General features: G+C 38.7%; 4 protein-coding genes across 5 annotated transcripts; 1 reads left to right on the top strand and 3 right to left on the bottom strand.

Moving 5' to 3' along the window:
* Positions 1-2,234: 2,234 nt before the first annotated feature.
* LOC116265049 (ABC transporter G family member 39-like) lies at positions 2,235-16,256 on the bottom strand. The gene is made up of 20 exons (XM_031645577.2): positions 15,699-16,256; positions 14,716-14,836; positions 11,648-11,736; positions 11,431-11,515; positions 10,832-11,122; positions 10,370-10,460; positions 9,335-10,235; positions 8,993-9,153; positions 8,630-8,733; positions 8,036-8,201; positions 7,808-7,939; positions 7,562-7,698; positions 6,461-6,793; positions 6,092-6,382; positions 5,923-6,006; positions 5,123-5,256; positions 4,779-5,006; positions 3,601-3,772; positions 3,060-3,314; positions 2,235-2,572 (listed from the first exon to the last, which is right to left on the bottom strand). Exons 1-20 carry the CDS (start codon positions 16,049-16,051, stop codon positions 2,303-2,305), a joined length of 4,398 nt encoding a protein of 1,465 aa, XP_031501437.1. The 5' UTR covers positions 16,052-16,256; the 3' UTR covers positions 2,235-2,302.
* Positions 16,257-24,844: 8,588 nt separating this feature from the next.
* Positions 24,845-29,713, bottom strand: LOC116264467 (uncharacterized). Its single transcript, XM_031644714.2, has 6 exons — positions 29,255-29,713; positions 28,362-28,553; positions 28,192-28,269; positions 27,393-27,458; positions 26,248-26,313; positions 24,845-26,058 (listed from the first exon to the last, which is right to left on the bottom strand). The coding sequence occupies exons 1-6, from the start codon at positions 29,633-29,635 to the stop codon at positions 25,204-25,206; spliced, it is 1,638 nt and encodes a 545-aa protein (XP_031500574.1). The 5' UTR covers positions 29,636-29,713; the 3' UTR covers positions 24,845-25,203.
* A 9,257-nt stretch (positions 29,714-38,970) lies between these two features.
* LOC116263859 (copper transport protein ATX1-like) lies at positions 38,971-41,876 on the top strand. 2 transcript variants are annotated; one of them, XM_031643659.2, is made up of 3 exons: positions 38,971-39,123; positions 40,834-40,909; positions 41,576-41,876. In XM_031643659.2, exons 1-3 carry the CDS (start codon positions 39,115-39,117, stop codon positions 41,716-41,718), a joined length of 228 nt encoding a protein of 75 aa, XP_031499519.1. In that variant the 5' UTR covers positions 38,971-39,114; the 3' UTR covers positions 41,719-41,876. The 2 variants fall into 2 exon arrangements, with proteins under 2 accessions (XP_031499519.1, XP_031499520.1); XM_031643660.2 differs by lacking the exon at positions 38,971-39,123 and adding an exon at positions 40,271-40,382.
* A 1,571-nt stretch (positions 41,877-43,447) lies between these two features.
* On the bottom strand, positions 43,448-52,782 carry LOC116264163 (WD repeat-containing protein ATCSA-1). Its single transcript, XM_031644218.2, has 9 exons — positions 52,106-52,782; positions 50,443-50,700; positions 50,166-50,325; positions 48,099-48,274; positions 47,010-47,250; positions 45,565-45,719; positions 45,382-45,471; positions 45,224-45,295; positions 43,448-44,050 (listed from the first exon to the last, which is right to left on the bottom strand). Exons 1-9 carry the CDS (start codon positions 52,253-52,255, stop codon positions 44,009-44,011), a joined length of 1,344 nt encoding a protein of 447 aa, XP_031500078.1. The 5' UTR covers positions 52,256-52,782; the 3' UTR covers positions 43,448-44,008.
* Positions 52,783-60,948: the final 8,166 nt, after the last annotated feature.

The raw sequence follows: 60,948 nt of genomic DNA, 5'->3' as shown, positions 1-60,948 counted from the left end.
GATGACGGCAAGGGCGAGCGGTGGGCGGATGACGGCAAGGGGGCGAGCGATGGGCGGATGACAGCAGGGGCGAGCAGTGGGCGGATGACGGCAGGGGCGAGCGGTGGGCGGATGATGGCTGTTCGGCAGTGGGTAGATGACGATTGGGCAGATGGTGGGCGAGTGGTTGGAGATGACGGCTGGGTCTCCTCTACTCGACGTAGGGTAAACCTAAAATGAGAACAGAGGAGGCGCCAGGTTCTTGAAGTGAAGGGCTGAAAACCTGTTTCACACGTTGAAGAGGAAGAAGAAACAACAAGGGAGGCGGACGAAAAACAGAGGATTCCAGGCAGATGGTTTTGGGTACAATCAGAGGAAGGCACTGGCCACAGTTTGCTGCAGAACAGGTACGCTGAAAAAGAAAGGAACTATGGCTGAACAGAAGAGCAGCAGAAATTTGGATAAGAGAGACCTATCCGACGACCGTGCAGAGAAACAAGGCTGCGCATAAGAAAATATGAAGCCTGGCTCTGATACCATGAAGAAACGACACAGGCAAGTGGGTAAATCTTAGGGACATGCCCGCCACCTGCTTGCCGATGAAGTGCGCGTTGATGTGGAGGTTGGCATCAGAGACCAATCCGAAGTCCTTATCCTTGGAAGTAGAAGGTCATGCCATTCCTCCAACAAAACAAGGGTCTTGGCACACTCCTCCTGGCCTGTCACAGAAAATGAATTAAAAGAAGAAGTTCTCACTAACAGACTGAAATTGCTTATGAACCAAGTGCTACTGAAATTAACTAATATCTCTCGAGAGGTTATCTCAACAGGATTACAAGTTGGGCAGACAAACTGACAAATCATGCACCATGAAGCAACAGGAGACTGATTTTGTTAAACAATTCATTTTTCGGCAACCGTTTAGGCGGTACTCTGTGATGTTTCATGCAATCTGCAACATGGAAGAGAGAGCAGGAGTTAAGTTTATAACCTTAGTCCGTTTTTTATTGTTTCCCCTACATGAACAATCCTAACCAAGATAAGATAAGAGTAACCCCCATCTAAAGTTAATCAGAGTAGTTGAAGCATGAGGTGAATGGAGTTTGCTGAATGACTCCATTAATGTGCATGCTACGGCAAACGGGCCTGCAAGAGGCACAGTCGATGATGCAGTCGGTGGGACACTGGGGAGGGCAGTAGAACCGCATCAGGTAGCAACCGGGGTTCTGCCTGGAGTCTGGACCAACATGCTTGGCTAACGGGCCAGTTAGGGCGATGGAACGGATGGTGGTGGTGGCGGGGCGGCACATCCGTCACTCCTCCTAAGGCTGCCTCTGTGAGAGCCAGGAATGACGATGCATATATAATTATCACAAGGAGGAGACCAACCACCCTGCAATGATATCCTCCCTAGGAAGACATCTGATGGTGAAGACATTGTCTCTTTCTGATGTCTTTCTTTCTCTAGAGAAGAGCTATGCAGTGGCTCCTGTGTGGCAGCAAAGTGAGTTGTTGCATGTATTTATATGGATCAGAGAGTTGACTGTGGAAGTTCACATGCATGCCCCTCTCAGAAATAGAAAGGCAATTTATAAGTGGAGGGGAAAACAAATCCTTCAGAAGTTGGCTGTGTTATGTCAATACAAATTAATGTACAGTGAGGTGTTGCTCAATCTTTCAGAAAACATAAGAAATAAGATCGATCGAGCATGCGGCCATGCATGTGACGGGGTAGGTAAAGAACCCACTACGGGAAAGTGACCCCTCCTCAAGGATGTATATGGCCTTTGAACTCCCCAATAATTAATAATTAATGCATTGGGGATTTCATGAAACAAGTCAAATTGTGTGGAATTATAGTGGAACTTGTTCTTTACAAGTTTATTCTCTTCTTTTCTGACAATTTTCTTGGTGGTTTGTTTTGATCCGATGGTAGATTTGCCCAAACAACCACAAAATTGTGAAGCATATCGGACTGCATTCTCTTTCTCATATATGTCTGTACATATTTTTTAAGCGATCATTTTAGAGTGTACAGTTGATGAAAGATACATTTGTTGCCCATGCCGTAGATCACAGCGGACAACATAGCGGTTATGCTATCTAATTATCAAACTCAAGACTAATTTTTGTCGCCTTATTTGCTGTTTAGTTGATTTGATTTGATTTGGTGGCCGATTCAAGAGTGGCACATGTCCATTGTTAAATATTTTGAGAATTTCTTTTCTTTTTATAAATTTTATAGATACAACCAATAAATACAAATAAAGGAGTGACCTTAGATTCTCATATTACATGTGAAGCTCCTTGGCTTGGTTTCTCATCATCTTTTTTGGAAATTGAGGAATCTAATGCAAAAGGCAAAGATGAAAAGAAAGACAAGGTCAAAGGCCAGATGAGCCACAGCCACAAACCCCAAGAAGTCATATTTGTAACCCATAACAGTCTCAAGGTATTGCTTTACTGTTGTTAGCCCAACTTCTGCAGCTACAACTAGACTCTTCAAGTCTCCAAGCTGAGAGGTGATGAGCCCATAGATTGTCCATGCAACAGGGGAACCCCAATAATACCATCTCCACCATATTGGAATTGCCTGCAATTCAGACCAGGTCAATTTTTAGTTGGCAACCAACCATGCCTTGTGATGAAACACAATGAGAAAGCTTAAGTTGCAGAGTTACAACTTGATGCACCGTGACAACAGAGTTTGAGGACTTTTATCCTATGCAGAAGTCCAGAATCCAGTATTGTAAAACTAATTTCACAGAACAAGACAACTTTTTGCAAATTGAAGAGTGTTGGTTTAAATGGTTCTGAAGAAAATCAAATCATTTTGGTTTTATTCAGTTTTGGTCTCGTTCAAATATTAAAGAAATTTTGAATTATTATAATAAGTTCATGGTCCTCTGTTCCGGGGAAGTTTCTTTTCAACTCCTGAGTTCCCAACATGTGTACATCACAAATAAGGGCGCCATTAGCATGAGCAGATTGTGCCAATATGGACTTTCTACTTGCCTTTATGAGCAAACTTACAATACTAAAATTTACTAATATTCAAATCATGAGCATAGGCTACGCACCGGGCGAGTTATCAAGAAGCCAGAGAAGAGATTCCAGAAGGTTAGGAAGAATGACATGACAATGGCGCCTATTTGATCTCCAGGGGTGAGAGCCACAGCCATCATCCCATAAAGCGTGAAATAGATGAAACTCGTGAACATGAAGAAGAAGAACCAAATAAAATTTCTTGCAATCCAAACGAAGTTGATCATGGGAAATAAAATTAAGGTGAATATAATTGTTTGCGCAGCAATGTACAAAACCTCTACGCCAACCTGCAAGTGAAGACAATAATCAGTAGAGTTGCTCCAGAAGTGCCTTGTCAGACAAATTGCAATATAGTTGATATAAGAAGCCAAATATGTGAAACAACAGATTCATGAATAGCAATCAAGTTGAAAATGGAAAACTATAACTCTAGATAAAACAGAGTTCATGAGATGTGTTTAATTTCGCTGCTGTAACAGGCCATTTATTGTATGATGATGACAGACCATTTATTCCGATGTTATTTGAGTGATTCTAAAATGCAACCAATACAAGAAGTCAGGAAAACATTACCTGGCCGATGGCATAACCCATTGAAGAATACATCCCTGCTGCTTTTTCACGATACATGACCGTCCTCTCAATGCTCACAATAGGAAGAACTCCCATTGCATTGCTCGCTCCAAGGAACATAACAGCAGAGTACATTGAACCAACTAGATTGACTAGCTGCTGCTCTGTTGATCTGTTGTAATGATAACAATAAGGACCAAGAAAGTATTAGTGAAATAATACAGTTCCTACTGATCGTCTCAAGGTATTGAAAATGCCTATGAAAAGCACACGTATGACGTCCATTTCTTAAACGCATATTGTCAACATGAATAAAACCCAAGAAGCTGAACCTCCGTCCATTCTCTTTACATAGTTGATCTCTCATATCTTCGGAAATACATTCAGTAGTTTTATCCAATGTTTAGAAACTCACCGAGTCAACCCGATGACTTGGTTGACTTGGCTAGGCTCGCTACTCTAACGAGTCAACCCAGTAGGTTGACTCGTTTTATTTACATTATTTTCAATATTTTATTGATTTTTGTAGTTGATACATGCTAAGGTATAAGTTTTGTTTGTTACTTTATTAAGGATACAAGTTCAGTTTGTTAAAATCAAGCAATATTGACGAAATTGATCGAGTTTTCTTAATGTTTTTGCATTTGACACACTAAATTGCAATAATATTTGCATTCGACATGCTAAATTGCAATAGTTCTTGGAGAATGAACTTAGTTGTGACTTCCTTTATGTTAGTTTGACTTTTTTGTAGCATATAAGTGAAATTAAGTCATTTTGCAAACATTTTATGTTTAAAAGACAAGTGATATATATATATATATATATATATATAACCCTGTCTGAGTCACCGAGTTGACCCGCCGAGTCACGAGCCAAGAACAGCCGAGTCGAGTCCAGAGTCACTGAGTGTTAAAACATTGGTTTTGTCTGTAGCAATCATACGTGGTTTTATTTCTTACAAGCTTAGCAAGTTGACAATCATAATCAATGGCATTGCAGCTAATTGATGATGCCAGAACTTGTCTCAGTTCAGAATTAAAAAGAACTAAACCGAACAACTCAGATTCAGTTTAGATTCTGTCTCACTGATGGCTAGTGGTTATCTCAATATCAAGTCCATTTTTCAACCCGCTAAAGGAGAACGGAAAACAGTAGAAAAAGTTCAGAAGCTTTACGTTTTCCTTCCCGCTCCCCAAAAGATGGAACCAAAGAGAAGACCGATGACAACTGTCAATAAGAACCGAATGGCATTATATTGAGGATTTCTCCAGTAAGACCAGTATTGCTTCCACAGGCAAGCTTTGCACTGAACCAAGAAGCTCTGAGAGTACTTGCTACGGAAGAATAGATCTTTTGAACCTGGTATGGGTGTACTTATTGACTTAATGAGTTCCTCATTTCTCCTGAGTAAAAGTGAGATGAATATAAACCTGACATTTACTAATACCACCAAAAAGAAAGACTTAAAGAAGAAGTTTTTGCTGTATTTAGTTCCTTCGTGACACTCAGTTTTGCTTACCTGTAAAGGGAGGAGTTGGCATAAATTTCAGCAAAATCCACATTGAGTTGAGCTTCAATAGAAGCAGAAGTGACCTCCAACATCCACGTTGCAGGGTTCTGGCCATCTCTGATTTTGGGTACTCCAGGAATAGCCTATAAAATGAAATCCTCATATGCTTAGCCAAAATTAGGAGCGGATAATCAATCATATAACAGAGAAGCATCCAATCCCTCTTAGTTGTATTGATGTCTTTCATTTTTTTTATAATGAACAAAGAGCTACTCAAAAATGTCAATTTCACTCGTGTAAGATGCATGGCACCATTGAAACAGAGACTGAAGTATTAACATCTCTCCCTCTCACACACACAGAGTTCCTTGCAGGTCTGCTAATATAAGATGAACAAAGAAAATACATTCCACCTGACAATGGTGATCTATGGTTATGATTATACTCGACTAGACTTAGTTGTGAAACTTCTTCCACATTTGGCGCATGAAGCACTTGTAGGAAACATGATATCAGGAAAACCACATACTAGAAATTTCACAAAGTGTAAACACAGAAAATGCATTTTTAAACATTATAGACTTAAGTTTATTCAATAACACTTAAATGGAGCACAATCTCTCATAACAGTTGTAAAAAAGCTATTGTTTCTCCAAACAGAATGCAGGTTAACTGGACACATGTTAGTCTCTGCTCAGAATTTACTGGACGACGAAGAGAAAAGCAGTTTACATGATCTAATTGACTCATGGATCCACATTTACCATGTTCACACAAAAGACCAAGGAAGAGATCAAATCATTCATCACCTCAAAATACTCTATGAGTTTGTCCGAATTATGACCTAGAGGTCCTGCATAAATCGTTTGTCCACCTCTCTTCATAAGTAGAAGCTGCAACAAAAAGCTACCTTTTCAATTTTTTTAAGCAGAAAATATCCAGGAAAGAAAAAGATTGTATTAACTATCGTGAGGTTACCTCATCAAAAGCTTCAAAAATATCAATACTTGGCTGATGAATTGTACATACAACAGTTCTTCCTGTGTCGACTGTGTTCCTTACAGTCCTCATCACAATAGCTGCGGCTCTAGCATCAAGGCCTGTCGTGGGCTCATCCATGAATATGATTGAGGGATTAGCGACTAATTCCACAGCAATAGTGAGACGCTTTCTCTGCTCGGTTGATAGACCATCTACTCCAGGAAGACCCACTAAAGCATTCTTTAGTGAATCTAGCTCTACCAACTCCATAACTTCTTCGACAAACATCTAGAAACACATAAGGGAATATGAACATATAGCGCATCAACTTTTAGGGAATAAGCAGGAAAAGTTTTGACTGTATACCTCCCGAGTTTCAGAATTCACTTCAGCGGACAGACGAAGCCAAGAAGAGTAGATCAAGGACTCGTGAACAGTTAGATTGGGTGAATGTATGTCCTCCTGTTCACAGTAACCACTGACTCTAGCGAATGTTTCTTGCTTTTTTTGGTAGCCAGATATGTTTATACTTCCTTCAATGTATCCTCCTGTTTTCCTTCCTGCCAGGACATCCATTAACGTGGTTTTTCCAGCACCGCTAACTCCCACCAAAGCAGTGAGAACTCCAGGTCTGAAAGCGCCACTAACATCATGCAGTAGTTGGAGCCTAGTTTCGTCAAATCCATGACTTTTCATCTCCTGGGAGACCAAACAAAATCTTGAATGCCGTGTATAAAAAATACTAATGGTATGTCATCCGACAAGAAATGTGATCCTCCTAGCTACATCTTTTCCATAAATGGGTTATAATATTTTTGCTCAGTTGCTCTTGGAGATGCAAGAAAGTAAAAAAAATTTCTTAGAGACGAAGCAAAGAAAGAGCAAAATTGAAACGGGGACTGCGAAAGTACACGAGACAAGGCAGACCTTTGAAACATCGTGCACACATGAATTCAGCGGCCCCGACAGACATTTTAAGAGAACTGAAGTGAAAGCTCTCGAGGAAAAGGAGGTAAATTCGTGACTAGACCGTAGAAGTTCTTGGTCGAAAGCAAGGAGTGAAGCGACAAGTCCAAAAGAGAAATTCGCAGCTTCAATTTACGAAGAAATTGCACGTAAGTGTCATTCCATTGTGGTCATCACAATATTGTCCAACTTAAATTAGCAGAAGCCAATTTTCAAACGGTTTCTCGTATAAAGAAAAAGAAAAATGCTCTTAAAACATAATAAAGAATCATAGAGCTATCACAAATTTGAACACGTTGTTCTTTTTCAACTCAAAGTATTGGTTTAAAAGCTCAACTTATTCTAGAGGATTTTTTTTTTAAAATTTCTGACAATATATTGGGAAATGGCTATAGGAGGGATATGAATGGAGATATTGGATATATAACGGAGCCATGCTAACTTCTGTTTGGAAGCACTATACTGAACTCACAGAGAAATTAAAAGAATCAAAAGCCTTACTGCGGGCATGTCAACATAGTAATTGACATGGTCAAATGCCAGAGAAAGAGGCTGAAAAGGCAAGACCATTCCTCTGCTGGCAGTAATTGTCCCCTGCCTTCTACTCCCATGACGATCCATGACATCCATATTAGTTCCTGAAGCAAACAAAATGGGTGCTTAAGTTTCATTCAGAAGAAACTTCTACTTGAAAAACCTTCTAATGCTCTCAGAAGCAAGAAACGGAAAAGTAAGTAAAAGATCAACCTTCAGAAACCGGATCGGCAGACCAACTACCAGACCTTAATGGCTTTGATTTCTGTTTCCTGAGGTACCTTGAGTCCTTTCCCTTATCTTTGCCCTCCTCATCTGGAATCACAGATTGAGGATTTCCAAGAGCTGCAGAATTCGACTTAAAATTCAAGAGCTTGATATCTAGAATCTAAAGCTAATATTTGCGACCATATTTTTCATTGAAGGAAAGCACGCACTTACGGTTCAAATATTTAAGAGCAAGGACAAAGCAAACGTTGAACAGAAGCGAGAATCCGGCTAACGCTCCGATGCATATCCAATACCAGTAGGCATCGACAGGCATGCCTCTAGATTTAAGAATGGCCGTTCCAAGTGTGGGCGCGTTGATCATAAAACCTTGGTTAGGCTGTTCCAAAGTATAAAAGAAGTTAGTGAAAACTCCCAGTTCTTTGTCAGGCTGTTCCAAAGTATAAAAGAAGTCGGTGAAAACTCCTAGTCACATTACTAGCTAGCACTAGTCATATCATGAATATGGTTGTAAGATGTAAGATGATTCAAGCAGCCTCAAACGATCCAAATTTGGTGTACAATGGGGTTTTCTTGAGATTCATTTGACGAATTAAGTTGGTGCATTTCTCCCACTAGACGACCATGAATATGATGGCAACGCCTGGGTTTACCTACTATCACTAGATATAAAGAAGTTCGCAAGCTATAATTCTCTGACTGCCCAAATCTATCCCAATTCAAAAATCGTTGTAACCTAATCCACAGAGAAAAGAACCTTCAGAAGACCAAGACTACAAGAGATTTCGAAGGGAGCAAATTCTTTACCTTGCTCCATCTCTCGTCGAGAAACTCATTAAGGGCTATAGCCGTCTGTCCGTACATCATAGGGGATGACCAGTATCCCCAAATCCACCATGGTTTTATTTCATCTGAAGGATAGAAAAGAGAAAAGAAAAATGAAAGAAAGAAAAGGATAGTTATAATCGGCAGCAGATGTCAGCATGTGACGTCAAAGCTGAAAAAAACACTACAAAAAGAAGAACCTTGTCATTTCAATTAAAAAGGCTTCAAACTTCTGGCTACTGTTTCAGGCATGACCAACTATGTTAAACCAACAAGTAAAGAAACTTGAGAGAGAGAGAGAGAGAGAGAGAGAGGAAAGAGGAGACGAGGGAACGAGTCAGTAACCTTTAGAAACTACAAAGCCTCCTAGGGTGAACACCACAAGCAGGGTGAAGATCCCTATCGTGTTAGATATCACAAGTGTTCTCCCAACAGCTGCAAGGAACCGAAAAAGACCAAGACCCATTTGATGTGTAAATGCATAGGCAAGGAACTGCTTGAAGCACCTAAAGAATGTATATAATATCAAGATGAAGATGACATTAACCACAGAATCAAAATGAGAAAACCCATTTGATAACAATCGTGCCAATAACTGAATTTCATGGGAAACAGCGCTAAAACGAAAAAAAAGTAACAATGGCAATGATAATAAAAGCATATGTAAAAGGTGAAAAGGGTAGTCACCTGCTAGGAGAAGGGGCAAACCCCACTGTATAATAAGTGAGAACGATCCACAACCCCGACTCCAGTATAGAGAGTGGGATTCTGAGAAGATAAATAGGTAAAGCAAAAGCCCATGAAGGATAAAATAAGAAATCTCTCTGCCTGTAAAACACCGGAAGCCTGACGACAGTCAATGCCAGCTCTGCCAGTCCATTAAACATCACATTGATCAGACTAAAGAACAGAGCACCGAAGTACTTCTGCCCATCTGCAAAAGTTTCATGCTTCATCTGAGTCCTTAGGAAGACCGTCATGGTTATCAAAGACATGAATGTTATCTGAGTAGTCTTGAATATGTAAACAAAAGCGTTCCTCTTCATAAGCAGCCATTCCCTTGCAAAACAGGCCTTGAACAGATCCCAACTAGAAATGCCGTACTTAGTTGTCTCCAATGCCGCCGGGTGAGATTTTGATTTATCGAATGGAGTTCTAAGTTCAGCTGCTATCTGTTGGCCTACTCGGAAGGAGCTAAAGGCTTGTGAGAATTCTTCAGCTGAGACATACCTGTAAGGACTATCTTTGTCCCTCCAATATTGTTGCTGATCTTTCTTCGACATTACCTCTTGCAGAAAGTCTGCAACTCCTTTCCTCTCTGGGCATCTGAACCCCATGAACTCAAAGAATTCGATGACGTCCTCTCGTGGACCTTGGTAGACAATGTGACCTTCTGAAAGCAGGATGACGTCGTCGAAGAGCTCATACGTCTCTGGTGCAGGTTGCAGAAGGGAGATCAGCATGGTTCCATCCATGATATGAACAAATTGTCTCATGTATTTGACGATTTGGAAGGTGGTGGAGCTGTCAAGGCCAGTCGATATCCCATCCATGAACATAGCTTTGGAAGGTCCCACCAGCATCTCACCTGAGTCAAGTATTGCACATAAGGAGTAAATGCCCCTGAACCACTTTACTCAAAAGTTTGATACTACAATTGATTCTGACGAAAAAAAAAAAACTTGAATCTTTGAGTAGATAATAGTGAAAATCGTCAATTACCTGTGGTCACCCTCTTCTTCTGCCCACCTGAAATCCCTCGCCTCATCTGATCTCCCACTATGGTATCCGCACAAATCTCCAAACCAAGCAGCTGAAACGTCAGACGTCATGAACACCACGTAAGCCAACACTGGAATATTGGGGTATGTCGAGAGAAAAGAATTCCTGCCATCTTTTGTAATTGCACCACGAACATAAACCAGAAGTGCAAACTGGAGCGAAGGTGTACTAATCGGAAAGGATCACATTTTAGATTTATCCCTTCGGATATCTGCAAGCTTAAATTATGATCTAAACAGAAAAACAGAAGAAATTCACAATTCTAAAGTCTAAACATTTTGCATGGTTGAAGGATTCTGAATACCAGAAGTAAGATAAAGTAACCATGAAGAGGGCAAAGCTAAAAAACAGATACTTATCTTCCTTTTGAAATACTTGTACGTTATCAATGGAAAACATTACCTTCAAAATGTAATCCGTGACGATGCTGGTCCCCTGACCTTGCGCAGCAGCAGCCTTCATGAACGCGTCGATCTCCGGGTCAGGTTTGATGCCCGCCTCCCTCTCTCTCCTCGACAGCTCGGCCAACATGTCGTACCGTGAGCCGACGCCTTGGCAGCGGCCGGAGAAGTCGAGCGTCTCCCGGACCGTCATTTCGGCATTGTGAACGTCGTGTTGGCTGATGTATGCGCCGGTTCTCCGAGGGACAAATTCTCTCAATTCGTAGCCGTTGTACGTGATTTTTCCAGCAACCTGTTCATGGTTTCGACTCGTCAGTACCATTTGCAACTTCGGTTTTCCCTTTCCTTGATAGGAGCTGTATGGACACTGGTTTCTCAATTTTTTCAATAAACAGAAACCTTTTCTAATTATTTAACAGTGAAAAGGATTGATCGATCAATATATTTAAAGTAACATGCAAGTATTTTAGTTAAATTGGATGAGTTGAAATACCAATCATGTCTGTTGGTCTATCTCCAAGTTCTGATGAACCAAATTCCAGGTTATAAGTTACAGCAGCAGATGTTTATATCTGTTCATGATGGGGGGAGAGAGATTACCCTGAGCTTCTTATCCAGCTTTCCTGCAAGAGCGAGCAGAAGGGTCGTCTTCCCGGAGGCCGGAGGGCCAAGTAGAAGGGTCATCCTGTAAGCACCAAACACTCGCTTTCACCAACATTGCATCTAAGAAAGGAAACGCCATAAATACTGAAGACTGCAAAGAATCTTTTGATCACAGAATTCGCATTCATTTGGGAAGATGAAGGCGGCAACCAACCTTGAAGGCCTTAGAATTCCGGTCACTCCATTGAGTATTTTCAGGACTCTTTTCTTTGATGGACTGAGCTTCACCAATCCCAGGATACCCTGTCTCCCCGAAGTAATTGAAACAAAAGTAAGAATGTTATAGAGTAATTCTTTTATGGTTAACTGCACTATTTACTTGAATGAATCTGACGTTTAAGGAAGAAAACTGGCATCTCGGCCATGTCGCCAAGACCTGCCTGGTGTCTGTTAGTATAAAAAGCTAAGTCCAGCTTGATTTTGAACCAGTTTCACTGAAACATCGCTATATTCATAAACTGTGAGCCATTGGTTTTTAGCTATATCAGAATTCAAATCTTATCATACGAAAGTGACGAAGATCTACACTAGAATTATAGGAGCTTTCGCCCAAGTAGCCACAATGCGGCTACTTAGAAGCAACTGTTTAGGCAGGATCACATCATCCCGAACTAACCTCGGCCTAATTTTCCAAGGGCACCTGAGAATTCTGAACTTCTTGAGGGAGGCCATTTTTAATATCAACTCGATCCAAAAGTCGCCTCTTTTACAGTCTAGGAATAATCGCGTCCATATTTTCTTTGCAAAGTTTGATGACAATCCACTCTAAATTAAAACGCTCTTAAGAGCTGGAACTAAGGACTACCTCTTCGGCTGCAATAAAATCTGTAGGACATGCTACATTTCTTGACTTGGTTCATCTATTTATGCATCAGGATGACAGCCAATAAATTCCCGCGATTCGTCCGTCAAAAAGGAAAAAAACTTAAAAATTTTAATTAGGTTTTTTAATGATCTGCACTCTCGTTCCGGCATCCAAGAAAGTGTGTCGGTGTTCAAAATGACTAAAATGCTTCTACGTAATTTTTTTTTTTTTTAAATACATAGAACCTTGCATAGGTTTGTGTGTATATTTGCATTATGTTTATGCATACCACATACTCACAAAAGTGAGTCAAATACGTAATACAAGTGGGCCAAAGATTACAGTTGGTATGTTTTAAAAGGTTATGTTTTAAAAGGTTGTACACCGTCGGGCGCATGTAACTTCTTCTCTATGCTTCCTTTCATACTTTAAAAAACAAAATTTTAGTTACTAGAATTTTCCAAAAATTTTATTTTAACCCTTTGGAAAACATAATAGATCCATGTGAATTTTCTTTTCACATCCCCATAAAGCCAAAAACCTTATAAGCTCTACCACCAACTTTGAGGGTGGGCTATTCAAAAACAAGATTTTTGTAGAAACTGGGTTTGTCTCAAACCCGCTTCTAATTCACTCGAACATTCTAAAAAATGCCAATAACACTCTAAAAAATGCCGATCTTAATTTTTTCTGCAACAATAGGAATAGGAAGGGCGACTACCTCCCAGCAGCAGTTTATTGGCACTCTAAAAGATGCCGTTTTGGAGGCTACACGACATTTTAGTAGTTCCATTCAAACACATACATAGTAAAAATATCAAAACGGACTATTTTTTCACATGGTTATGTTTCCCTTTCCACGTAACATCACTCGTTTTCTTTTCTTCAAAGGACATGTTAGCTCGCATGTGATAGTTAGGTAGGCCTTAACCAATTTATGCAGCCTCTTCTTTTCAACAGCTAACACCGATCAATGTTAACACTTTTTATAGGAGGTCGACCCCTTGAACAATATTTCCACATGTAGAGTATTTCAGATACTTCTGTTACCAACTAAGAAAGCCAAAAGGAGTATATCTTTCACACTCACACTTACCTGCTTATGTTATTAATTGAACTAAAACTATGTTAATCCCGCTTCAAGGAGCATAATGTAGATGGTCGTGTTAGGGGCCTGTAAAACTTTGGGCATCTAGTTCGATTGTTGTGGGCCTTATATTTTTGCGTTTTAAGTGGTAGAGCGCATAACCTATGCTACTAGTGCTAACAACAAAGTAGCTCAGGACTCCAAAGATAGGGGGAATTGAGGGGACCTTCAGACATCTTTTTTAGGTGGTGGATTGTTAGCCTGCCACTCAAGCTGACAATAAGAACAGACGATTGTCGGCATAGACCTTGCCATAGATTAGGAGCCAGGTGAGCCGCCAAACACAAATTCTATATAAAGCTTTAGAAAATTTAATATTTTGGCCCCTGTTAAAATTTTGAAATTATAATTCAGCTTCCCTCATAAAAAAAATTCCTGACTTCGCCCCTGCAATGTCATCAAGAAAACATCTTTTCTCTGAAATTTTTACGTATGTTTGAAATTCATGGTTTCAAAGAGTCTTAATTAACGTTGGGAGGTTTACATTGGGAGAAAGTAATCGGTTTGAATTAGCCGGGCTAGCTGGATTCAGTGAATTGGCCCATTTAGTGATTCATGTGAAATCGAAGGCTATAAGAATTTGACTATAAAAAAAAAAAGTGTGCATACATATATTCTTTAAAAAATTAAAATTACTCTTAAAATAAGTTGAACTTAACAGGGGCACCTTTTAATTAGCCACTAAATCGACTGGGACTTGTCTTGGTCACCTTTTAATTAGCCACCAAATCGAATGGGACTTGTCTTGGTCACCACTAGGTGTTAAGCCCTACAAAAAGGACTAGTGAGTAATTGTATATTATACATCTTCGAACATATAAAAGATTAAGACTTCCTTTTGTCAAAGTAGGGACATGTTGAGAATATATTGTCCTCCACCTAGTCCTTCATTTGATGGTATCTATAATATTAAAATATTAGACTTTTCAAAATATCAAGGACACCCTTCGGACCTCGGAGCTATTATTGATATTCAGAGGGTCAGTTGTCGTGCAGCGGCAGAAATTTAAATAAAACTGAACCAAACAACTTCTTTCTTTTTTCATCTTGTAACTATATATATGCTAGATTGCATGTGGTTGCAAAGATGCCAACGACGTTGATTTTCATTTTTAAGTTCCATTCTTTACGTCGAAAGAATTTCCATTGTTAATTTTAAAAGTTGCAGCAGAAAGAAGGGGAGAAGGTTCCGATTGTTTTTTAATCACCCCGAAAACTATTGGCTTTATTTTAATCCCTTCATTGAGAGAGAGAGAGAGAGAGAGAGAACCTCGATAGAGTTAATGGCGGCATTGAGGAGAGTGGGTAGGGCTCTTCCTCCCACGTAGGCATCGGCTTCCACAGACAGACCCTCGAACCGAACCTCTATCTTCGGTAGGTCGATTCCCACTCTGTTAAAATTAACAGTAAAAAATAAGAAGATTTAATAAAATCCAAAACCTTAATCTCTGTCTAAAGTTTATATAATTTCATAAGCGCCACAAGTTAGAACTTTTTCATCGCCTAAATTCTCAGAAAATCACAAATCATAGACCATCGATGGCCCCTTTCTGTCACCGTGTCTGAATCTCCTGGCTGCTGAACTCACGTGAAAGTTTTAAGAAATGGCCTGCATTTTTTCTAGTTTTCAGCATGTTGCTTCCTCTTCTTCAACATCTCTGTCAGGCACCATCTACCCGTTTGAAGAGGTGCTGAGGGGTTACTCCCCCAGGTTTTATTATGCTGTCAGGCCGCGTCCAAAAGTTTTCATAGAAGTCTAAGTTGTTCAATAAAAGCAAAGAAAAAGTATACTTTTTCTGCAGTACTTCTTCTGAGACTCCAGATGTAGTAATGTCTTCTCAAGAAAAAGAGAAGAAACAAAAACCCACTACAGTGCAGGACTGACATAAGGTGAAGGTTCTCGAGCGGAATCTAAACCCAAAAAAAGAAAACTTAATTGGTTAACTATTTCTGTCAGTAAATAAAACCGCACTTCCCCTGTTGAAGAAACTAAGTTACTAACCATGCAACTGTGATCTTCATGCTTTGAACTTTGAGGCATAGATATTAACAAAAACGTCAAACTTTTGCCATCTGTAGTTAAAATTGATTATGGCTGCCTTGAAATTAAGATTAATAAATGAGCTGCTTGATAGATCGATTCAGAAAAAAAAAGAATGATGCACGTTCTCTGCACTGAGATTATTTTTACTCGGTTGGCGTTGCAGAAAGGAATATTAATTTATAGAAGAGATCAGAAGTCGGTGGTGAAACCTGTCGGCCCTCTCCCTGAGGCGAAGAAGGAACTTCTCGTTGTCTTCCTGGACGGCCTGTAGGACGTTCTCGAGGAGCTGCTTCCTTCCGGCGACGCCAAGCCTCCTGATGTCCACCTCCCCGTGCACCACGTTCCCGTCCTCCATCACCCGCCGGAGCACTCCCCACCTCATCCGGTCGGTGGTGGGCAGCCTCTCGATCGCCGCCCATCTCAGCGCGTCCTCGTCGTCCTCCTCCGCCCTCAAGCTCCTCCTGAACACGTCCCTGGAGCTCCCCCAAACCTCCCGGAAGCTCTCCGTCACCCTCCTTCCCAAGCTGCTCGTCGACCTTAGGTCGTCCGCCGCTAGCGCCATTCTCCCCCACCCTCCTCACCTTCCACCTCAAACTAAGCCTACCCTCCTTCACAGAGAGGAAGAAGAAGAATGGAGTTGAATAGAGTGCTGAAGATTTATTGAAGCTGTGTACACTACGAGGAGGGGATGATTAAACAATAAGAAAGAGAGAGTCGAATCATCTGTTATTGAAATCGAAGAGAGCGACGGACGGAACTGACGCCGAGCCGCACTCGAGAGCCCGACTATGTAAATAAATCTATCAACATTAGGGTACTTAGAGAAAGGAAGCATTAAAAATCACAACGAACCATCAAATCATAATTTGAAAGCCAGTAAGTTTAGTTTCGAGTTGCTTTCGTGATCATTATTGCTTGTCACGGCGTTTAAGAAATACATACGTTCTAACATTTTTCAACTTCTTTGCTCACGTTTTTGTCTTTTAAAACCATGGGAGTTGAGGACCAAGGAAGGGCATATCCGATTAAAAAATTAGATTGGATTCCGAAATAAATGACATGGGACTGGGATGGAACTTGGATTTGATTTAAATAATTATCTATTTTAAAAGTCAGTTTTTAACATATCGTAATGTGGTTTGGATTCATATGTGAACATTGAAGTTGGATTTGGATTGAGAATTTAAAAATCGGATTCAGATATTGTTACGTTTTTTATTCATATTTGGACAAGAATTCGAATCTCAATATGTGAATGTCCAATGAAACAGATATGATAATGGGTACATCTCATTCCAATATGATCAATTCACACACACACATATATATAGGCACTAATTCAATATATCTAATTCTTCTAAATGCACTTTTGTATATAAACAATCAAATATATCAAAACGTTAACATAAAATTAAACAAACTTTTTGAGGCTGGTGTGGGCAGTGTCTCCGCTGTTGGTCGTAGCTTGAACAACACGCCAAGTAATTTCTCTGATGCCTCAAGGATTGAAGTTCACTAGAACTGAGAAAGAGTTTCCACTACAAGATTGAAGCAGTTCTTGTTTATAACGAACGACCAATTTAGAGGTATGTTCTCTGTCCTGCCATATTGATAATGGAACATGAGGAGAATAAGACATAGGCACACGGAAGGGAGGCAATTCCTTCCTAATTAGGTCGAGCACCTGCAACGGTTGTTCCTATGTATAAATTTATTGTTATGAAGAAGTAGCGAGATACAAATGTGAAGAGTATAGAAATCAAAATCAAGTCTCAACTCTACCATTCTTTTCTTTGACATTCGTCATGTTATTGTCATGATTGGCGTTGGTGGTTAAGATTTTTTGGTTTTCAAGATAAAGTGCTCTCTGACTGTTTGGCAGCAATAACATTATGTCATCGATCGATATATCTACCTGAAAAAATGTTATATGAATTTGCTCCAATATTTAAGTTAGATACATGGACTAATAGCATAATGTTATTATTCATCAAATAGGCTCTAAGACGATGATTAATTTGATTAATTATTATTCCTGGAGAGCTAATGCAAACATGAAGGAATGTCTGTTGAAGATTCATGTCACATAAATGGACTCTATGTTGAATGTGGTGGTGAAGTTCGAAATTTGTAGCTGATCAGGGGTATTAGAATAAGAAATTTTAGATATGATGGCCATCTATATATGTAAACCAAATTATGTGGTGGAACTAATATGTAAATGACAAAAGTATGTGGCAACTGCCTGCACAACCCGCACCTAATTCCACGGCTAGTTGGATTCAAGAATACTTGTAGTGAGGCTTGGAATTTACATACAACCAGAGCTTTCTGCATCAAATGGGCTCTAAATGGTTTTTACTCTGAAAAAAAAACCGGAGTGAAAGAACCCCACCATCTGCATGCTGTTTCAAAGTACTAATGGTTCTTTGTAGATTTCCATTAATCTAAGCGCTACTTAATTAAGTGATACATCTCTTGGTTGTTGTAGCCTGATATGAGCATGCCTATGGTTTTTGAGTGCGTGTTTTATAAAATATCAAATACGTAGTAGGAGTCGTTTGACAACAGTAATACATTGTTATTATCTTATGAATTATCTTATGAATCTGATGGTACAATATCCAAATGTTATTGTTGCCAAACATCCCTTCAATTTAGTGAACTTACCAATTCAGCAATTTATCTAGCTTAATCGAGTTACAAAACAATTTTATTACATCGATTTTTTTTTAAAAAAATACATCAAATATAAAAAGTAGTTTTTAAAAGAAAACCTTTGAACTATTTAAAAGTAATAAAATAATGAACTCATCTGTAAGTATCGGAGAATTGAATTGATTTTCCACCGATTCTTGTCCCCACATGGATTTTTTTTTTTTAATGTGCATGTCCAAGATGGATGCAAGGTTTCTCGTCCAGGTCCCGAAACAGCCTTAAACCCCAAAAAATTGAAACTTTATGGCTTCATGTACCATCCTTGAGCCCAGAGCTTATGCACGAAGGGTGGTGCATATATATTATGCGAAGGAATGATTATGCAACGCCAATCTGAGCAACATGAGGCAAAATGATCTTCCTGCTTCTATCTATATATCTATCTATCTTCAATAATAGATCGAGCCTCGAGCACTTCCATATCTGGCATAGAATTAGCTCATTAATGACTTGGATAGACGTCGCCACGTTCGTGAGGGCGTCTTTATTAGAAGTCCTCGACAAGTGAAGGGAGGAGCGTGACTGGACCTCCATTAATGGCTCCCCACCCACCTCGAGACATGTAAAAGGATCGGAATGACCACCCCCAACATCGTCGCATTAACACCATGTTAGGTATCTGTTCAAATCAGTGTGTGGAGGTTTCGAAACTTTGGTCACTGTTCAATCAAGCAGAAGAGAGTACTGGTAATTTATTGATGATGCCGACGACGACTATGCATCGTCCGTTCATATCAAATTTTCCGTCAATTTAAAACGTTTTGAATTGATTTTGAAATGAAAGATTTAATATTCCTGTCGTCTTCCTTTTGCTCCCAACCAGAAGAGTTTATGATGTGCAAGCCCACAGAACAGTGCCTTCCTTTTTTTCTTTTGACTGAAGGAATCAAACATTAGAATGAGAGGTCGTTTTCTGTGAAACCAAACAAAGTGATGTCCTACTAACTTACCTCATGTAATAACTTTTTACTTTTTAGTAAATTAAATTTTTTAAAAACTTTTCTTGCACCCGTCATTTTTCATTTAAAAAAAGGCTTTTTATTCCTCTTTTTTTTTATTTAAAAAAGACTTGTTCATTTCTGCCTGTAGACCATCCGAGTTTTGAAGTGTAAATGCAAAGTCATGTCCTACTAACTTACCTCATGTACTCTTTACTTTTTAGTAAATTAAAATTTTTAGCAACTTTTCTTGCACCCATCATTTTTCATTTGAAAATGGCTTTTTATTCTCTTTTTTTAGTATTTAAAAAAGAACAACTTGAATCGAAGCATGTTTTATAACAAAATAATCTTTATAAATATATTAAGATATTTATATTGTATTTAAAATAGTTTTTGAACAAAAATCCAATGGTTTGGTTTTTATCTCTAACCTAAGTGTTTTGTTTTTACCAATTTCTACATATATATATATATATATATAATATGTGAGAGAGAGAGAGAGAGAGTTAAAAGATTGGTTAACTTAGATTGAGGAACAAACATTGGCCAGAAATTTGACTTTGAGAATGTGTAAGACTCTCTAGGTTGGTGTGTGTGTGTGTGTGTGTGAAAGGCGGATGTCAAGTTGAAGAACTCAACCCCGCTGCAAACATATAAAAGTTTTTTAATTTTCAGACGAATGATTTCCAACTAGAAACAAATACCAAAACCACATCATTAAGTCTTCTTCCTCGATTACAATATTTTCTTATGAATTTTGGTTTTGAAGTTTGTAATTTCAGGGACCTTTCTTTCTTCTGTTCTGGGATGTCAGCAGTTTTCCCCATATTATATTCTAAGGAAAACGATTACTAACTTACTTTTCTTGAAAATCCGCCGCCAATCACATTCCATTTAATGGTTGAGTTTAGTCTTTAGAAAATTTGCATCAAGGATCATATGTTATGGGTTAAAAATGTCCAAAATACATTTATTGGTTAAATGGAAGATTTTTTTTTTATACGGACAAAATTGAAACCTGAAAATTTTACTCTTATAAAACTACCATAATGCTCTTGTGGACAAAATACAATGTAAGGGCATTTGTGTCATTTTTTATTTTTCGGATTTTTTTGTTCTAAACTCATGTTTATAAGGAGGCTATTTTGGCTTATACTCTACATTTCTTTTGTGATAATGAAAACAGTTCTGTGTGGCGGCCATAAACATAGGAGAACATTATCTTGATCCACCATGTAAATCTTTGTGTATTCTTTTTTATTTTTATTTTTTTCCTGATTTTTATTCTTTTGTTAGGTTAAGAGAGTGTGAGAGTCGTTCCTAACATATGTGGATTTGTGTTCATTTCCGGCACTTGAAGAATAGAAAAGACGCCATCCCGTGAATCCTGCTACTACTTGAATCAGGTTTCGAGATTCAAATAATGACCACAAACAACACATGCAATCCTAGGCAACAAAGTCATTGGACCAAGAATTTATTAATTGTTGATATACACAAGTCTGGCCTCGTTTATGCCGCCTGATTTTTTTAATTCCGGCCTATCCCTTTTATAAGCTCGATATACACCTTTTATTTATATATATATATATATATATATATATATATATATAAAGGGCTTCAAAAGAAGAGTTGGACTGAAACTAGTGATCAAATATAATTATGGCTTCTCGTGTTAGAAGACCGTAGGCAGCTGGAATTCATTGACCCAGCTTGTGATTTTGACTATGTTCCACCAGTTAGTAGTTGAGAGAGTAAATCCCGAGAATTACTTGTTTTTGCGATGTTTCGAGTAGCTTTTGTGTCTTGGGGCGGCACTCGAGGTATAAAAAGTTGGATGAGAGCTTCGACCTTCTTGTTGACAGTTGAAAACATCACTCACATAAAATTAATACCAAAGCAAGCCTTTGAGATTTATTGGTTTGAAATTCTTTCGAATTCGAACTGCCCCAGCCAAAAGAAGGAAAAGGTGGGAATTATTATTTCCCTTTCCAACAAAGTAAAACAAGGTTGAGTGGGAATTATTATTTCATAGATCTAGTTTCGAGCTCCAACAAGTTCTAAATGATATTTTGAAGGTAAAAACATCATTTTATTTCGATTCGATCGGTGTAGCTTGGTTGGTCTGATTGGCATGCCGTCATCAATGTGATTCTTGTGGCCATTATTCCTCTCTACTACTGCAAATAGTGAATGTGCATTGATGGATGTCTCCTTCTCGCCTGGGTCTCCAAGCAGCCCTGAACTCTTGAAAGCAAAAACAAAAGAGAAGCGGCTTCGACATCTTCGAGGTGTCTTTCCTCCTCCAAAACAAAAATGGTGTTTGAAAGTGTGGGCCAAACACGCCTTACAAAGGGACATTTAAATGTGTCACCTACACATGCCATAAATCTTTCAATAAGTTCAAATGCAATACTAAATTCGAACCGGGCCGTACCGGATGGCATCGTATCGGATCTACATTTCCCGACCGGGGTCCACCAGCTTTCATGTTCATTTATTCGTTTTTCATACAGAAGGGAAAGGTAGGTTCGGCTTTTGTTGTTCAATTTCACTTCTTTCTATTGCAGAAGTAAAAATGTTTTTAAACGGGTCAGACCTGTGATCCGGTTCATTTGGGAGCTCACAACCCTAGGATTGGGGCATGCATGTCGTAAACCCTAGAATTTATTATTGTGAAATTTGTTGACTCTTCAATTTGTTTTTCTCCTTTCCCCTTGAACTACGGGAGCTAGGATTAGGCGGACCCAACCTACTAGTTATGTCAAAAAAGGAGCTTATAAAATATCGAAATATTTTGACTTCTTATACATATTAATTTTGTTGTTGAACTTTATAATTAAGTTAGGGTTAGGAACGTTAAGTGTTGGCAAGCGTTACGAACCAGGCAATGAAGTCTTGGCCTACTTGAACTTAAAAAAGTTAATTATTATTATTATTTTTATAATTCCGAGGCCCTAAAATTACAGGAAATTAACAAGAAAAATAAGTAAAATTAGCCATTATTTGACGCGAAATGAAAGCCTGCTTTGTCATGTGGAGAATGCGGGGCACATGTAGCATTTAATTTTTAATATTTTTCATGCTTTAATTCGTTTAAAGTAAAAAAAAAGTTGCGATTCTATGTCACTTTCTGTGGAATATAGAATTGTTTTAGAGGGAAAACGCGCCGAATAAAGAATATTCTGTGAAAAGAAATATGGTCAGATTTTAAAGCAATATCCTTCACGCGTACGCTTGAATATTTTCCTTTTAGCTGTTTCAAATTATTTTTTTTTGTTACATATATAACTAAAAATTAAGTGTTTTTTATACAATGTCACTAAATAGGGAAGCATGCTCCATCAATGTTGTAAAATCTATTTAGATATTGTCCCAAGGCCCGGCCTGCCATGCAGAGTGTTGGTAGAACATGTGTTTGTTGGGCCAAACCAGTTATGTATATGTATATGTATATATATGTATATATATCATAAGAGGGAAGCCAGTTACAATGTATATAGTTGTGCCCAATAAAAGACATACCCAACTTGGTACAATTATAAAGGAGTCAGCCTGGTCGGCTATCAAATCAAGCTATATATAAATGGCCATAATCATATACATTGTACCTGGCCTTTATGGTGGAGTCTACAGTATTTAAGAGTATATAGTATTTAAACGTAGACTTAGAAATTTAAGTGAGGAAAGGTAGTTGTATGTAGATAACAAGAGCCAATCTTATATGTATTCAAATTAATTTTTGGCAAGTGAAGAGGGTTTTCATGGCTTTCAGCTATAAGTGGCTCGCCTGGCAAGGTCGCGTCAGGTTGCTTGACAAAATACTTTGTTCCTGGAACGGATAGTTATGTTTTAGGCATATAATCTGTGAAAATAAGACGATACTCTGATTTTTAGAGGTTGTTTGACAACAAAAACACATTGTTTCTGATTCACGAATCTGCTAAAAACAAAAATTATGACAGATTCATGACACCTGGTAGTGCACCGTCTCATTTTTTGTCGTCCAGATACTTCGCACAATAACAATGGGATCTAATTTCTTAATTTCACTTGTTTTGCCATGATGTTGTTCATTATGTATGCTATTAACCTATGAGCCTGCAACTTCCATAAAGAACTGAAGTTCTACACAGAACATTGAAGCAGAGACTGTAGCTTCTTGGTGGTGCACGGAAGGTGAGAGGAATCATTCACATACTGTGGGTCAACTATGTTGAAGAATTGTAGGAGCTCACACTATGTATGCCGTCCCATGTGTAACTCTCCCATGGCTACCCGAAGGCATGATGAAAGAATCTGTAGTGCCACCAACTGCAGCTTCTAGCACCACTGAAACCATTATACTAATGTCACTGAGGAGGCTCGATCCAGCACTGGAGCTGAATATCCGGAAGTTTGCCGTCTGTCACGCAGCTGAAATGGGGTTCCTGCCAACCCTGAGACGCATGGCTTTATGTGGAGAGAATATACTTCATAAAAATCAAGTACGTGGTTAGATTTCGAAGTCTAAATATTACACATTTACAGGAAACGTGAGTTGGGTAAGCCTTACCAGTTTAAGCCAAGAGTCACCTAAATAATTGGACGTACGTAATCTCAGTACTCAAGTATAAACTGCCAAGAATATAGTTTTTCTCTGATACACTTTACGTTTGCCATTATTAGTCTTTAATGGACCATTTGGCAGCAACAGTAAGAAGAATCTGCTCCAAAAAAATGAAGCAAACTCATGGAACACTTGTAACTGTGTTTTATGTCCCATTTTTTTAAGGCAGGTTCATAATACTGTTACACTTGAAACTGTATTCTATGAATCAGTCTCATTTTTTTTAGTCTGGTTCATAAGACAGTAACAAAACATGTTACTGTTACCAAACAATCCCTCCATCTGACAACAGCAGTAACAATATGTTATTGATTTACTGTTCCATGAATCCATCCAAAAAATTAGGACAGTTACACATAACACTTTAATATGTGTTTCATAAATATGCCTTAATTTTTTTGGCAGATACTAACAGTAACACTAGTTAAAAATGTTAGGACCATGGTCAAAAATTCTATTTACACGTTGAAACGAACTAATTCAAGACTAGATCGTAAGTGGTGTTGCAAATCATTATTATCTAGAGATGTAGTCATCGATATCTTATCTTGGGTAGTTGGAAACTTACACTCGATCAGTGCTTCACAGAGTTAGGTGCATCATTTATGACATTGAAAGCTCCGCTGCATCTAATTATAAGGACCTTGTCTCTCCTTCAGAATTTGTTGTTCTTTGAAAATTTTAATGCAAAGGGAGAATACTTATTCATGGTGTCATGTTCTGTAAACCAGGATCCTGTTGCTTTTTATATATGATGTCATTGGATCTGTGCAAAACAAGATAACGAATAACGTATCAGACAAATTATAAGGATATTCAAGTACGTATTTCTCATGCATTAGAGTGGTCAATTTATATGACCAGCCAATGAAACAGTGATCAATTGCTTCCTCTTCCCTGCGAAGACATAAAATGCCTAGCTGTCGAGAAACTTTAATAAGGAAAGTGCTGATGGAAGGCCATTCAAGCGAAGGGACAAAACAGCCTTGACCGGTATTACATGTTAACATTCTCTCCTTGAAATAGATAGACAAATCTTAAAGGCAGAAATATCTGGGAAATCTCCATTTTCAAAGCACTCCAAATGTTTTCACACAAAAAGGCCTGCTAATGTCAAACAACGGCACCACAAGTGCCTCCGTCATGCATCTGGTTCTTGTTCTTATAACATCAATATCAAAACCACCACACTTTAATTACATTACTTTGATATTCCAAAAAAGGAAAAAAGCTAAACTCCTAGTCTTGGGAGAAAATTTTGAAGCACTTCCAACACTACTAGTAAAATACGCTTTCCTTATGCTGCCGATTTCGTATGACATAAATGGTTTATGAGGTCCGCTGCTTGAGGATATGCGTGTAGCACCAGACCTTATAGAGTAAACCTCGCAGTCAGAATCAGTAAGAAGATTAAGTGGGTCATCCTGCCAAACATTGCATTTAGACTCAAAAGTGAAGCTTTAGCTGCTTTCCATGGAGGTGCTTAAGTTTTGTCAGCTGCTTCCTTCTTTTCCTAGCTTCTGTTGCAGCAGCAGCATCTGAGAATCGCTTATTGTGATGAAAATCCTTATCTGAAACTCTTACTGATGGACGAGATAGTAAGCATGGGGTCATAGAAGAAACATGAGTTCTTGAATCTGAATCTGCCAAAAGAAAACGCTCATGGATGAGAGTAGAGGGCTGGTCCGTTCCAAGGATCTGCATGAGGGTCAGATCTTTAACGCAAAACCTAGATATCCCACTTCTTCCATCGATCGTTGTGCCACTGGAAGTCTCAGTAAGTTCACCTTTGTTTTCTATCTTAGTAGTATCCACTGTTGAACTGCAAACTGATGGTTCACCATGAAGAGCTTCTGGTCCCACATCTCCTGCCAGCTTCAATGTTAAATCTGTCTCATGTGGGCAACTGTCTGGCCAACCGTTACTGCTGTTTGAGCTAAGGGAAGTGGAAGGTAACGGTTGAGAAAATTTGTTATTAACAGAATTCGTCGATGGACAAGGAAGGACCAACAGTTGGGCCCTCAATCTGCTATATCCTCCAAAAGTCCATCTTTCATTTGGCAGACTGGAAGTGTGTGCTGTCAATGGGTTTAGCTCATTACAAACAACCAGTGGCGTTGCAGGATCTAAAGGCCGCACGAAGACAGGCCATGCAAACTGTGAAAATGTTGTTCCACTGTGAACCACAAGAGGGAACTGAATGGCTGAAGACATTACATGTCCTGCCTTGCAGGTGGCATCTTCCAGTGGAGTTTCGTTAATATCCTGTGATGGACTAATATTTATATCTATCTCCGCCATCTCCCGGTGATAGTATTTGGAAAGAGAAGAGAAAAGATGGAGAGTTGAGTAATGGCGTTAAGTACACTTCACAAAGATTAAATCATGAACTTGATTAGAAAAGGCGGATGCTGCAAAATATATTTCAAGCTGAACACTCAAGCACCATGAGAACAATGCTGGTTTATATGAAGCAAGTTTTGCAGTTACCTGCTCTCTCAGATGCTTGTTAGTATCAAGTAACGAAAGATACTCCTGCATCACAGATTCAATTTCCTGTTCCAATAGCACAAATCAGAAGGGAAAAATTATTTGAATTTTCGGATGAAACATTTTGCTAAAAATTTCTAAAAGTTCTCGACATAGTCTTTCTTGGTCTATGCTCCCAAACCAGTTGCTGGCGAAAGCTAATACATGCACAAACTTCCTGCTGCTGGTTAACAAGACTGTCAGCAGCCTTCCCATTTCATTGGGAAATAGATCAGCATTATTGTCTTCTTCTCATCCATATTTATTGTCTTCATAGAAGTACTCAGCCAGCAAGTGTAGTCAATACGTCTAGCATCGAATAGATCACACTGAAGACTAAGTACAGTTTCGGGCTCAAATGAACTGGACACTGCCGTTCGAAAAAGGGAAAGATGTGGCATTCTTAAACATGGCAGCATCTATACTTCATAATGAATGTACTGATTAATTCTCAGGTTATGAAAAATCCACAGACTATGGAAGATCCATGTAAATCGCCTACATAAAAAAGCAACCCATCTTCAAACCACAGATATGCGTGCAAACTAGAAACTTAACCAGAGTTATACCCTACAAAATTTAGCAACAAAAATCAGGATAGTATATTCTTGGCAAGCAAGTACATCAGGGTAATTTTAAACTTGAAGTAGCCTAAAGCAAAAAAAAAAAAAAAAAAAAAAAAAAAAACTTCAATTTGCTGTCATAAACTATTTTCACAAATTCACTAAAAACATGGTAAACACAGTAAAAATACTATAATTTTAGGGTCTTATATGAAGATTCTACAATTTTATAAATGATAGTTATTTTTTTAGAGGACTTGTATGTCATTTTGTATTCTACATCAAAGCAACATCCTAAATTTATATTGGCAATGTTTTTGACTCTGTCAAATTTCAACAAAGAAAATGCCTATCATATTTCAACTGCTGCAACTAAGCCACAGAAGTTTTCCTTATTTTGTTTTACATTCTCATTGTTTTTGTTAAACATGACAAATATACAATTATGAATAAAACAATGAATTGAACTTCTTGGAAGCATATCAAACATGCAAATGCCTGTAACCTTAAGCCTTGAAACTAATTAGAGGTATTGCTTCTTACTTGCTTTATGCTCTTATTTTCCAACGACAGGTCAGCAGCCTTCTTCATTAATTCCTCGCAGAAAGCCTAGCAGTAACTAAACAAGCATCATGGTTATGCACAAAAATGCAAATAAGTGGAGAAATGATAAATAGTGAATTCTCTTCAGAAAAGCATCAGGTCTTTTTGTTCCAGTCTATGAATGACAAGGCAGATAGAGAGGTTGCAATTTTGAATTTACACAGGTTCTACAAGACCTTGGACTTCAAATGCCTGCAAATTCTACCACATCCAGATACTTCAGTGGAAAATTTCCCCATTTGGGCTTTAAAGAGAAATGATTCATTTAAAATCAAGAAACCAGCATCAAATATATAAAACATACAAACAAAATCAGTAATGTCGCACAAGATGGAGTTGGAATTGAAACATGAAGTGTGCCTCCAACCAAAAGCACTGAACGTAAGCACCTAGGCATCCCTGAATCAACATAAAAAAAATGGGGCTTCCTTTTCACACAAGCATGTGCCAAGCAGAACTGGGTCATTCGCAACCATCACATAGGAAAAACCCACAAGCAGAAAGGAGCATTCGAGGAAACAGAGTGACAGGATTCACAACATTTTAAGAACAACAAGAAGCAGACTTTTTCAATAATTTCAAGCAGACCTTATTTGCATTCATAAAATTCCATTGTTTTCCTTGATTCAATGAAAAAACAGGAAAAAATCACAAGCAGATATTGGAGTTCTGCACTACGTTTAGTGAAGTGCAGACTAGGTCCAATGAAGAACACGTCAATCTTAACAAAAGCAGTTACCTGCCTACGCCGGATAGTCTGCCTTGCTGATTCCCTATTTGCTTGAATCCTCCGCAGCCTCCTTTCCTCCTTCTCAGCCTAGACAAATTTTTTTCGTTGGAAAGATTTTCTCTACATGATCTAGAGAAAACATAGAAGAAGGTATGAAATTGACATTTATGTTTATGGACCTCATTTAAATATTGCTTTGGCTTGCCTCTGGATGCTGGTTTCTGTCCTGTGACCTTCTTACAAAGGTTTTGATGATTTGCGAATTCAACATGCTCTTCAACCTTGACATACTGTTCAATCTTTATGTTTTTCTTTACTATAGGCTTCCAAGGCTTTTGACGCTGAAGATCTTGCTTGTTTGATAAACGATCCTGAACCAAAGACAAGAAGTACAAAGCTAACATCAGCAACGCAGTAAGATCTAAAGGCCTTTTATCAAACCGATGCTACAAATCTCACTCACGTAAGTGCGTCGTCGGCACATACTAACTAGGCGGTGAAAGCTAAGTTCGATCCGACACACAAAATCTCAGATTGAAGATGTATCACTCATAACTGCTCAACAAATGATATCTCCTGAGAAGGAATCAGTGCAAAAATCTCCTGCGCGTCATTTTCTGTCATATATTAGGTCCACCATGCACATAAAGTACACTGGAATCTCTTATCCATCAAACCAAGAAAAGCTCTGCCACCCTGTTTTTTCAGTTACATCATCCCATTTTCAAGATCCCTAATCTTCATAAAAGCGTTCGCTTTTAGTAAAATCATTACTAGGAACTGCACTGAAATTCATCCAACACCGTATCAACTAATCAAAACATCGATCCCCTCTGCGAAAACAAATACATTTCTAAAATAAAACCAGAAAGGCACAGCGAGAGCGAGAGAGAGAGTGAGTGAGTGACAAAGACGAGAACAAATTAAAGAAACGCTTTTATCGAACACAAGGCTGTACGCGATCAAATTGACCGCCAAGTTAACAGAGATGACAATGCACTGGAAAAGGAAACAACCATAATGACAAAATGGAAAAAGAAACCTAGAAGAGTAAGACAGGGAAGAGCAGGACCTGCGCATCCCCTGACGATGCGCGCCTCTCGGAGTCCTCAAACGAGCAACTCCGAGCTTCCGTGCTCCTCGGCCGCTGTTTCCTTGACCGTCTCCCTCGACCGCCCCATTTCCCCTCACCCTCACGCCGCCGGGAATCGGGTACCCTGCGGGCCATCAACGCCAGCTGCGCAAACTCTGTAAGCACGAGCGCAGCATCGAGCTCGATCTTCACCATCGGGTCGCATCCCCAAGCAGACTCGCCGTCCTCAGATGTCATCGCCGCAGGCTCCCCAGCGGAAGGCGAAGCCGGCGTCCGATCGGCTCCCGACCGGGCCTCGTGGAAGGCGGCGCCGTCGTCCGACGACGCAGCAACCCCGATTCCCTCGCCATCTGAGGCCATGGAAGAGGAAACAACCCTCTCGCTCTCGCTCCCTTCCTCTGTGTTTCAGCTAATCATCTCGCGAGGAGGAAGAGAGAATTGGGGAGAGGAAAACAGGCCTCTGACTCACGTCCTCGTCTTTCGCCACGTGTAATTACAAAGTCACAGCTTTTCTCCGCGCTGGACCAATAGCCGGACTCCGCGTCATCCCGTTCTCTCAGAGGGAGGCGGACACGTGGCTCCATGCCACGTCATACAGATGACGTGGAATTCGCGCCGAACTGTGGGGCCCGCATTATGGTCACGATATTTAAGTCTGACACGTGGGTCTTAGGGAAGACGAGAGAAGTTACGAATTTGTCCTCCGCGAATTGACGAGTCGCCGAGTTGCTTTACTTACGTTGACTGGGCTCGGGGATCTTGGCTTGGTCGTCGGACTGTGAAGCTAACGGTAACGGAGTTCTGCTCCGGACCAAGTCAACCCTTGGCGAATCGAGTCTCCTTGGACTCAACGTTTGGCTGCTACTTGACGATGAGGCAGGCAGCTTTCTCGGAGGACATTTTGGTCTTTTCACTCTTCGAGTAGGATTATCTGCCTTTTGGATAATAAGTTTGAACGGTTGCTCCTCATGTGTCCCCCACTAGTTGGTAAAAATAATTGGGTCGGGTTAAGAATGTCACGGGTCGGATCCGTTCAGTTGTGAACACAACATCCAAGTCTAAACCCGACTACGAAATCTGAGATCCGAATTTAAATGTAAGTGGATATCAGATGGAGGATCAGTTATCTGAGTTCGTCTCCTTTCACGAATTGGGAAAAGGAAAAAAAGAATGGTTGGAAGGGTCCTTCAGTTAGCAAAAGTTCTCAGTTCCAACGGAAAAAGGATGAAGAGAATAAGTAGAAAACCATGGAAGACGAAGAAGAAAAATGATGTAAAATGGAAGTAATGATGGAGGTAAATGGCTGCGCATGCCTGAAAAAGTGAGAGCTTCTTCTTTAGGACGCTGCTTCCGGCCAACCCAAGAAGCATGCGCTTCACATTCATGACAGCACAGTTGAATGTTCGATTACCCGCTGACACACTTTTATCATTATGTATAATTCCAATCCAGGCACAATCCCAAGTAGGCATGCAAAGCAGTACTCTAACAAACAGAGCATTTTTCTTTTCTTTTTTCTTTTGGGGCCTGAGGATTACATCTTTGCATTATATGGGTATTGGATGTTTGCTGCAAGTACCTGTAAATGTTGTTTCCATGATGTTGCTCAGTATGTTTTGTTGTTAATTATTTGCTCATACAGTTTCCGTTTAAAGGACTCCTGGGTTATGCTCGCTTCTTGAAATTCTCTCTCAATTTCACCTTGGATCAATGCCTTTAACAATATTGGTGGTGATCATTCTTCTATGGATATCAGAGTAGTACTGAAGTTATGCCTGGAAAGAGTCTTTGATTACCTCGAATCTCTTATTGGAAGTGAGATCAGAATTTGGGATCTCACATCTTAATTTTTTAGATATGCATTGATTTTAACAAGATCCTGTTAGCGAGAAGGTGAAAGGGACCAACCACGGCCGCCAAGTTGGGAAGCAACTTTAATTTAATTCCCAACCACATTTTGTGCAAGCCAATGAAGCAAAAGGAAGTTGCATTGTAACCTGTGATGGAAAGATGTACAAATCCAGATCCATAGAAAAAGGATCTGATTGTATTAACATTTTTAATATAAAAAATAACTTCCTCGTGAAAAGGTTGAGACTTGAGAGATCATGGAGAAAGTGGACGTAAGTTTCACGCCCAACCACTCTAAATTTGTCGCTTGTTTCTTTGTGTCTTATCTAGCATGGTATCAAAGCTTTCCCCTGATCTTGTGCTTTGATGTTTTTTTTTTTTTTTTCTCTTGGGCTTCTTTTGCTCATCCGTCGTCTGCCCAAGTGCATTCAATGTGATCTACGCATGTTCTGCTGCAGTGGTGGTCTGGGTTGCCGCAGATCATAAGCTCTTAAGTTGCTGCATATAAGTGGCTGTCATTGTTTCTCATTGGCTGCACCATGTCTTTCGCGCTTTTGCTGCCTGGTCTTCTCAGTATCCCGGTGCAGACAGAGTTCATCATTCGTTGCTTCTCTCTGCTTGCTGCAGTCTCTTGCTCCACATTGTGATCTGGTTTCTATTTAGTCGAGTTCTCATGGCCACTTCAGGTATGCCTAATTCCTCTATTTGTGCTCCGAATATGCAATGCATTCGCCAGCCTGGTACGAAGTAAGATCGATCGCACAAATTATTTACTGTGGAGATCTCTCATTGAGTCGGTTATCATTTCGCAGTATCTGTTTAAGGTTGTTGATGGATCTTCTTCCCCTAATAAAACTTTTGCTTGACATCGCAAGGATATTATCACCAGTCTTGCCTACTTGACATGGAAGAGGGCCAATCAACTAGCCCTTAGTTGGAATAAGACCCTGGTTTCTGAAGCTATGCTGAGTAGAATCATTAGAATATCTTGTACATGAGACGCATGGTTGGCTCCCACCAACAGCCTTCTGTCTCATCGTCTAGTATGAGATACTTAGGCAAAGAAGGACCTTTAAACAAATAAAAAAAGGAATCCAAACCAATGCTAGAATAATAATATCTCACCAAAATGTAGTTTCGTGTGCCGTCAATGAAACTATTAGTGATAAAGACCTCGTGCTGCATATATTCAATGGGCTCCTCACATCACAAGAAAGCTTTGTTACTAGAATTACGACTTTTAAAGAGCTTCCATCCTTTTTCTGAAATCTATGACTTGTTAATAAATCAAGAGAAGCGAATAGAAATGTTGAACCCCTCATTTTTACTCAAGCTAATAGAACTCAATGGAACCAAAACAAAGGGAAAAAAAACAAATTTGGAGGCCACAGTGCTGGTCGCCCACAAATTCATAGGAATCATATGGCTAAACAGTGCTTTGACTAGGATATTCTGAAAGTCTTTCCTGCTTGGGCTGTAAATGCTAGTCGCGATGTTCGTATCCTAATACTGGCATTACCCACCACATGACACCTGACCCATGATCCAACCTTCACAATCGTTCTGATCAAAAGGCTAACGACGAAGTCATTTTGGCCAATAGTGTTGTTGTACTCCTCACCAGTTCTGGTATGTCTGAAAAGAGGAAAGGGACCAATCTGGATGGATTTGGGCCGACTTCTACAGAAAAATTCGGCATATTGGGAACGATGTCACTGTAGCAGTTTGAGACTAGTAAATTTAATGCGAATGATTTTCACCCCAGAAACATTCTGTAATCATATTTACAAAGTAATAAAGAAAAATAATGGTGGAAAGCATGAAAGTTGCCGTGGCTAGAACCATGGGGCAGGAGCAAGTGGATTCAAAATCATATTGTATTAATTCAGGAAAATAAAGTAGTTTTGGATAGAATGATAGTAAAGGAGCACTTTGCTTTCTTGCCAAGTAGGTAGATCCAAGATCAGATATTTTACTAGTTCACAAATAGTCGGTGGTTTGGACTTTCTGAGAATTGGATAGTTTGGACTTTCTGAGCAATTAGGTGATTATAAGATTCCTTGGCATTTTCTGAGAATTGCCTTCTCTACTTGGGTTTTGGGGGAAATTGGGTTGATAAACTAATCAAACGCATCCATGTTTGCTTCCTCTCTTGCTATGATCATAAATGGATGTGAAGGATAGTATTTTGATGTGAAATTAAAGGGGATTGAAACAAGGCGGACCTTTGTCTCCATTGTTGTTAAATGTGGTTCTTTTTAGAAAATTGAAGGAGGATGTTCTGCAAAATAGAATTAAAATGCCCAGATCATGGCTTTAATGTTTTTTCACTTTGGTGTTTCCTTTTTTGTGACACTATTCTAATTTCTGATGCAATTAGACAGTCAAATGTTAGCATAAAGGATGCTTTGGATGAATTTCGATTGTCTTCTGGTCTGGTGATTAACTCGACAAAATTCACAGTTAAAGTGCTGGGAAGAAGATTTCAAGAGATCACTTCCTTGTTAAGATAGAGCCAAGGTAGCCTTCCGATGGATCATCAAGGAGTGCCTTGTTCAGAGGTAAATTTTACAACTCCTATGGTGAGGGGCTGTTCTTGAAAAGTGAATAAATATCTTGCAATGTGGAAAAGAAAATTGTTATCATTTGCTGGCAAGATGTATCTTATCAAATATGTTACATACTAGATTTTGGGGCATTGGATGATTATTTTCAAAATCGCAATGTCGAGTTCCATTAATTATTGTCCCATCAATAAGCTGTTTAATGGTTTCCTATGTGGTGATCCGGAGTATGACAAAAGACTGCACGGTATGAAATGATAGGGTATATGTGCTCCTAAGAAGAAGGTGTGGGCCTGAACCAGATTGCTGATAACCAAGTAAGCATGGTTTAATTAGCTTTACGAGTCACTACTATTATATCACCTTGAGATGATTCTATAGGAAGAAATGTTTGGAGAGTTGCAGCATGTGGACTTATAGAAAGAAATCCAACATGTTGTGGGCCTACAAAAGAGTTTCCCAGGAATTACAAGAGGTAATCCACCTGATCTATTGGAAGCTAGGTGATGAAAAGAATGCTAAAATCTGGACTGATAATTGGGGATGGGGTTCTTTTCTACGTGATCTAGCCTAGCGACTTTGGAATTTTGTGGGGAAGATTGAATCGAAGTGTTTATGAGATGATTAATAGAGGTGGCTGTGAGGAACGTGAGAGAGTTCTGTGGTTCGGTTGGGCTCTCCATACTATCGCTTTGGCTTAGGGAAGAGATAAACCGATGTGGATGGAGCATGACGTGGCTTCTTTTAAAAAGGAAAGACGTGTATTTGGAGATTAGGAACCCTGTGATTCCGGAAACGTTAATTATGTGGAAGAATGAGGCAATTCCCGCAGCTAAATGGTGCTTGAAGACAGGCTTTTGAATCTTGACAGATTCTGACATTTTGGCTAAGGAGAGATTAATCATATTATGCTTGATTGCATGGTGGCAAGGTCCTTGTGGAGGTTTATGAAAGGCAAATTTAGCCTCTAGCTCGATTGCAGAATGCTATCTTCATCTTCTGTGGGAGGCTTTGAAGGAATGGTGGAGAAGGAAATTTAAGCAGAAGTGGGCCAACAGATGCTCAAGTCTATGCTTTCCAATGGAAGTGTGGTACATTTGGACGCACAAGCATGATATGATGCATGACAACAACACCAACAGTAGTGCCGATAAGCTAAAAATTAAATGTTGACCGCGAAATGGATAAGAAGAATAAAGAAGGAACTAATGTGTGGCTAGAAACTGATATAAGGCTGACCCATGGCCATATCTCTGCATGTAAGGCCTCATTATTCAATTCATATGCAAGTATATAATAAGAGGAAATCAAAGGGCGGTGTATTTACTTAAGGTGGCGGGACAGAAAAGGATGTTCGCTGGGGTTGGTTTCTTGACAAAGAGTCAAAGACAGGAAGCAGTTGAGTTGATGATAGGAATGTTTCAGAGCCGGCCAGAGGTTTTGGGCCCCGCGCAGATCATTGCAGGCCCAGACAACTAGAGGCAGGAATAGAGACTCACCCTTAATTCTTTCACTGGTTACAGGAAGGTTTTGGGAAGATTTCGATAGAAGGGACCTTCGATGGGTAGACTTTGCCCTGCTTAGGAAGTTGTTGCTCTGTTGAAACAACATAGTAATCCTCTTAGCACCGCCGTTGAGTAGGGAATCCCCTTGCCATGGCTGTCTGGCTTGTAGCTTGTTTTTATTGTTCCATTGAAGCTTGTATTCTTTCTTTGGTCAATAAAGGTGGGAGACCAATCTCCATCGGAAAATTATGACTTTTAGATGTAAAGCAGTAGAATTATATCTCATGTCTCCCCATCTAATCTCCCAACCATAAATTTCAAATGTGGTTTTTTATTAAATTAATAAAAATATGCTACAGCAGATTCGTGAATATAAGATCAAAGCTAATCAAATCCCCGTAGATGTCTAGAACTCCTGCGGCTCACTCTCAAGTGAAATTAAAGAACTTTAGGTGCCATTGTCCCTCGGTTCTTGAGAAAAAGTTGCAAATTGTGAGGTCCAGAATGAAAGAGTTGGTAGAATATTTGGTAGCGCATATAATATGAAGGTTCCTTGATCAAATTACAAGACTCGTCCTTTATGGCATTTAATTAGAACCTAGGGAAAACATATAGTAGGAATTGCCAAAACCGTGGTTACAGATACCCTTGTCATCTCACTACTCCTGCAGCAAAGGATAGATATCCATGATCCTTGGAGCTATTGATCTTGGTTGTTTGACCTTTTAGATCTCGTTTTGTGAGTATATACGTATATGTGTGTTTGTGGGCGCATGTCAAACAAGTGGAAGCTTGTGACTAGTCTTTTACAACATGACATGCATTCAACCATAAGACATATACTGCATCACTTCATATTTCACTAGTAAATAACCACCACAAGTGATGAACAGCTTTAATGGTAGACGGAAGCTGTGAAAGGTGTCAAGTTGAACATAATGAATCAATTTTCAACCCTGCCATTGTCTCGCAAAAGTTTTTCAAGCAGTTCTAATTACATTTTAGTAGTAAGTCAAGCATCACTCGCAATGAAGACCAGTGGCGGTAAGTGGGGAATTTGACGGGTATCAAGTTAACTAAAAACTTTAACTCTCAACACTATCATTCTGTACCTGCAACTGCTGTCGCACGGTGTTGTGTTAGTACATGTATTTGAAATAATAAACTAACAAACTTAGTGTGGTGATTTGTTTTGTTTCCAGTAATCTCTCTTCATATATTAACCTACGCTTGGAAGTGCGTTGGCTCCTCCTTCCCTGCCCCACCTAAAAATGTGGTTTCTGTGAGAATCCTGCATCAAAGTGTCGCCATTAAAGGAAATTGATGCTCTGCGTGAAAATTCCCTGTTGATGGTTTATGCTCTGAGAATCCATCACCAGTGTCGACATTTTACAGCCATAATGGCACGTGGCAAAAGGCCTGACCGATGTATATACGTCCTTGTAGCTGAACTCGTCTACAGTCATCGTTTTACATGCTCTTCCTTCTCTCTAACTCAAGTTGTGGCTATCCTTTGGGCAGTTGCCCAAGCTTGGCTATTGCCATTCGAAACCCGCAAGCAAACAAACGCTGGCATACAAGCATGATTGTTAGTTGCTGAAATCATTTTCAAATAACGTAGTACACAAACAAGAACATATTATTAACTGTAGTTGCTGAAAGCATTTTCAAATAACATAGTGTACAAACAAGAACATCTTATTATCTGTCTTAAATAACTGTTGCATTTCCCATGAGCAAGGGTACAGAAGGAATGGAAACTAGTAAAAGAAAAATCAGCATATGGCAACAGAAGAAGGAGAAGAAGAAGTAGAGAGACATGAAAACAAGAGGAATATCTTAAGATCTCATCATGATAAAAAGGAAAAAAAAGATGATGGGACGCTTATCGTCATGTGGTAACAGAGCATGCTAGATGCCAATAATTGTACTTCCCCTTGCAGTACATGCTCTGATATTTGTCCCATGTACTACCAATCGAACCCCAAGTTGGCAGAACCACCACAACTGTCCCAAAACACAAGGGCTACCTTAGGATTCTGTGGACCATTTTGCACTATCTGCAGAAGAAAAGAGAAAAGGTAAGAAAAAAGAAAAGTGCATGGTCATTGTTAAGAGATGAAACAAGGAGAATCCATAATGCCATTATGATTGATTAATTTTCTCAGGTTGATGACTTCATGTACAGGAATTGGGTAGTGTCCGACTCATATCGATGAACAGATGTGGATCCAATTGCATTTAATTATAACAAGATGTGGCCATTGCTCAAAATTGCCATGGTAAACTACCAAGAAAGGCTAGATTTTGATCGGCCTTGTTAATTAAAAATGTGAACTCATCATGCCGTTCGTAGTTCCCTTGGTTTTTCTTCACTTATGTTCTTGATTTTTTGCAGGAAAATGGTTCGATGCCATATTCTTTTTACTATTATCCAGAGTCATTTTTCTTTCTAGAATCCAAAGAGTTGTTGACGATGTCTGGAAGATTTTCTAAACCACCACCATCATGAATGAAACAGTTATCCAGCTGAATGAGATCAAACTCATGACTTACGTTTCATTTTTTCCTCCTTCTAGATTGATGTGGTTGTTCTCTTTTTTACCTCACTTCCAGGTTACATATGATTGTTATCTACTTTTTTTTATGTCTTTTTACTTGTACAGTTGTACTATGTCAACTCAACATGGAAATGTCAATAAACCATCTAATCATAAAGACAATTTACCTTTTCTTTTTCTTTCTTCAGAATTAAACGTCTTAAACGCAATGTACTGTTCCTTTCTTTCCCTCTTCTAAAAGCAGGACAAGTGCTTCTCCTGCCTAGGATATTTAAATTGTTGTTTCTAGAAATGTTGCCCGCACCAGGACACGGAAAACATGATTTTGAAAACGGCATGATTCATGTTTGCATGCAGACTGCACTTAATTACAAGCAAATTGAGTCTGGACCGCTCGATATAATTAAAGAAGTTTCCATAGATGATTGGGTTGCTTCACGGGTATATCTTCCATAAGAGCCAGGGAACCGTTTTTGAACTCAAAAGAACCGGGCTGATATGGGTAAATCCTCGTGTCTGGTTCTCATGAAGATGCACAGGGCACAGATACTTGTGATGGTTAAGGAAGAAAGGCAGCATCCCGTTGTTATACGTGCTAATTAATTTATTAAACAAAACCTTTTTATTTGAGACTGGCAATCTTTTATTTGATATAAGTAGCTAGTTGCAGTGAGATCTTATAACAGAAAATGGATTAGTGGGAGTTCATGACTTGAACTATTGATATAAAGCCACTTTGGAGGACATTAAAAATCAGCTTAGAAGCTTAATTTTAGCATCAGAACAATTTTTAAAACTAGTTTTGAAGCTACAAATTGGTCTCCAACCTGCAGGTTGTAAACTCGTTTTGATGCTAAAACCACATATGATTAGTCTATGGCAGCTGAAACTAATAAATTAATGTGCCACAATTCCGGCAACCGCCGGTATCTATTCCGCCGCTGCAGCAGCGCCGGCAAAGGAGCAAATGCTGGTTTTGGTAGGAAATTTGGGGAGGATTCATCTGAATCTGGGACCAAGTTAAAGCAGTTGATTTGGAACAGGCCACAGCCTAGGAATGGGGCCAATGCTTCTCGAGTTTCTTCGGAGGTACAAAACAAGGTAATTTAAAAAAAAAAAATGTTGGGTGATTTAAAAACCGAGTCGACTTCCAATCGGATTCGAAATGTCCTCCGAGACGTTGACAGTCATTTTCCGTTTCTTTATTGTGACAGATGACGCGTCATTTGGAAAATTAAACACGCCCCTAAGGCCGGCCCGTCCCTCAACGGCCTCTATATAATGATGAAACGTCCTCCCGCCTGACATACATAGAGGAAAGGCCTTCGGTTTCTTGCAGCCTTCGTCTTTCCCTCGCCATGGCTCAGGTAGGTTCTCCAATTCCCATCTAATTTAGTTTGCCGTGAAGAGCTATCTTCCCTTGGCCATCTCTTTGCTTCCAATTCTGATTATTTGCAGAGTCCCGTCGCTGGTACAATTATTTGGCTCCTCATTTTCCCCATCTCTTCGTTGTTTCCTTCTTCTTGTTGGTGTGTTTGAGGAATGTTGTTTGGCTTCTGTTCTTGCAGTTCCATTGGTGTAGTTGGCAGATCGTCTGATGTGTAGCTAGCAATATTTTCCTTGTTTCTCTGTTGGTGATTTTTAAGAGTTACAATCCGTTTCCTCGGTTCTGTTCGATTCTTTTACATTGACCAGAGCCTTTCTTGATCGCTCTCTCTCTCTCTCGCTATAGATATATATATATATATATATATATATATATATATATATATATATATATATATATATAATCCGTTTCATCGGTTCTAGACCTTCTGGTCGACTCTTTTACATTGATCAGGCCTTTCTTTTGATCTTTTCCATCGTTAGGTTCGCGTGCACACACTTTCTATCTGTAACCTGGTCGTCAGTTCAATTGTTGGATTTTGAGGAATGTTGAGCTTGGGATTAGGGGTGCCATTATGGAGGTTAAGTTGTCGTTTCCTCTTTTGTCCCTCTCTCTCTCTCTCTCTCTCTCTCTCTCTATATATATATATATATATATATATATATATATATATATATATGGGACTGGGTGGACCAGATATGATATTCAGGTCCTATAATTGACAAAGTAACTGCAATCAAAGAATTGATGACATGAATGTATTTAAAGTTTGGATTAATATAGAATCGTGCAGGTGAACTTGATTTTTTCCATTTTTTTCCTTTCTCCTAGTAGTAGCAATTGTAAGTTACCTATCTGCCTGGGTTAGATCATGCCAACTTGATGAAATGCAAGCAGTGCTCACATGGCTTTCATATAGGATTTTATAGTCAATTGAAATTATGAATGCTTCAATACGTTGAGCCCCTTTGTTCTATTCTGACCTCGTGTAGAACTTATATTTTTTCCATTCCCTTTAATATTCTATTCTAACGTAATGGTTGATGAAGGTCGAATGTATTATGTATTTATATTTTTATTCATGTGGTTTTCTTGTGCAATATCTGGAAGTTCTGGTTATCTTTGGTGAGCTGAGACGTGAATCCTCCTCTTCAAGTGTGCCAGCCCGTGTCATAATTGAGCCGAGTCATGGACATGGTCTAGTCACAAACTATTGTGACATCTGCATCTCTTACTTAAGTATGTTTTTATGTTCCTAGAAATTGTATTGTTCGTTTATCAAGATAAACAAATTTTAGAGTTTCCATTAAGTGGGATTGGAACTCAAGGCACCTTGGTGAAGCCTGTACGACCCTCCTAATCTAGACACATCCGAGTAATTCAATTATAATATGTGAGTAAATAAAAAGACTAAAAGAATGTTTCTATCATGAGGAGATTACTGCTTTTTTCAGAAAGCCTATGTTGATGCATGCTAGGTTAAGCTGTTGAGGAAACCATTTTTAAATTATACTGAATGGAATAATATTTTTGTTTTTAACTTTTAACCATATTTTTGTTTAACTTTTAACCAATAGTTGGATACTTTCTGTAACTACAATGATAAATTTGATTTTCAGGCAGAATTTCAATTATCTATGTTTCTGGAACCAGTATTTGACATCATTGTGTGGTCTGTTATGCAATGCAGACTGTTGTTCTCAAGGTTGGCATGAGTTGTGAAGGCTGTGTTGGAGCTGTAAAGAGGGTACTGAACAAAATGGAAGGTGAGCACATAGTCTTCCATCAATTTCAAAGCAGAACGAAAATGAATAACCTTGAACACATGAATTCGCCCAAGGCTAAATGCTCCAAAGCTGTTGGGATTCTTTGAAGAATTGTTATTCTGGTTGATGGAAACACTAGAATATATTGTATATCTTTTGATAAATCATTTCTGGCTTATAATAATTTAGAACCATCAATTTCCGGCATTTCTTACTTACTCAATATTAGTTTGAATCTATATTAGCTACATGACTGAAGCTGCTGAGCAGTGAAACTAAAGCCTTTTCCCAACCTTCTTGCAAAGTGCATAAACGTGTCTTTTGAAAACTACAAACTTTGATGCTCCTAGTGGTTGGTGTACAGGGATGAGCTATGGCTATTTGACGGGCACTCCTGGTTCATTCTCATTGGGCATTAACTCTTATTTTAAGTTAAAGCTGGATGTATCTTTTTGGGGATGTTTGATTCACTGGACCATCATGTCAACTTGATCACAGAACCATCTTCAGTTTTTGTGAATTGTGTGATCTTAAACCTTCTTCCTGTAAAAAATTGGTAACGGCCTAGCTTGACAAGATGAGGAGCTCTCACCATGCATTGTGTACATGCTCATCAGGAACATAAGTGAATTCCTTACCGCATGTTGTTGAATTATGCTGTCTCAGGTGTTGAATCGTATGATGTAGATCTGAAGGAACAGAAAGTAACAGTGAAAGGCAACGTGCAACCAGACGCTGTGCTGCAGACTGTCTCAAAAACTGGGAAGAAAACATCATTCTGGGAGGAGGGCGAGAAGGCCCATGCATGAAGCTCATGTTCAATTCAGTAGTAGAAGTGTTAGGCTATGCCTTTGTCTCTTGTATTTGGCTTGTGATGAACAGTCCTGTGTGATCACTATGTTGGGTCTTCCTAAATGTCATGTATCCAGGATTTAGATAAGAAAAATAATTTCTACGGTGTGGTTTATATTGAAGCAACAATTTGCGACTTAAAAAACGTAAGCTTTGATGAGCTTCAGGCCTGACTTAGCTTCCCCAACAAGTGGTTGTTTCTTTTAACCATTTACATGTGAACTTGAACTTGGGAACTAGAAATAAGTGTTTCCAAGTTCATGCTCAAGTTAATGGTGGACTGTAGCTTGCTTGTCCTGCCTTTTGAGTTCATGCCCTCTTCCATCACAATTCTCTTCCTTCTTAACAGTGTGGCAAGGAGGCGGCTCAGCCAAGGCTGGTTCCTTATGAATTAACACTTGAATCAAACGCAGAGCTGACGGATTCTCCATATCTCCTTGCCGCATCAACAGCATCGCAAGGGTTCAGGATTGAGGAGCGGCTTTAGTAACTGCAGCCTTTTTCGTTTATATTCTGTTGATTCAGTTCAAGAGTTCCTGAACTTTAGAGGGTACGACGATCTTTACACGCAAAAGATGCCAAGATGCCCAAAACTTGGATGACCTATGCTGGAGATGGTTTTCCTTTTTTACTGCAATAGAAAAAGCAGGGAAAAAAGGACGGACTTCAAAACTTTTTCTTTAGAATTTTTTTTCTCATTTTACACATGAAATTTACGGTCGAGTGGAAAGATCAGAGATGCGTAAGTTCATGGGCGGACGTGCTTTGACTTGTGTAAGTAATGGGGCCCATGACGTTTAAACTTTCAACCCGCGTAGCGGCGTAACACTTCATTGGGGCTTGCTTACAGGATATTAGCGCCGATCCCACAAACAGTTTCCAAGAAATTGGGATGCACAGGTTCCAGATGGTTCAGATTTCTGATCGAGAGGTGTCCCAAACACGCTATGATTTCATGGCACGAGCCTCATCCTGTAAGTGCTTTACAAACGGTGCAGTCTACACAATAGTACCTTCTAAAACAACTTCCTTGTTATGTTATTCTACTAAATTTTGAAGTGGAACTTTCATGCATCGGTTGTGATAATCTTTCAGACACACAGGACCCTATTCTGAAGTGGAACTTTCATGCATCAGTTGTGATAATTTTTCTTTGGACCCTCGTTATCATTAAGTTGTTTCGGATTGCATATGTTTACTCTGGAAGTTGCTTGGAAAGCTGCGGGAAAAGTTACAGGAAAACACACAAGCACATAAAGAAGAAACACCTCAAAAGAACACCCTAAATGAAACTGGTCTGTGTTAAGAAGAGGCATGACATTAGCAAAAAACACAAATCTGCTTCGATAAAAGCTTATCTGTATCCTGTAGGAAACTCGAAGACAAAAATTATATTTTTCAAGAGCACACTTTTTCTGTCAGATAATGGTTCAAGTTTCATAAGAATTTCCAACATTAACTAATTCTATTCCTAGTCATTCAATCATTTAAACAAACCAGCTATCCTGAACCCTATCATTCTGCATATCTGCACGTAAATAAATTGAATCATCAAGGGTACATCGATAACATTCAGAAACTCAGCAACATAAGTTGCAGTTGCAGGTTCCAGCGCCTTTGAGAATAACAGCGTAGAGCAAAACAGAAAAAAAAAAAGAAAAGATGATAGTGGACTTGCCTAAAGAATTACAAGAAGCGGATTGCATTACAGGAAATCATTCATCTCATCAAAATTTATTCACATAGAAGTTGCAACAGATCTGTTCCAATGATCTTTATGAAGCCTTGCTTGTATGCAAACTCTGATCTTTAGGATTCAAATACTAGGCAACTTCTGACTCTTGGTGATCAACTATGCTGGTCTTTTATGAAGAAGATATCTAAAAGGTGAATGTCTGAGAGACTGGAGATATCACAGCCTGATCCAACATCAAGGTGGAACTAGGCTGATCCTCCCTCTTTTGCAGTTCACTCCTGAAGAGCAATTAAATTAAAAATAACAATCGCATAGGCATAGACCCATTACCTCAGGTAAGAACTGCGGCATAGGGCTAAGTCCCAGCTAAGCAAGCCAAGACAACAGGAAAAGAGACCGACATACATGGAAAATCAAACCAACAAAACAAAAAAAGAGACTGGGATACATGGAAAGTCTGACACAAGCAGAAAGAATATAAAAAAAGGTCTTTCTAATGTACAACATATGCGTCTGCATCGACGCAAAAACACACTCACTGGACCTCCAGATTAATCACTCCAATTATCATGATCCGTCAAAGATTCTGATCCCTGTGCCATGAACAGAAACCAACATGTCAAAATATAATTCAAGTTTTAAATGTTGTTCAAGATTAATACTGCAAAGAAACCTAAGACCATGGGACTGGAAGTGATTTGAGATACTTTTCATGGCAATAAGCCACTGACACAGCCATATGTGGCTCAGGCTGGGCAATTGCCCACCCTGACGTTTCACCATACAGGGAGTGCCGTTCTAAAATTTACAAGTGCCACCTTAACTTGTTCAATTTTTTCTTCTTTTGCTTTCACAAAAGTGTCCGAATTCAATTCATGAAAATAAAAAGAAGAAAAAGCATTTACATTTTTATAAAAAAGAAAGCAGTAAATGTGTAGGAGTTTAGGTTTTATAAAAGAAGCCACCTCAGTAGTTCGTCAGTACATCATTTTTAAAAGTAGACAAATACACCTACCAACATTTCGTTCGTCCTACCGTCTTTCACGTTTGCCAGAAACATAACTTTTTCAACTTTGAAGTTTTTCACATTTTTTCTTGCTAGTATTAAAGTCATTGTCATTTTTGGTTTTAACAAAAAGACCAAATGAGCATTATAAATTTTGATAAAGGCAAATTCATTATCAAGTTGGAAAACGTTGGAAAAAATTAATAAGTACAAATTTATAATGTACAAAAATTGTAGACTCAAAGGGGCTTGTGCAGCGGAAGAAGGCCACTAGTTGTAGCAATTGATTCACAATGAGAATGGATCCTTTGTGTAAACCAAAGCTAGGTGCATCACCTGGGATGAGGGAGCTGCTCCCAAGGGGTTTTACCACTGCTCCCATGAGGATTCAGGTTCATGTCTTCCCTTCAACTTAGTTTGAAACAAATGCATAAAGATGGCACGGCACGCACACACACACACACACACAGATACATACATACATACATACATACATACATACATATATATATAGACATGAGAAAACTCATATTTTTATATTTACTGACTTATGGCACTCATTTCCTCAGAGTAAATGTTTGTGCCTCCCTAAATAAAATTTCTACCCCTGCATCTGCAACAAGCTCAAAGCTAGAGGAATTTAAACTTAGTTTATTTTCATTTAATGTTCAGCCTTATAAGCAGAAAAATTATCTCACCAAGCTTTTAGAGAAGGCCACTTTCATTGCTGAAAGAACCCATGATCAAGTACTACATTTACCTCATCTGCAGCAGTTGAAACAGAGGGAGACCATAGAAGAATTTGCCTGTCATTGCTCCCTGTGTATAATTCCTGTCACCAACGGCTGTAAAGATTAGCTTCCAGAAATATGCAGTTTCCATAAGAAGTATCTATAGTTCCATAAGCCAAAGCCACACCTGATCTGCTGAGCTAAAGCAGCAACAGTTCACAGATTCATAATGGCCGTGGAATGTTGAAAATGTCTTCCCTGACCATATATCATATGCCTAAAACATATTAAAAAGTTATAATTGTGAGCATTCACAATCTCAACCCTGGGATTTGCTTTGAAATAAAAAGGTAACAAAATAGAAAACTACCTTCACAGAAGTTGTGCATGGAACAAACACAAGGGATAAATCTGATGCAACAGCCAATTGTACGTTTTTCTTACTTTGGAATCGTAAAGCATCGTAGTTAACCAATGTGTTGCAGCCAGACTCAATGTCCCATAACCTCAATCTTGAATCGGTGCCTACAAAAAAGAGATCGAATAGGTTTTGACAACCAGAAGGAAATTTTCAACAAAATTTTGAAGAATGGCATTTCATTAATCAATACAGATGGCAACAAGATATGGAACAACAGCATGAGCAGAGTGGAAATGTTTTCATGTGTAACTATCCATAAAAAAAAATAATTTTTCAGGTAATTTTGTTCTGAAATTTGGGAGGGAGATCTGAAATGGACATTGAAAAGTAAAATGCTTAAGCTTGTTATGAACTTTTCTTAATGGGCGCAAGTTGACCATGATAAACAGCCAGATTGGTTTGAGAATCTGCATCTCAGGTTGGTTCACTGTACATCGACAGCAATCAGGAGTTCAGGACCTATGTCAAGAGCATATGAGCATGGGAAATAACACAGAAGGGGTACAAAAATCGACCTATGGTGAGCTAATTCAAGACACTCTAGCTACTCATATCAGCTCCCTTCATTGCAAGATGAAGCATCAAGTCACTGTATTGTAGACTGATTATGTATTTTCCTATAAGAGCACTGATTAATTCAAAATCATCCAAATACCTTTTCAGACTCTATGGAGCTGATGCCATTAAGAAATTATGGTTCTGCTCCATAAGAGTCCAGGACTCAGCGCAGTTCGTGAACAAAAATTGCATTTGCTTCATAATCTGGTCTTCATTAAACTTGCACAGATTACTGTAGCCACACAGGACCCGGTCCATCTAGTGCCTGACCATCCAAACCATTAAATAAGTATGTCCAAGCTATAATCCAACTGACTTGACCTTTAACTTCATCTTCCAGATATTTTACTCTTTATTTCTTACAGAAACCTCATAGCCACCTATTTCTGTCTAAATAGTACACAGCTAACTCCCAAAGTGCAAATATTAAAAGGAAATAATGTAAGCACAACATGTCAACCAAGTCCTAGAGAACTCTTCAATCCCACAACCAGGTTAACTGGCGGATCTCAGACCTAAAAGCAAACATAAAGATATAATTGCATTGATCCAATGATCCACTAATTACTGTAAGCATGTTAATAACAATGACCGACAAATTCCTGTGACAATATTACCGATGTGTCTGCTTTAAGTACTTGTGATGTTCAGAACAAGGAAAGCAGAATGGCAGGTCATGAATGCAGCTTCCCTGACAAAGTTCAACTATACCATTTATGAATTTGCACATGAAACCATGAAAGGATCGATCAATGACCATATCATTGTTTATTTATAGTTCTTGTGAAAATAAGTAGATCACAATATGAAATTAAATTAGGAGGATTTGTATTAACCTGCACTCAACAAATACATTCCATCTTCTGTTATCTTTAGTCCTGTCACAGCACCAAAATGAGCTGTTGCACGATTATGAGTGGAAGACATCCCAGGATGCAATCGCTGAATTACAGACCCCTTAGGTTGACCTTTATAGAGGGAACATGATTGTTTCGTTCCATTTGCAACAGTTATCCGTTTTTGTGGTAACCGCGCTGTTACAGAGTAGCCTGAGTCTGAGGGTTGGAATCCTGACAACTGATATGTGATACAAAGTTAAATAGCTGTGCAGAATTCCCATACACCCAATCTGGGATGCATAGCATATTCATTGAGAGTCATGACCAGGTAAGCACATAAACCATACAACCAAGAAAAAAAATAAACTGAGCAAATTTACTCTTCATAAGCAGCAAAAGAATAGCACTTATCATTACCATATAACAGAAAGACAAACAAAGAAAATATTTGTACTTCAAAAAATTGTCCAGCATGCACTAGGCCTACCCTTTATGGATACAGTCTCCCTCACTCCAAATCAGATTTTTGCCCTGGTAAAAGTTAAAACCATCCCTTGAGCATATAACAGTATGCTTCTTCAACACAATGAAGAGACATTTTCTCATTTATGCCAAGAAATTGATAATTTTATGTATCTTACCACATGTAGATACTTTAACCAGATGAAAATTAGAAAAAAAGGAAAAAGTAAACGCAAAAGAACAGAAACTTTAACACTGATTTGACACTGCCTGGGTCATGACAGCTCAAAGAAACTAGAGTAGTATGTCATGTCCCGTATTGTGAACATACTTACATGGACATAATGACAAAGGATGAAAATCCTCTATACAAGATAACCCCAGATTCCTGGAATATTTCGGAGTGAGATTTTGTGTTTTTTACATCTACATCACATAGCCAACTCCAGCAAAGAGTGCATCTTTCAGTGGAAATTATTATGGGCATGGAACTCAATCATTTTCTATAAATTAGTTGCATGTTTATTCATCAGGCAGTATTTGGCAATGACATGTACAAAGAGTCGTAAAATTATGGTGACATGATTGTTTTATCAATAGAAAAAAAAAAGCATAGTAATATACTTTGGCTGATTTGCTCCCACTGATAGCTGGCCTCCGCCCAAGCTGGGTTTGGAACTGGTCCAAAACACGAAAGCAGCCAGCTCTTCTAATGTCCCAAAAGCGAATAGCACCATCACATCCTCCAGTCATTAAAACCCATTCATTTGATGTGGACCACTGGACAGAGAATACACCAGCTGCAACCAACCAAATACCATTGAGAACAGATGATCCAAAATCAAGTGAAAGTAAAAGAACAGCTTGGTAAGCAATGGGGAGGTAAGAACATCTGGAAACAGACCTATAACTTGGCAAATCCTAAAACTAAAGGAAAAGATACCTCAACCACTAGTCCAAGTTTCCTATTTCACTTATAGCAGATATGACAAAGGTTTTCTGGTCTATGCAGACATTAGGAGATTGACCCTGTAAAAATTATGAATAATGAAAGCAAAAAAATGTTAATCTTCACCACATCAATCCAAAGACATGAGATAATGGATCAGATCACCTGGCAAAAAAAATGTTAACATTTTATTGACTATGAATAAAAAGCCTTCTACACCAATGCAGCAAATACAAAAGAACCTGTTTTTTATTAAGTGACTTAAATTTTGATACCAAGTAATTACATATTGACAACAAATATTACAGGCACTTATGTATGACAGCCACAAGAAACAGCCTTTTGACAGCCCACGCATTCATCAATTTTTGTTTTTCAATTGCACCCATAGGTTACATATCCCAAGATCCTACCACGCTATTTACTACCCATTAACTGCACTAATCTCTATGCTAGGGTGTGCCACCCGTCAAGTCATGAACTCAAAAAAATTAATAGCCAACACCTAGCATGTTCATCACCACTTACAGCGCTCTTACCTCTTCATCGCTTCAGCAATTTCAGTGAGATATTTACCCTACCCTACAATCACCAGTATTATCATGATTCTAACTATGAACTGACCCTCAATTTCTTGTACAACATCTCATCAAATCTTGGTGGCTAGCAGTTAATATTTTGCCCCCCCCCCCCCCAAAAAAAAAAAAAAAAAGATTATGCTGTCACCAAATCAGATGTAGATCAAGTCATCTAAACCTGATCTAACTAAGAGGTCCTCACATTTGAATGCAGGTAGGTTGTAGCACTTTAATCCTTATGAACCTCCAAAGAATAAAATAGTGAAAAGCAATATTTAAATTGTAAATAGATGCAGATGGATGGTTCATACAATTTGGGGAAGCACAGTCATTACTGTGCTGTTTCGTACACCCTTTCTGTCTTGATTCCACGTAAATGTGCCTGAATCAGTTGCTCAGGTTGAGCACTGACACGGGCTTACATAATTTGTATCAGAAAAAAAAAATCATGAAGCTATATACAAGCACGCCTAACATGTTGTAGTTCCAAGTTGTTTTGATAAATTCTGACCATCGTGGATGTGATATGTACACTGGATTTAAGAAGAAAATTTTCCTGTATTTCTATAACCCAACTAGAGTGTATCAATTTCCAGACATCAAGAATCAAATCATTTTTTTTTATCAAAACTTGTTTTGAAATTAAAAGAAAAAGAATCCAAGAGCCATTCTCTATTGAACCAATAATGCACATTGCAACTACATGATCAAGTTTGGTCAGAACAATTTAAACTATGAGACTCCCATGATGCTTGCTCTTAAGCTTCTCTGTATCTCAATTAATAGGTTTAGATCAAATACATATCCACATTCAAGCACTTTTAGCAGGGTTACATCAAGAGGAACACACTGAAGATGGTGAAGCTAGGAAATGAGGCAAGAAGAGCTGTCCAGAAAACATATCCAGAATCTTACGCCAAGCAGATAAAAGGAACCCTCAGTGTGTGGCTGTGTGCCATAATCAACCACAGAAACTGCTAAGTATTTTTATGCACCTTTGTTTGCAGGCCAAGAACTTTTTATATTGCACTTTCTGAAATTTTAGGTCATAAATTAGGAGTGGGGAAAAAGGAAACAAATAGCTGAAACATTTGAGTAATCCAGCATTAAACAGCAGCAGGAGTTGTAATTAGGTTACAGTCAGAAATGTCACCATGGTCATACCTCGATGTCCTGACAATGTATGGGTGAATGCCCCAGAAGCAATATCACACAGCCGAACTTGAACATCTTCAGTTCCAGTAGCAATTAGCATATGAGAAGTAGCCACCGAGGACATTGCAATTCCATAAACCTTTCCAGGCATTTTGAAACTCATCTCCACCTGAAGAAAAATGAAAAAATAAAAATTATAATTTACTTATAAAGGAGTATAGAGATCAGTTCCCCGCTTGTAGTTTACAGACAACCATGAAGAGATATAAACAAGGCATCACCGAACCTGTGTCATATTTGTGTCCCAAACTTTAACATATTGATCATAGGAGCCTGTAACAAATAGCCCAGTATCTACAGGGTACCAAACAGCTGATGATATTGCATAGCTATGACCACATTGAACATTCTTATCAACCAGAAAAAGTGGCCTGTGTTTTGCAACTGCATTGCTATCACAGCTTGTAGCTTGTTGTATGTCATAAACTGCAGCGGATCCATCTGATGCACCCGATAGCAAATAACGACCTTCCGTCAAGTCAACCTGACCATGTAATAAAGTGGAATTCTTTAACTTGTCAAAGAAAAGCCTCTTAAACTAAATTAAGTAATCAAATGAACTCAAGCTCAAACATAATGAAATTGAGAACATTATGACTTTGCAGTCATTGCTGATGCAGCTGGAAGCATTCTTTATGAAATGTCCAGATGGAAGCTTAGTACCTGGCACCCAGTGACAGAGTGAACATTTTTTCCTTGGGTGGCCAAGAAAATTTTTCAAAGGCCTCTATTATATTTTCCACAATATCAGTATGAAAATTTTTGTTTACCAAAGTGCAAGGCAGACCATGCAAACCACAACCCCCCTTTTTCTCTCTCCTCCTCCTCCTCCTTGCCTCTTAAACTGATGGCACTGGTGCTAGTGAAGGCTATAACTTGCCTGACGAGTCAACCTCAAGGTTTCCTAAGAAATAGAAAAATAATAGACGCTAAGGAAGCGTAGTAGGCCTCAAAAAGTACTAAAAGCATTATGTGCTCTGGGAGTTTGAATAGGCTATATTCCTTTTTTATTTCCAGAAGAAGACACGAGTATGGGTTATTAGACCCGTGAATGCATCCACAAAGGTAACCATCGAGAGCTTATCACACTCCTCATGAAAGATAGTCCAGAAGATGGGGAGACTGTTGATTCCATATTATCAAAACCCACAGACACAATCTATGAAACATAAAAATATGTGATTCGCCTTGAAAAAAGATTGTCACTTTAGAGACTTCACTTAAAAAGACTAACGCAACTTGAAATTTGTTCATCATTACAACAAAAGCATCTGCGGTATTATTTCTTATCTTACAGAATTGTAATACACTTGTTACTGTATTAATGAGAAAATTTTCTTCTTTTGCTTGAACTTAAGGCATGCCAGGACTTTCCTCCTTGTATTTGTACCTACAATAATGAATTCTACGATCATGCAATCAGGAAGAAGGGGGAAGGTGAAAAAGGAACTTGTGTCAGAAATTCCTCAAACATTTCACAGAGTCAAGTTTATAGTCGATATTGGTGAAAACAGGTAAAATTACAGTAATTAACTCTTTATAAAAACTTCAAGCACATATCACAAACATCAATTAGAGGAGCACGTTCTGATCCACTTCTTTCTACGCGAACCTTGGATTCTTCTCATCCATCAACAACTAAATAAAAAACTAACCAACTTTCAAACTAAAAAACAGCGGTATCACTTCTATATCATCGAACAGTTTTTAGAACAAAAGCAATCAGAAGACCACCGAGAAATAGCTCAACTATTGAAAAGGATGAAAGTTTCAGTCTAATCAGGTTTTCAGGCCAAAAGTCAGCCGTATACGCGGAAATTCCCCTGTTCGTCAGAGGAAATGGCAAAGCAGAAGCAAGATTCTGCAAGAAGAAAGGGGATGAGGGTTACCTGCAGCGTGTTGACGCCACCCTTGTGCAGGCTAACTATCTCTTTATTGTTGGAAAGTTTGATGGATGAGAGACGTGACGCACGCACCCGACTGGCGAAGGCGGATGGCCTCGATCTGCCCAGCTGTCTATTCACGACCTCGTTCCACATTTCTCAGGCCAAGGTGCATACTCGACGGCTCCGCCCTCCCTTCAATATCGGAAACTCTAGCCGTCTTCCCTTAACCGGCTCCTCCAACCGCAGTCCGAAAGCCAAATTCCCGGCGACCCCCTGACGCTCCTCCTCCTGGACGATTCTGCTCAACCCGTCTTTCTCCGACGAAGAAAAATCCCTATTTGGGCCGCAAAATCCTACTTTTTTCGATTCCGCCGGCTACTCTCTTCTCCGGAAGCCGACAAACAAACGATTTCGAGCGACAATCCTTCCTTTTCGCCTCAGACAATCACGATTCAGAATTCGAGCCGAAATTTCACGAATTTATGCGGGTTCTTCCTCCTCCTTTCAGGACTGTCAGCTTCCGACAAATTTCACGAAATTTTCCTTGCACCTCGCTCGTCCGACAAACCTCACTCTGATCGAGAGCGGTAGTTTCGATTCCCAATCGGACTTTCCCCGTACACAACCTTCCCCTTCTCACCAACCCTGAAACTCGTGCACGCTAGAGAGAGATTGACGCAGATATCGTTGATGTCTTAAAAAATATCGTCAATTTTTCGCGACGTTCTCAACGGCGATATAGTATCCCAGGTGGTGCAATAACTTCAAAAATATCGTTCGACATTAACTTCATCTGGTGATGTGAGTCTCACAATAATTCTATTTTTCTCGTCGTTGCTTTTAGAAAGCCATTAAGTTCCCGTTCCTCTTTCTTGATGATCCTTGTTTCGAGCCAAACTTAGCTGAACTAAGCCCATTCGAGCTCAACCTAGCACTCGCTAGTTCGAATCTCAATGGCGCTCGAGCCCTCTGGGTCTGACTCTAAAAAACTGATTATTGAGACTGTGAGTCTAATGGCTAGGTAGAGGATGGGACTAGAACGAGTCGACCAAGTCAATGCAGAGATTCGATGCATTCATCATCAAATCATCCAAAGTCTCGAGATAAGATAGAGTCACACCCTCTCTTTTTGTCTTATAGAATGATAAGCTGTGCACCACGATTGTGTTGTTGATAAGGACGCCACTTGATATTAGAATATTTTGAATTTATTAAAAAAAAAAAACTGACCAATGATTGAAATGAGATGAATCGTCCCCTGCCTCTAGGGTCTAGGGTTTAGGGTCGTCTCGAAATCTATGTGGGCGCTCTTCGTTAATTGGAGCATCACGCATCTCACCTTAATTTTACAGTCCAAGAGAGTAGCCACTATAGGAATACAACTGACGACTGGATTTTTTCCGGCGTACTCGCTCGACCAACTACACTAACTATGGATCACAAAAGTTTCTAATGCTTTCCCATCAAGTGGATCATTTTTTGTTAGTTGGGGTTAGGTAGACCACACATAGAAACACAAATTTGACTATTAAAACATTTGATCTTCATCAATTTAATGGTTTTGTGACTAAGTTTTTTGACCAAATGAACAGCGCTCGTCAATTGACCATATCACTATTTCATGAACACGTTCAATGTGCTGCCAAGGCGTTGCATTTGGTTTCTGGCGGAGATATTTTAATTGGAATATATATATATATATATACACGCTTTTGATAGTCATTTGGGTAGTCTAAGAACATGAATAAAAAATTAAGTTCTTTGTTGAACAACATTACAAAACTCTCCGCGTGTCCGTCTTTTTAGAATATGGTGAAAGTCTACGCAATTCCTTCTTTTTTGCTTTCATGGCAATTAAAGAGAGCTAGATTAAGATTCGTGGAATTATGAAAAGAAAGTCAATGGAATGTATCGTAAGAGACCATAAACATATATTAGATATAATGTTTTTTTCTTCGGCATTATTTTCCTCATATTAAATGCCTTCACACTGAGGAGGCAAATATGGCTAAGTTCTTCCAGCGAAACGCTGTTGGAGCAGGCTCCCTTCCTTTATTCAAATCAAATCGAGAAAGGAATCTAAGAAAACAAAACCAAAAACAGTAAACGATAGCCAGAATGTTCAAGCATCACAAAACCAGGAAGCAGACACACCGCCACTTCTGACCAGCATTGTTCTTATCCAAATATTCGCGGTAAGCTGCTGTAATCACTAAAATTCATACCTACTGTCTATTCCTTGTAATTCAAGATTATTTTGCCCACTGTTAGTGGAATCTCTTTGTTCACCACTCGGATACAACAAAGTCACATTGGTATGGGTATGATTTGAGTATAATTATAGACATATGGGCACGAATATAATAACTTTAGAAAATATGAAAATGGGGATACAATATATATATATATATATATATATATGAAAACTAGTAAAAAAAATCACAATAAAAGCAACATTTAAATAAACAAGTGATTCAAATAAAAATATTATACGTTGATAAGCAATAACTCTAAAAACCCAGAATGAAAACTGAATTAAAAAAAATTAAATTAAGTAAAAATTAAGTAGTTTAAATGAGCTTCGAGCTAAAAAGTACCCAAGTGTGTCCAAGTACCCACTTTAGGTATGAGTACAACAATACAAGTATGTAGACCTTACGTAAGTATCCATGAGACTTACGAACAAGTGACCTGATCTCTAGTATTCAAATTCATCCACCTTTTTGGCCTCCTGCATCTGCCTTCAAACATGTTTTTAATCTTTGTGTCCTTCCTTTGTTATTGGAAGTGGCTCCCACTTGCTTGGCCTCATCTTAGATTTTAAATATATAAATTTAAAAAAAAGTAGTTTAATATACATAAAAATTTTGAAAAACCAAAGTTCGGCCCCTACAACGAAAAAATCCTGGCTCCGCCTCTTTTGCCATCAACTTATAATCACCACTTCAGCTCCTAAAATTGTGCTGCATCCTTCTGGAGAACCTGGCCTTCAGCATTCTACCTGCAAAAGTATCATGAGCAAAACTTAAGTTTGCTCTTCTTCTTCCTAATCACTATGATATACGTTGCAACATCGCTGAGAGAGCCCATTCTGTCCTGAATGCACCAAAAAATTCATGTCTTCTTTATGCTTTTGCCTTTAAACCTACATGTCATGCTATTTTTGAAGTATTTGATGGCGTTTTGCGTGAGAAGAGGATGTACACGACTACACGAGTTTCTGACAGGGTTTCAAGAGAAAGGTAACCATGCAACTTAAGACATTTGGTACTGTGTTCGTTTGGCATCTTATAAGACAAAGTGTCTCAAAATTACATTTCGAAACATTACAATCACCAAGTTTAAATGTGCCTAATAGTGTAGTCACTCTCGTTGATGAATAGGCAGTAGTGTAGTTAAGTCTCTTAAGTTTCATCACAATCTCATATACAATACTGATGTATTATAATCCACCTTTCCTAAGGTACACTCGTCTACACATGTGACATTCTAAATCCGAGTGTTGAACCATGCTTTGATACCACTAAAACGACCTGACCTACTTTTACACAGGACTCAAACCTCTATCTTGACCGATCCTAACCCATTCTCTAATAGCTTTGGTTTCAAGCCCAAGTAAACTACGAACAGTGAACGCCAACTATTTAACAACCCTCCTTATAAGTTTCTTTAACAATCTTCGAACTAAATTTCGAAAGCGGGGCATTACATAAATGACTTGGTTTTCTGTGGGTCTAGCCTTTGCAGATTTGATTCAGAGACATAAGACAGGCCCTAGATCTACAACCAAATTTGGAATCTTGGACCCAACGCGTGTAAGATTATATAGCAGGTTTGACTGTTTATGGGGTTTCAGTTGGATACTGGATTCGGGTTCATAACTGATTATGAAGTTGCTTAGCAATTAAATATGCATTCCATCAATAATAAGATCCAAATTTTTTACTTGATCCAAGGAAGGGCTGGAGTGATTCTTGGTCCAAAAACTTGGAGAAGATCTACTATTATAAAATGTTGAAAAAGCTGATGGAGGCCATTATCGATATCTAGGATCCTCATTTGCTTTAAAGGATATTCATGATGGACACGCAACCTTTACATGAACACATGCATTGTACCCTTTTATGATACACCAACCAACATATGTATAAAAAATAGTAAATTGATAAGAATTATGTATAAGTATTAATGGCACAATTAATTGCTTAAATGCCTTAATTAAGCAATAATTAAATATTTATTAAATGAAATATTATTCTTTATTGTGTTATTAAGGTCACTTAAGGTTGAATTAAACTACTAATCATAACAGTTTGAAATAATATGACCATGATGCAGTCCAAGTTGAATGGGGTGCTCAATGGATGTTCATATATTTAGATTTATTCAATTCATTTTCGAATACGAACGAAAGAGATTCGAATCTGAGTCTGAATTCTCAATTCCATCGGAATCTTGAATTTGAACCCGACCCAATTGCGAGATGTCAAGAGCTGACTTTCGAAATGTATAGATATCAGATATAGGACATTTATTTAGAACTAAGTTCAATGCAGATCCAAATTTCATCAGACGTTTATTTAAAACTGAGCCTGGAACCGATCACCTGTTCAATCTGAATCCAATCCAATTCAATTTCTTCAATTATTTTTCATCTATATAAAACAGTTCGGCAAGATATCAGAAAAAAAAAATTATTAACACCCCTGAGGGGCGGTTTGATTATGTGCCTCGGCTAAAAGTAAAGAAGAAGAATTTCGAATTCTCAAGCCCTTTTCTGTCCTTTCATGATAAGGAAAATCTCTGGAGTACAGCTGACCGCCTCGTTTCCCTCCCTTTTTCCGTTGCAACGGCAACCTCAGTCTCAGAAGCTGTTTACAAAAGCACCCCTACGAATAAAAAGAACTCGCGATTGTGCCACAACGCTGACCCAGAGCCGAATGAGCCCGGGAAGCAATAATATCCGGACATGGATTTCGTTCGTGATCGACCCGAACCGCCTTACGTACATTGAAGTAGGGATCGTTCAAATTTGTAAAGTAAACTAGGAAAATAATCAATAACAAGCGCTTGGACAGGTTCATAAATTTGGATACAAGATCCAGATTGATCAGACACAATCCGATCCAATTGGACTGGAATAGGCGAAATCACGGGTGCCCGTGCTTTTGGATCTGGGTCTATCCGATCCATTCAAAAGGGTTGATCCGGTGGGGTGGTTTGCACTTTGCACTTTGCAATTATAATTTATTGGTTAGTAGAAAAGGACTAGATTACCCTTTATTGTACTTTTTTAGCTCTCACTTTGGAAAAAAAAAAATTCTATTTTAGTTTTTACTTATTTTATTATTTGCTTTTTCACTTTTTCTTTGGTTCAGGCAAAAATATTGATGCGTTAAGTGCCTGGGGGCGGCCTAAAGTTCACATGCAGATTTAACTTTAAATGGCCAGACTGCCCCTGGACAGTCGTCGAATCTCTCTGCAATATGGTCGTGTCAGGCAAAGCTTAAAAGGAAAAGTTTTTCCCAGAAATGTGTGAGTTTCGTATAGAATTTTCCGGTGCAGCACAAACATGGGAATTTCTTTCCTTTATAAAGAACGGGCTTTTCTACAATCCTTTTTCTTTAGGAAAGGAGTAGGAAAAAACAGTTTCCTTCTTCAATGGAACTTTCACCAAATTTCTTCACCAATCGCATTGGGAAATGCAATTAATTTTTCTCATCATGAAGTTTCTATAGAAAAACAGTGACCCGCATTTGATTACTCTGGATTTGAAATTTATGGATCTGATATGGATACTATATATACCATGCTTTTACTAATAGATTCATGAAAAATCTATGGTTCACCAAACTAAGTTGGACTTAAGATCCACATTTAAGATCCTTATTTTATTTCTTTGTATTGAAAAGAAAAAAAGATTGGATTTAATATTTGGGATGAAACTGACATTAATTTCATGGTTCTCAAATTTGAGGCTATCAAATATTCCCTCGATTAAAATTTACCGAAGGAAAAGTTTCAGAAAGAGAAGTTCCAAAAGTAGCCAAAAGATTTTTTAAATAAATTTATGTAAAATGTCCGACGTTTTCAAAATTTGTGAACTTGAAAAGACAGTGCATATTATGTGGGTTTGAGACCAAAAAATTTTTAATAACTCATTTTTGGACTTTTAAAAAAATTTAATCCGTTCAAATATATAATAAAAGATTGAGAGGTACTAATTGGAAATAAACCAAAACTTGTAGGTCAGCCCATATGGACCCTCCCCCCTTTATACGAATTTTTTTGAGGAAGACAAAAGGTGAAAACCCCATAATACATGAATTATGAATTTTTAGTTGAAATAAATATTTATTGCGGTCTGCCGATGTAAGTCCAAAATAAGTTGAATCCACGCCTGAGAGTAATTTTTTATTATTTAAAACTTTTGGAGCTTCTATGGTACAAGGCGCCTTGGATGCTAGCTTATTTGTAGCGATATGAAGCACATTATCTGACACAGGAAACTTGCTGCCATGGCTGTCCCTAGAGGCCTTGTAGAGCATCTTTTTGCACATGAAGTGTGGGATATGAGTGCCAAAACCAGGTACTGTGTTGCTTCCATGGGGCCTACAAAGTTGAAATAGTTGGTATGTGGGCCTGTGCGTGTGCAAGCACCACATGTGTGCATGTGCATGTGCATGTTCTTGTGTGTGTGTGTGTGTGCATGCATGCATGCATTCATGTTCACATAATTTCTTTTTTTCCACCTTTTTTTCCATAAGAAACGAGAAGCTGGCCGAAGCTCTCCCCCTTTCCCTTACCTGCAAAGTCTAAGGCCGCATCAACTTACGTAAGGGCACATGCATGTGTGTTATATAAGCACACATATGATACATGCACAACAAAATAATCTAACCAAAAATATGACAAGCTACGATCAATTTATGATTGTCAAGTGAAAGTTAATCAAGAATTAGATTACAAAATTTATGGAAGACTATAGACAGTCATGCAATAATAATGCAAAAATGTGTTCAAAGGAAGTATTCGCAGGAAAAAAGAGTGAGAAATTCTAGTCTATTATGACCACCAACTAAGATTCAAACATCCAATATTAGATATTAATATAAACTCCAGTAGGAAAATTGGATCCATATAGATACAATACAAATCTTGGTTGCTTTCTATACTGTGCTGCATGCTACGCTTTATCATGCATGGTCACACTTCATACAATATATATATATATATATATATATATATTCCTAAACCAATAATATTTTATATTTTTGAAGAAATCTAAACTGCCACAAGACTCTCCTGATCATTGCATATAATGACTATGATTACTAAAGGACTCACTATCATGTGCATTCCTTTCAAAGGCAACAATATTCTTATATAGATTCATTTATCTTTGCCTTTTTTAGCTTGAAGAAGCGCTTTCTCTTATTGCATTTGATTGCACAAAGAAAGTAATCATAGACACATTTTTAAATGCACAGACAGATCCACATTTCTTCTCCAAGCCTTCACAACTCACACCTAAAATATGTTTAAATAAATTTCTTGATAAAAAATGTCAAACCTCATGGAGCTTGACATCCTTTTTTATTTTCTGCAATCAATTGTCTAGGAAGAAAAATGCCAAAGATGATGACCTAATCCTATGGAAAAAGTCATAAATGCAACCAAATGGGCACATAAATAAATGTTTCTACAAGAAGAATGGGAACGAATCATGGGTTGGCCTTATAAGAAAATTTACAGCTTCTTGGACGCTATGTACAGTGGTGATGACTTTTTGACCTTGGAAAAGGGTGTCCTCCAATATGGACACTCGTGTGGACATCTGTGTTCAGTGAAATTGATCTAAAGTATGTCAAATTAAACTAAGATGCGACCCAACATCCCAGATTAAGGCACTCGTAGACAAAATGAACTAAAACAAGTTTGTCGCGGCGCCCCATGTTGGATTGTACGCGTAGACACGTAAGAAAGAATCCAAGATGAAATTAGGGTCCCTTCTCACCTTGACTAATTAATGTAATCTCAAAGTGTAGAAGGGTGATTGATGTAGTAGTTGGTAAGAAGCTAGTTGCTAATTTGTTCTTATAGGCATCAGCTCCTTATATAAGTCGGGGCAATTATGAGCTAGCCTGGAGGGTAGCGATACTAGCTTCGGGGTTTTTCTTTGCCGGGCAAGCGACAAAGTCTCTCGACCGCTTGAGTATGGCATCTCCGGTCAAAAACTAAAGTACAATTGATGCAAGCGAAAAGTAGGTTAGATATTAAATCATGTTTCTCCAATGGCGTAGCACATTGTGACTGGAGCGGGCAGTTGTCCACACCAGTCTCTTAAAAGTTCTTTATTTTTAAATGGAAAACTTAAATATATATATGTATATATAAGAATAAATATTTGTACGCAGGCAGTTGCCCACACCAGCCCTCCCAAACTTTCTTTATTTTCTTTTCATGTAGATGTTTCAACTATTTGGTTATACATAAATCTTAAAGAAAATTACTGAACTTGATATTGAGATGGACGAGAGGCTTTTCAGTACCACATGACTTACGTCTATATTTGTTTAAGCATTTTTAAATTTAGAAGAAGATGCAATCTTGGTTAACCAAGGGAAGATGAACAAGAAAAGAAGAGGAATACCACTTTGGCTTTGCTCTTCGTTGGCTTTCCGCTTAATTAATCATTCAAAGCAGTCAGTTCCATGAACCATCACTTCCTCAGGTTTTCTATACTAATTTGTTCCATTCCTTTTTTCAATTTCATGTAGCAATCATGTGTTCATACTATTCTGAATTTAAAGATTAGACACGAAAAGTAAAGTGAGCTCCTTCCA

Source organism: Nymphaea colorata, chromosome 11 (assembly GCF_008831285.2).
Source record: "Nymphaea colorata isolate Beijing-Zhang1983 chromosome 11, ASM883128v2, whole genome shotgun sequence".
In the NCBI taxonomy this organism is placed as follows: domain Eukaryota; kingdom Viridiplantae; phylum Streptophyta; class Magnoliopsida; order Nymphaeales; family Nymphaeaceae; genus Nymphaea; species Nymphaea colorata.
This window is presented reverse-complemented; position numbering and strand designations above follow the sequence as displayed.

Bases quoted from the DNA above. Each gene is read 5' to 3' on its own strand.
- LOC116265049 (XM_031645577.2), bottom strand. From the start codon at position 16,051: ATGGCGCTAGCGGCGGACGACCTAAGGTCGACGAGCAGCTTGGGAAGG. The intron at 11,123-11,430 runs GTAATCTCTCTC...AACCATGAACAG, and splicing joins AGCTGGATAAGAAGCTCAGG to GTTGCTGGAAAAATCACGTA. The intron at 7,699-7,807 runs GTTGATCTTTTA...TGTTTGCTTCAG, and splicing joins TGCCGATCCGGTTTCTGAAG to GAACTAATATGGATGTCATG.
- LOC116264467 (XM_031644714.2), bottom strand. From the start codon at position 29,635: ATGGCCTCAGATGGCGAGGGAATCGGGGTTGCTGCGTCGTCGGACGAC. The intron at 28,554-29,254 runs GTCCTGCTCTTC...TCTTTGGTTCAG, and splicing joins CATCGTCAGGGGATGCGCAG to GATCGTTTATCAAACAAGCA. The intron at 26,059-26,247 runs GTAACTGCAAAA...TATCACCGGGAG, and splicing joins ACAAGCATCTGAGAGAGCAG to ATGGCGGAGATAGATATAAA.
- LOC116263859 (XM_031643659.2), top strand. The intron at 40,910-41,575 runs GTGAGCACATAG...ATGCTGTCTCAG, and splicing joins GGTACTGAACAAAATGGAAG to GTGTTGAATCGTATGATGTA.
- LOC116264163 (XM_031644218.2), bottom strand. From the start codon at position 52,255: ATGTGGAACGAGGTCGTGAATAGACAGCTGGGCAGATCGAGGCCATCC. The intron at 47,251-48,098 runs GTATATTACTAT...ATCACATATCAG, and splicing joins GTGGGAGCAAATCAGCCAAA to TTGTCAGGATTCCAACCCTC. The intron at 45,720-47,009 runs GTTAATACAAAT...TCTTTTTTGTAG, and splicing joins AATGTATTTGTTGAGTGCAG to GCACCGATTCAAGATTGAGG.